The following is a 61469-nucleotide window of genomic DNA, read 5'->3' on the forward strand; positions in this document are numbered from 1 at the left end:
ATCGTATTTGATAAAGCGCTACCGATTTTATTATTTTTTCTACGATTTTATTACTATTAGACACTTTTACTAGAAATATTAAAAAATTAATGTTTTAGATAAAATAATAATATTTTAAATATTTTTTACTGATTTTATTATTTAAATAATAATAAAATTAATAATACTTTATTTTAATCTAATATTAAAGTATCGCACGATAGCCCATCATCTTTTAGTATATTATCCATTTAAAAAAACCAAAGCTAGAAATAGTGAGAATAAAAGTACTGGCACTGAGTTACTAATCCAATTCCTTTTCAAACTCATCGAGTTGTAAATAATTTTCCTTTTTAGCATAAATAAATAAAAAAATCCAAACTGAGAATAGTGTTCGCACTAGAAGGGTGTCTTCTTTTACTATTTCTTCTTCCACAGATCTAAGATCCAAAATCCAATTTTCTCATTTCTCTCCTCTAAGGTGAATTTTCCATTTTATCTTACATTCGAAAGCTTTCTTATGATTTGGATCTGCTTTTCATTTCTCGTTTTGTTTGTTTGGCGATGATTTTTTTTTGTTTCAATGAAAAAGGTTCACATTCTGTTTGAATCTGTTATTTTCTCGATACAGGAATAACATGTCAAGAAGGCAAGTAAGTACCACGCGCCGCTTTGTCGACAGCGGAAACTTCCCCTTCGCTGGTGCCTTACAATCTAAATCCCGATCTTCTCCCATTTTATCTATTGGTCTTTTCATTGTGGTACATCTATCTCATTCCTTCTTTTTTATTTATTTATTTAAAAATAATAATTGATCTAATAATTTATCCTCAATTTTTTGTTATTGAAAAATCAACTTCCAGGGAGCTATCCTTCTTATTGGCTACGTCTATAGTGGCTCGGGTATTCTTCACATTAGTGAAGTTTCTTGTTTTGGCTTACTTGTTTTGTTGTTCAATATTCTAATTTCATTGGCTCAGCTAATTGACCACAATGTTCATTTTGGGTGGATACAGGTAAATCCCGAGTTGTTAGTAGGCTCCAAGGTGAGTTATGTTTTACTTTCTTCCTCATCGGATTTGATGTTCACAATGAAATTAACTTGTCAAGTTACTGTTTTTCATTTGATTTTCGTGAGTATTCTGTATTGATGACGACTCTCTCGAGCTACTTGAATATCTATCGGATTCACTAATGCTAAGTTCCGGAGAGTGGATTTGGACATGTTTGACAGTTAGTTGTACAACAAGCGAAGGCGAGTTCACCTGTTAAATAAAATTCAGTTAAGATTCAATGGACATGTGTTTCTTAAAGCATATATATAAGTTCTGTTTTTTTTTTAGATTCATTGGAGAGTGTTTTGGGGGAAAATGATCTTAGAGGCCTTGCTCCTGCATTTCATTGTTATGGGGCTTTCTTTCCTTTGATTCTTATTCCATAGAATAATCTATTACCTAGTGTCATGATCCTCTCCTTCAGTCTTTTTGGAGGAAGGAAAGTTGAAAGATAAGGTAGGATCCAAAAATTAGTCCCCTCCATTCCATTTAATTATGGCCCGAGGAATTATATGGATTATCATTTATTGGTGGTAGTGACATTAGTCAAATATGGTATGAGTGTTCTGTGATAACTGGACCATTTGAAGTTTGGTTATAATCAAATTGCCCCTTGCTCTGGATAAGGGTATATTTTCAACGAGTGTTACAGTCCAAAAATCAATGAATTTTTTGTTACCTTTGTAGGCGACTATACATGCACATTAGAAGTTCAGAAGGCAATACCATTTTTGAAGAAGGCATATGGTGACAACATGCACAAGGTTTTGCATATGGGCCCTGATACCTGTTTGGTGGTCTCCAAACTTTTGAAAGAAGAGGGAACTGAAGCCTGGGGTGTGGAACCATATGACATAGAGGATGTTGAAGCAGATTGCAAGAGTCTTGTGGGAAAAGGCATTGTACGTGTGGCAGATATCAAGTTCCCTCTTCCGTATAGGTCAAAGTCTTTTTCTATTGTTATTGTGTCAGATGCTATTGATTACTTGTCTCCAAAATATCTGAACAAAACTCTGCCTGAGTTCGCAAGGCTTGCCTCTGATGGTCTTGTTATTTTTGCAGGTAAATCCTCTTTCGAGTTACTTATAAATTTTAAAATTAAGAGTTACTCAGGAAGTGAAAATGCTTATACCCACATATATTTGCTCATGAAATAACTGTTTTGTAAATGAAAATTGTCTCTGGGGAAGTTATAGTCACATACTGACATCTGTCTCTGTAACACTGCATGAGTAATCTCCATGGCCTTCCAAGAAAAGTTCATATGTTGAAACTTTTTGATCTTTCCTTTTCTTCCATGACTTGTTACACCATCCAGACACCTACACCTGTCGGCACTAAATGTATATGAATTATTATAACTAGGTAGATGCTAGACAATTCTTCATTATAGTAGCACTTAATTACCAGTCCAGAGAAGTTATACCATTTAGAAACTTTCCTAGAAGTTATAGTTGCAGCTGTCAGAAATTTTTAGATGGATATTGTACATTGTCTCTTGGTTTTCTTAATCAAGTTCGGAGATCCATCAGAGGCAGAGCTTTGACCCCTTAACATATTTGATCCTTTCTTTTGGTATATTCGAATTTTAATTGCTTTCATTTTGTTGATCAGGTTCCCCTGGTCATCAGAAGGCTGAAGTGGCAGAATTATCCAAATTTGGGCGGCCAGTAAGTCCCTACTACTTATAACAATGGGATTCTTAATTGAAATAAGCCTTATTCTATCTTTTAACATTCATCAAAATGTCACTTAGCATTATTGTTTCAGGGAATGAATCAAGATCAAATTTGTTGGATATTATCATATTCATGTCGATTGTTGAGACTTTCAATTACAAAATAAAGTATTGATGAGATTTTATTTCAAATAGTTGGAACTTTAAGTAGTCTAAAATATTCAGCTAGAAAGAGAAAAAGATCGGGTTTCGGTTTATATCTTTAAAAAATTATCAACCGGGAACAAAATTTGAAGTTTAATCCGAGTAGGATATCAAAAAGGTTTGGTTGTAGTTCATATGGTTTTTCCACCTGTTCCTGCCGTGGTCCTTGTTTCTGAATTATTTCACCAAACTCTAACATTAATGTGCCTTGTTGACCTTATGAGTAACATATATGCCCTGTATGTGAAGGCTAAAATGCGGAGTTCCACTTGGTGGGTTCGATTTTTCGACCAAATTAGTTTACAAGGAAATGAAGCTGTGACTAAGAAGTTTGAGCAGGCTGCATCAAAGAGTTCATTCCTACCAGCTTGTCAAGTGTTCCACCTAAAACCATATCACTGATACAGAGAGAAATTCATCAAGGTCAAATTTTCATTACTTACGTTTTGTCATGCTTTGAAGGTGAAGTAAAAGATATCATCTGCTCCCAGATTACGTGTATACACTAAATTTGGTGAAGAGATGTTGATATCACTGGTGTTAGTTCCCCAAACATTACAGGTTTCATATTTATTAATTCAATTGATTGGGAAAATAACACTTATTTGTTTCACATGCATTATTTACTTTTAGTTTTCTGAATCTGGAAATCGATCTAGCTTACCATTAGTAGAGTTTATAGTTGCAGACTGGTAATTTTTAGAAAATAATCAAAATTTCATATACCAAAGTTAGAGATGTTATAAATTAAATTATTGTACATTCCTCCCTAGCTGTATTACTTGTAATTTTCTCTTCTGATAATGCAAGTTCCACCCGCTGGTTTCATTGTACAGTAAACTTGTTAAAAGAAAATAAACTCTACCAGGACTAGGGGTACTTATCGAGCGATCGTAAGTTAAGTAGTGTTCGACTCGTATTCATTTAAAAAATTGTTGCTCAGCTTGACTTGTTGCTTGTTAGTCTCGATAAAATTTTGCTTGACTTGTTGATGGTTATATTATTTTTTAAATATATGTAAATTTTAGTAAATTAATAATTTAGTATATTTCTTATTGTTTATTAGAAAATTAATAAATTAGTTCTAATTATTAATTAATAATTTAGCATCTTACTTATGATGTATTAGCAAATTAGTAATTATCAATTACATTTTTTTATCAGAATACTTTTTTTACATAACTATTTTAAAATTATAAGAAAAAGTTAACGAACTGTTGGCGAACTTATCAAGTCAAGTTAGACTTTATTCGACTCGTTAAGGTCTGAGTCAAGTCAACTCGAATCTACCGTTAATCGAGCCGAGTTTAAACAACTTACAAGCCGTTCAACTCATTAAACACCCCTAACAAGGACAATAACATTTCTTTAAATAACCTAATATTTCATCAATTAATCAGTAAGTTTTTTTATTCTAATCAAGTCAATCAAATACGATAATGTAACAGTCTCAATAATATGATAAGTAATCAAGAAACAAATAATAATGAAGAAGAAGAAATCCCCATCATAATGTGTATTTGGAACAGCAACGTCTAATCTCCACGAGGTGATTTCATTTGAGGCATAGCATGCAAGGATGTATCTAGGCAAGGTTTAAATTATCATATATTTTAGATTTTTTAATATATTTTTATTGAATGTTTACTTTCACTCCCTTAAAATTTTATAAGTTTAAATTTGTCCCTAAAATTTTATAAGTTCAAGTTCATCCATAATATAAAATAAAATTTTACGTCTAATAGCATGGATTCGATAGTGGGGTAACAAAATCAAACAATCACTTTCAAGCCAGGGCGGAGACAATCGAATCTCTATGGACCGATCAAGCGGGGCAAACCGCCTGCCCTGCCTGTCATTGTTTTCATATGAAACCACTTCGCCCAAATTATTAATAAAAGAACAGGCTCACTGCTACTCAGAGACCCCTCTAATGTATGAGACTAAGGTACACTCCATGATCACATTCTACAAACATCTCGACCCACTTGGATTTATAATTACTACACATCGACTCTCTTCATTCGTACTGGGTCCATGGCCTATACGAAACCTAACTTCAATTTCAGGTTTGTCTAATTTGATATAATGGATCAAGATTTTAGCTAGATTTAAGTTCTATTTTTCCTTTTGTTTATTTTAAAGTGGTACGTGGTGATTATAAATTTATAATGAATTATTTATTCAAAAAACCTTTAATCATTGATAACGCACGTACATTCTACACACAAAATTTATCAAATCTAAATCTTATAGCGATAATAACACTTCATTTGAATTACACAGTTCCATATACTCCGTACTCGTAAAGTTAATTTGGCCCAGGAAAACATAACCATCACATCGCTTGAACACCAAGATTTTCGTAAATTTTGGAACCAATTTGGATAAGAACCGTCCAAGCCACTTTTAAGCTTCAAGAAAACGAATTTGAATACAACAATACCTAATATCAAGTTAATCTATTTATACATAAATCTCCATGCAAATTTGACCTAGAATTCCTACAAACATCCTAAAAATCCATATCCCTTCAATCACACACGAAAAAGTCCAACATCCCATCTTTGAAAATTTTACGTAGTTCAATGTTTCCACGACTTGTATTCCTTATTTCCTTTAGAAAAACTATTGTCTTTCTTCCATTCCAAGACTTTAATCAAAATGGGTTTTTTTTATCATTACCTTTATGATATTTGTCCGGTTGATAATTGTATACGTGTTATGTTGTTGTTTAACTATTTCAATATTGGATTTTTACCTACGTCAAGGCATCATTGTCCTAAAGAAGACACAAAGGTATGACTCATGGGGGATTGGAGAGGGGCCTACGTTATTGTGGAAAAGGTTACACAAATGGTGCGATTGGTCCATTGACTAAAACGCAAAGTCATGTTACTTGTCACCGTCTCACCGATGGAAGGCTTTAGACTTACCATTTGGCTAGCCAATTAGGGTTCACCTCTGGTGCCTTCCAGTCGGGAACTACATTCTTTATGTATAGAAAATTAGAAATGGGGTCTTGCTGCCACTTGTTGATGGCTCCTAGTGGGGACATGCAAGCTAGGGTTTTCACTTTCACATGCCGGCATGCCCTAATAACCCTTCTCCTACAACAAAACCATGTGGCCTTCTTCAAAACCATTAGAACAGACACAAATTTATACTAGAATTTATATCAGGGATACAAATTTAAAATTTTATATTAAAAATTTTAGGTATAAAATTAGAACATCAATAGAAAAAATAAAAAGAATACATAAACTATATAAATATATGAAAATGCGAGTGTACTCCAACACCCCACATGGTCCTTCTTAAACTATGTCCAAACTATCACTTTTGTTCCATTTTAGTCATGGGATTATTTTTTGTTTCAAAATCATACCCAACATTTTTTATTTTATTTCGGTCACCTACAGTTAAAAAATCAACGATAATGTCATCATTGGAGTTTTTAAACGTCACATCAACAATTTTATTACTTTTTAACGACAAATGATTAAAATAAAATCAAAATGTAATGTTAAGTATGATTTTGAAAAAAATAATAGTTAGGTGACCGAGATGAGACAAAAAATAATTAAGGTACTAAACATGTAATTTACCCTATTATCTTTCATCACTCAGATAACTAAAAGCAGAATTTGAAGTCCTAACATGGAAAGGGAGAAACACTGATTGTAAATCGAATTTCAAAGGAACGATCGGCAAGACATGATAAGACAAAATTTGATTTTACCTTTGTACAACTTGTCAAGGGTATAATGTCGGTTTCATTTACAGCAAAACAAATAATATACTGAAACGAATAACTATCCCCTGCTTCGGTCTATAATAATTTATATATTTACTTCGTTAGACACAAATCGAATGGCCTCCATGATAAAAGAATTATTATTATTTTTTTGATGATTTGAGTTCGATCACCATAGATACTACGGGATGATCGTTCAATAATAAAAGGTTAAAAATTATTTTTGAATAGATATATTTTCATCATAGAATTTTAAGGTTTAATTTTTTAGTTGGCTTTCCGGTTTTAAGTTTTGTCTTGATTAATGCAGATCAACCCGTATCGCACACATAAATTAATTGACTAACAAATTAAATATCAATGTTTTATTTTTGTTGAAAAAATATCAGTGTTTAAAAAAACGTAATGATATTATCTTTCTTATAAAACGTTTTCTTCACTATATTTAATACATTTTTTGTTGTATTAAATTTTAACTATTTATGTGATAATTTAATTGTAAATATTACGAAAATATGTTGTAATCAAATCCAACGAATCTACGCCTATCCCTTCTATTTATTTAGCTTTATCATTGAGGAACATAGATTTGTAGTACCAATCTCCACCGTCCATGTGGTTAATGTCTTCAATTTATGATCAAAATACGTTATAAAAAAAATAAAAGTAAGTATTCGTTAATTTAGATCGATCCAAATCACATATCTGATTTTAATGAATGAGTCTTTTAATAGAGATTTTCTACATGTATAAAGACTTAAACTAAATACCTGTTTCCACAATATAAAGATATTTATCACTTGAACCGACCCTAGTTGATATAAATAAAAATTTTCTTAAAGATTATTAAAAAAAATAAAAGTAAAGTTGGTTAGTGAGGGAGATTAATCAAAGTGGCCGACATTGGGTTGGCTGGGAAGACGGGAAAGGGAACATATAGATCTCCCAAGTCAGCATTGACTTTTAGTTTTCTAATTTAATAAATATTTCTGAAATATTTTAAATTTACTTTAGACTTATATATATATATACCCAATGGGCAGGCCAAATATCGATCGCCATTAACAACAGCAATCGAAGGAAATTTTCTGTATTTTCAACAACAAACTCAAAGCTATCATTTGCTTCTTTTTGTGAAGAGAAAATGGGGTTGTTGTCAAGAAAAGCCACGTGCAACTCTCATGGTCAAGATTCTTCTTACTTCCTAGGATGGCAGGAATACGAGAAAAACCCTTACCATCAACTCGATAACCCTCAGGGAATCATTCAAATGGGTCTTGCAGAGAATCAGGTAACCATCAAAACCCCAGAAAATGGATTCGCCTTTCTTATGTATTAGCTTGTAACTGTTAAAGATGCAATTTTTCAAGTTTTTTTGGGGGGTTTATTTTTGCAGCTCTCATTTGATATTCTCGAGTCATGGCTGGCCAAAAATCCAGACGCTGTTGGGTGCAAGAGAGATGGGAAATCCATTTTCAGAGAGCTTGCTCTTTTCCAGGATTATCATGGCCTTCCTGAATTCAAAAAGGTAGGCTTAAAAATCTCACAAAAACAATCTATCATTTCATAACATAAAAAACTGTCATGAAATGATCTTGTATTATCGACAGGCCTTGGTTGATTTCATGGCTGAAATCAGAGGAACCAAAGTAAGTTTTGATCCCAATCACATAGTACTCACCGCCGGTGCAACTTCCTCCAATGAAACGCTCATGTTTTGCCTCGCCGAACAACGCGACGCTTTTCTTCTTCCTACACCATATTACCCGGGGTATGTTATAAATATAATTACTAACAACGAAAAAAAAAAAGTGCTTGATTTTCTACATAAAATCAAACACGTTCTAATAAATGATGTATAATCCACAGATTTGATAGAGATCTCAAGTGGAGAACTGGTGTTGAGATTGTACCAATCCACTGTACAAGCTCCAACCATTTTCAAATCACTGCATCCGCCATTGAAGAAGCTTATCAGCATGCAGGAAAACAGAACCTAAGGGTGAAAGGGATCTTAATCTCCAACCCTTCAAATCCATTGGGCACAACCATGAAAAGAGCCGAACTGGACCTTCTCATCAAATTTATTACTGACAAAGAAATTCATTTAATAAGCGACGAGATATACTCGGGAACTGTTTTTAGCTCCCCAGGCTTCGTAAGTATAATGGAAGTTTTGAAAGACAGAAACCTCGAGAAAACCAAGGTCTGGGATAGAGTTCATATTGTTTATAGTCTTTCCAAGGATCTGGGTCTCTCTGGTTTTCGAGTTGGGGCAATTTACTCCAACGATCCCACTGTTGTATCCGCCGCCACAAAAATGTCCAGTTTTGGCCTAGTTTCGTCACAAACCCAGTATCTTCTCTCGGTCATGTTATCCGACAAGAAATTCAGGAACTATTACACTGCCAAAAACCGGAAGAGGCTTCAAAAGAGACAGAGGAAGTTGGTTTCCGGCCTCGAAAAAGCCGGCATCGGCTGCTTAGACAGCAATGCCGGGCTGTTCTGTTGGGTCGATATGAGGCACCTTTTGAGCACCAACACATTCGAAGCCGAAATGGAGCTGTGGGAAAGAATAGTTTACGATGTCAAACTGAACATTTCTCCCGGTTCTTCGTGCCATTGCAGTGAACCGGGTTGGTTCCGAGTCTGCTTCGCTAACATGTCGGAAGATACCCTGAAACTCGCCATGCAAAGGCTAAAACCCTTCGTTAATTCAAAGACTAACAGTAAAAACAAGAGCCACCAAGAGTTGAGAAACTTAAGAAAAGAGTCCCATATCGAGAAATGGATTTCCCGGCTGTCGTTCCGATCCGTCCATGACCGGGAACAAGACGAACGATGAAGCTATTTAAGCCATAAATTTTTAGCTAGTGTGAACACATTGTCGATAGTTCACATTGAAATTATATAACGATTCTTTAAGTTATTTCTTAATTTGTAGGCAAAGAGAGAAACTGCACTCAGTCCGTGTGGGATTTGCATGCAGTGTATTTAGGTTTTCACGTTACAAACATGGATGATCATAAATTACATATATATAATTATAAAAAACTTTATCTTTTAGTTCATTCTTTTACGCACGCGTATTACATTTTCCAACCAAAAGTATAAGATTGTGGAGATTTAGATGCGAATTAAAGCTAAAACTGAAAAAATTATTAAAAGGATCCGGCTCACCACATCATCTATGATCTCAATCAACAATATTTTTCTATCTCATTTTTTTTCTAAATAAATGTTCACCACTTTCTTACGTTTAAATAAAGACTGAACAATTATTTTAAAATTGATGAATGTGATTCACTAGAATCATAGATGACATGGTGAGCCGAAACTATAAAATAATTTATCCTAAAACTGATTTTGTTTTGTCTCGGAAGTCGTCACCAACTACGTAAAGTTTGGAACCAAGAGTTGCTTGTAAGAAATACATGAAGTGAACTTTTCTAGGGTTTAATTAGTGCTTAAAGAAAGGTTGAGAGTTTACGCGGTTTGCAGTGATAAAAAATGGTTGTTTTCGTTTGTTTTTGTCACCTTTAAGATAGGCAAAAGCTTGGAGATTTTGTTGTCGACTACTTGAGGAAAAGAAGAAAAGAAAAAAAAAAGCTTAGAGAATAGACTAGCTAGAAAGATTCACATGGGAGAAACACTTGGGCATATTCTTACACTTTTAGAAGCAAATCGAGCCTAATATTAACCATATTATGTTTTCAATACTTAACAAAAGAATCTGTTATCAGGAAGTATGGTTGCGTAAGGTAACTCCGACCAATTAATACCAACTCCGGCAAGTAACTACATGTACATGGGAGAAACACTTAGGCATATTCTTACACTTTTAGAAGTAAATCGAGCATATTAACCAACTCTAGACAACACAATTGCATGTTAAGAACCTAAGCATGTTCTAATGATAAATTTGTTGCAATGAGTATGTTTTCGTGATCATTTTTATTATTAGTGAAGCGCTCAAATAAGTTGCATTTAATTCGATTTGATATAGACGAACGTGTTTGGGAGTATTTTAGTTATGTTTTAAAACAAAATGATGTAATATTATGTATTTCTACGCATGTAACACTGATACTACTCATTATCGATAATGAATGAACGACGTCAATATTGAATTTCAAGTATCGATGTTGTATATTCTATAAAAAAAATCCAATAGCTAAATTTAATGTCGATAATAAAGTATTCATTATCAATACTCGGGCGGAACCAAGATGGGGGCAAGGGGAGCCTTGGTCCACCAATTATTTTTTTAATTATTAAATATAATATAGAAAATATTTTTTTTAATAAATACTTTTTTTAATAGTTTTAAAAAAACTTTTCTAATAGTTTAGATGATTATAGTAGATATAATATATGTTCTAAATACTCTCAATCATTTGACAATGAACGTTCAATTAAATGTCAACGCTTAATCACCCTACTCAGGCCCGGTCCTGACATTTTAAGGGTCCTAGGCCAAAAGGTGATGACAAGAAGACAAGTAGGGGCCCATACTTAGATTTCTCCATCATTAAAATGGGGCCCCACTAAATTACTATATCTTTGAGTTTTTTAAACAAAAAATGATGTTTAAAAATATTTTTTAATTATTAGGACCCACTAAGTTACCATATTTTCAAGTATTTAAAATAAAAAAGTATGTTTAAAAATATTTTTTAATTATTAAACTTAAAAATAATTTTAAAAAATAGGCCCCTCCAAATTTGGGACCCTAGGCGGTTGCCCCCTGGCCTATGCCCAAGGCCGGCCCTGACCCTACTACAATCAATAATGCTCAAACCCATAACCTCTGAGAACTACAACTATTCCTTTTAATCACTGAGATAAATTAGTTCGTGCTTTCTTATGAAATATTATTATTTTTAAGTATTCACACATGCATATATCCGTACAAGAATTCGTAATTATAAAATCTTCAAAATCTTTTAAACTAATGAAATTTAATAAGTTCAAACTAATTATTTCAAAAATAAATATATAAAAATATATAACATAAATATCATTGAATTCATAAAAAAAACATATAAGTAACTTCAATAATATAAAAATACAAATAAGATAATATTTTAAAAAATATATTTTTATTTTATAACATATTTATCAATCAAACCTGATACACTAACAAATAATATAGTTTAATCTTAATTAATATTAAGTCTTGGATTTGTTACCTTCATACTTATTTATGTGAGATTTTGATCAGCTAAATTCCTCAAACACACTCTCAAGCGAGCAATCACCTTAAGTTTTTCTGTTTTCAGCATAAAAGATTAATGCAAAAACAAGACAACATGATCAACCCTATAACAATAATGATGACAATAATAGTACTAACAGCAACAGTTCAAAGTTTGAGGGTTAACTAAAACAAACCCCACACTACATTGGGGGAGTAAACCAAAGCATGAATACATCCCAACAATTTCAAACACCACACCAATTATCACCCCATCAAACCATCACAATCCACTCTCAACCAATACCTGTCACCACTACTACACATACACCAAGAAATGTAACACTAAAGAAACCACCACCAAAAGAAAAGAGGATGGACAAGCATTTACATGTTCCTTTTTTCTTTTTCTTTTTTTATTTACGAATTAGTTGATCAAAATGGTTTGCTAGCTTCGGTTGCTACAACACAAATTGATCCCTTCCCGATTATATACTAGTCACTTCTATCCTGCAATATGCCAAAAGGAGTAATTAGAAGGTTGTTTCAAATTCAATGATTCATCATAGTTCAAACATCAATCGAATTTAGAAGCTAAAAAAGAAATTATACTGCTACAACAACTGTTTCAGCACCGCCCTCAATTCGGTTTTCTCACCTGGTTTGACAGCTGCGTCATCTACAAATTTCTGTTCATCTTCTCCTGATTTGTCTTCCTTTTGCTACAGAATCAAAAATCGCATAAACCTTAGGGATACAGAAAAAAGTCTGACTAGGAAACCGAGTTATGAAGCCTATATCAAACTAAACATGGACAGCAATAAGATGGGCAATTTTGCTCTGAGAAAATGCAGTGGAACAGTTCCTAGAAGATGGAAGTTGTCAACTTGTTTGTATACCTACTAGTATGAGAAAAAAACATTAACTTGCTCAAAAACAGGAAATGCTACTGTTAACAAATGGAGATGTGACATCGGTAAGACAAAAGGAAGCAAAGAATTCATATTGTAAATAAGAGTCTAGTAGACTGCTGATACTAATAAGCTGGCAAGAAACTTGCAGACAAGTACAACCAGAAATTACCTGAGAGGGCTTGGTAACTTCAGAAACATTCCCCATACGTGCTTTTTGCACCAAAAATGCTTCTTTGGATTTACCATTGTCTCCTGTATCACTTCCATGAATATTTCCAAGATTGGAAAAAGCATCTACAGTTTTTTTTACATGGACTACTTCAGAAATATCAACTATTCTATCAACATTTAACACATTGGACTCATTAGACCCTCCTTGTCTTTGCTTGTATGACAACATCAATGCAGGCTGATCCAGCACTGTATTTGGTTCAATGGAATTTGCGCTGAAAAAAAAATAACAAATGACGTTGTAAAGAGAACATGCTAAGAAAAAATCAATTAAGTAGAGAAGTAGATACCAGAGAGTACAATCCTTTGCAGTCACAGAAGCATCTTTCTTTTGCCTACTATTTTTAGTGCCATTTGTAGGTATGTTGTCAGCTTTTCTTTTCCTTCCAGCTAATCTCAAACATCCATCTTCATGGTCAGAATCAGATATTAAAGCTCTCTCTTCAGGCTTCATTTGAGCCTTGTCAGGGGTATGTTTGAATATCAAATCACTGCAGCACTTGATCCAAGAGAAACGGGATGAGCTAGGAGTACTATATGGTTTTGACATTGGCGAGTTGAATCCATTGCCATTCAGAGCAACAACTTTATTTTTATCCGAACCAGATTCAACATTTTGCACGACAGCTTGCTGCTTCAGATTCCTTCTTCCAGATGCTTTCTGCTGACTAAGCTCAACAATAGAGCGCTGCATTTGAGCCACTGTCATATTATCCAAAGCAGCTTTCAAGTCCCCCAACTTTTTTAGCTCTTCAATCTCAACATGTATCTCTTCTCTATCGGCATGCAATAATTCCCTTTGTAGCTTCAATTTGTGTCTTTGCACCTTAAGCTGCTCAATAGACTTGTTCAATTCAGCCCATTCATGTTCCCTTCGCTCACGATCCAACTTGATTTCTAACCGCTCAGCATCAAGCCTTCTCCTTTCTGAAGTAGCTTGTTCCAACTCCTCCTCCGTTATTTCCTTTAGAGCATTAATATGATCAAGTTGATTTTTCTTTTCTCGCTCAAATGCTTCCTCTCTTTCCTTGAAAGAACTTTCCAATTCTTCACGGCTTTTCTCAATATTATTTTCCAGCTCCCTCTTTTGGGTTTCAATTCCTAACAAGAAATCAGCACGCTCTTCTTGAATCTTGTTGAACCAATCAGAATGCTCAGTCACCATCTTTTTCATGAAGTCCTCTCTCTCACGATTCAATGATTCAACATCCTTGTTATGCTGCTCTCGCATCATATCGCCCTCCCTTCTCAATCTATCACGCTCATCCTTGAGGAACTTAGAAATTGCTTCTCTCTCCTCACAAATGCGTGCTGCTTCCTTTCGCAACTCTTCTCTTTTTTCATCAATCGAATCCCACTCTGTTTCAAATTTTGCCTTCTCTACTTCCAACTTATCAACATCAGCCATCAGCTCCAATTTTTTAGCCCTAACCATATCAAGTTCTTCCTTCAGTTTTAATTCTAAAATTGATAATTCATGTGTATCACTTCTCAGGGCTTCTAGTTTCTCCTTTGTACGATCAACCTGGTTTCTTTTATCTTCCAATAACAGCAGCGACTCCTGAAGCTCTACTTTCGTTTTACCGATCTCTTCCTTTTCTTCTTCTAAAAGGGCTTTCTTCAACTCAAGTTCCTTTTCAAAATCACTCAAATCTTTTCCTCTCAAATCTATCAGATTTGACTTCTCAGCCACTTCCTTCTCCTTCTCTGCTATTATCCTCAATCGAACATCAAGATCATGTTCTCTTCCACAAATTTGATCTTCCTTGTGACTTATATCCATCTCCTTCAACTCCCATGCCCGTCTCTTCATTTCAATCTCATCTTCCACCATTTGGCGCTTGAGCTCAAGCTCGCTCTCAAACTCAGATTTTCTGGTTCTCAATGCATTTTCATGACTAGCAATAACCTTGCGAAATTCAGCCTGCATCATTCAGTGAAAAGAATAAATTTCCCATAAATGAAACAGAAATAAAGTGAACATACTAAAGAGTGTTCAACAAAGTAACTCACAGATTCCTTGTTTGCAAGTTTCTCTTGAGAAACAAGGAGCTCTTTCTCTTTCTTGCTAAGCAAAGCTTCACGCTCCATAATGGCCTGCATGCACAAGAGAGGCACTGAATTATGGCAACTTTCAATGAGGTTAAAGCAACAAATTCACATGAAACAGCACTCCACAACAGAAACTGTTATGGGCAAATGAAATATGCAACCTCCTCTCTTTTTGATAGAGAAACTAAAGTTAACTCAATGTTGGATTTCTCATCCTTCAAAGCTCTTTGTTCCTTTTCAATGTCCACTTTTGAAGCCTGCAACTCCTTTCCAAGTCGATTTAGTTCTTGAGTTCTACTGAGAATATACTCCTCTCTTTGATTCAGGGAAGCTTGTCCATCAAGCAGTCTTTCATGTTCTTGCTGTACAATCTTCTGCCTCTCACTCAGCGATTTCCTTTCGCGGGTGATCTCCCTCTCTTTTGCATCAGAACTAAAACATAGGACCAAATAATTAACACTCACTGAACCAAAAATTTTATTCAAATTTATAAATCTGAAATCATGGTAAAAACTATTGTCTGAATTTTATTATCATCAGCAAACTGTATAAATGTAACAAAGCATGCATGTATCCGCAGAAAACCACACTGACCCAGCTAATTAGTATTTACTTGTTCACTTTCAGCAATAGGCGATTCAATCATGTTTCTCTCATATAAACAGATTAAAAAGATTACTATGCAATCATGTTGTGGATTCTTATTTACAGAAACTTTTCATTACAAGACCTAATTCATAGCGATCCAGCAAAGCAAATACTACATTGTATGAATAAAGACTATATATAGAGCGCAAAATTCCCCCGGGAAATAAAAGCATGTCAACTGCAAACCAATGGGGAAAAACAGAGAAACGGTAAAAAAAGAAAATGACGGTCACGGTACCACAACATGAAGAAAGAAAACACAATGCATATGACATACTCGTTTTTTAACAATACAGTACGTCTACTAAAGTCATCTTCATGTGCTTCAACTTGTTGGATCTTTCTCTTAGCATCACGCTGGATAAGGGTAGCTTCTGCCTGTAAAGATTTTGCAGCATGAAACTTTGCCTCAGCTTCTGCAAATTTTTTACCAGCATCCTCAATCATAGAACGTGCTTCATCTAATCTACTTTCAGCTGCAACCTTAGTTTCAGCAGACTCTGCACGCATCTCATGTAAAGCCTTTTCAATCTATAAAATCCAATAACAAAGTCCAAAGAAACATATAAAAATGCTGAAAGAATAGTAAAAAGGGAAAATAACTACAAGAAAGAGAGAGGCTCCAAATAATAACCATACGCTTGCTAGGCATTCTTTCTCAACTCCTAAAGCTCTCTTCAAACCATCCTCACGCTTCTTTGCTTCTGCAAGAGCAGATATATGTGCAGCTTGATCACGTTTATGCATTAGCTCACTTACTTCAGCAGAAGCTTTAATTTGTTCATACTGGGAAGCTAACTCCTTTCTTTCCAATGTAAGAAGGTCCATGTTGTGTTGGTGGTCAGAGAGCTACATACAAGAATAAATAAATATTGTAAATATGCTAGTAATAGTAGCTATGCGACGAAAAGCAGATAATAAATGAAGATTTACAACATGAATTTATGAGCAACATGTGAACAATGCAAGTATCGAAATATGCTATAAACCAAGACTGCCATCACTCGAGACTCTTATCCTTTGTGCAAAGCAGTCGGTTTCACATAAAACTAGGTAAAGATCACAGCTTACTAATGTGCCATTCATTGGAACTAACAAGCGAAAACACAAAGGAAAAATGCCCAGATAAAAAGTACTCAATCCCAATGTAATGACGCAGAAGCCAAGAAAAGCTGACCAAAAACAATGAAACAAATAAAAGAAGCCGCCAAAAAAATAATAAATGCTCCTAAAAGCTCTTATAAACCTACACCTCAATTTAATGGTGTCATTTGGATGCCCCTAATGTCCACCGCCAAATGGGTACCACCTCAAGTGAAACAACACATAATTAAAAAAGTACAAACAGATAAGTAAATAATCAACTTTGTTCCATCAAAGATCATGCAATGAAAACACATAGAATGCCACTAAATTGGCATTTAAGCGAAACACAGTAGTTCTAACCAGAAACAATGTCCAAGACTTAATTTGGTAGTTCAACATTGAAAAGTAACCCCATAGATCACATTGTCAAAAATATTAAAAACAAATTCCTATACAGAATGCTAAATTACTTCAAATTTATGCAGAAATCTGTTAAAGATCAGATCCACTACCAACATTTTCCATCTAAGCTTACATATATCATTTTCATTTGAAGATTTAGAACACAAACTGGACACGTTGTTGTTTTCTAGCATCTACCTTCAGAGTTCACAATTTAAGCGTTCAAAATTTTACTTTTACCTATTGCACCAAAAGCCAAACAAAGCCTTAAAAATGAACACAATCGTGAAAATAATTTGAGAGTATCAGTTTAAAGATTTGAAGCAAACCTCTGCTTCAAGCTTTGCAATATAAGCAATTAGAGCAGCTTTATCTCTCTTCTTGATGGATGCTTCATCGAATCCAGCTTCCTTGAGCCGCTTCCAGATCGTTTCTTCACCGAGAGGACTCTTCAAAATCCGAGATCCCGGAGTAATTGACAACGCCCTACTAGTACCTTGCGTGAACGGACTCGCCATCTTCCAAGCCCGATCACCTTATCGAAACCCTAGATTTCCGTATGACTTTAGCTGGTTTTCATCAGATTCTTCAACTTTTTTTTCGTTTCCTCTTCTGAAAAAAGATAACAATATCAAAGAATCAAAGTAACAGTGAGTGAGCTACCGAGTGACACCCCCTGAGTCGGGTTTTGTTCTTCATAGAGGAAATCACAAAGAGAATGACCTTTCTACTGTGGGTGAAATAAAAGCGGTGTCGTATTGCCAGATTTAGGCCGCCATTGTGCGGGAAAAAAAGATGAGAAGTGAATAGAAATAATGGCGGTCAACGTTCCACGTCAGCTATATTAAATTATTATTTTATTTTAAAAAGTTAAGTTAATTAATGGGTGGATTTCGTGGCTGTTACAATCAAATCTTTATCTTTAGTCACGTTTGATCTGCTCAATTTTAAATTGGAAACTAAAATACGTTTCTGAAATCTGATAAAAAATGAAGTAGAAAATCCTTCCACAAAATGATACGTCTAACAACTTAATATCAATATATATCTAACATTGTATTTTCTTTTAAAATTAATAAAAATAGGCTTAATGCCCAAATAAGTACCCAAACTATATACATTTTGTGTCAAATAAGTGTCTACATTTTTTTTGCTCATCCGGATGCCTAACTTCACAAATTTTAGCACTTTAGGTGTCCAGGTCATCAACGACATTAGTTTCCCTTGTTAATTGACACGTGTCATAACCTGATAATTTTAAAATTTATTTTTTAAAAATTAAAAATATTATTATATTTATAAAAAGAAACCCTAACTTTTCTTATATTATAAAACATCCCAAATCCTAACCTTAATCCACCGTCGTCATCCTCTCCGGCCACGACCATCGCCTCCGAAGAAGTCCTAGTCATCATCCTAGTTATATGTCGACATAGTTGTTGCCGATTCACCATCGAAATCTTGTGGGATCGCGATTTTCTTCCTAAGGATCACGGGATTTAAAATGTCAATTTATCGTCGATCGGTGGTCAACCGGTCACGATGTCATAGGGGTTTTGGTCGCCAGGGGGAGGGGAGGTCGAGTGGATCTTCTTCGACGGCAAAGGGTTGCATTCGGTGTGGATTAAGGGTTGAAATGAAGGTTTTTAAAGTTTAGGGATTATTTCAAAATTTATGTGTTTTCTTTTTAAAAAATATATAATCTTATTTTTTAATTTCATATATATATATTTTAAAATTATCAGATTGTGACACATGTCACTTAACAGGAAAGACCAATGCCATTGACAGCTTGAGACCTAAAGTGCTAACGTTTGTAACATTAGGCACTCGGATAAGCCAAAAAAATGTAAGACTTATTTAACACAAAAGGTATACTTTGAGCACTTTTTTTGACATTAAGCCATAAAAAATAATGTGTATCACGTATATTCTTTTAAAATTTCTTTAGATAACGTTCAAAGATAAAGCAATATTTCAGCTTGGTTTACAACCCACTTTGTTTTTTTTTTTGGTAATTACTTTTATCTAATTCATTAGTGAATTAATTTAAATTAAATATAATAAAAAATTATTATTATAAAAGTATTTCATCTAATACAATTTATTTCATTCACAATTTTAAAATTTAAATTCTAAAATTATTTATAAACTTCGCTCCTCGTTCTACTAAACCAATTAATTTTTTATACACACTTAATTTCATATTTTATTATATTTTTTACATTAAATTATATTTTTTATAAAAATAAATACTAAAATTATGCATAAATCCTCGTCAAATGTATAATGTTATACATGAATTTTAGTTTTATTCAACTATATACATAAATTTTGTTTTTATTTAATTTTGGTATATGTAAATAATTATATTTATTTGATAAAAAATAAATAATTGTATTTATTTTTAAATTTTATATAATTAAATCAAATTAAAATCAAAGTTATATATGTATAACTGAACAAAATTAAAATATATTAAAAAAAGGCAAACTACATCAGTTACAGCCAAGCTTTTGGCGTAATATCATTTATACTATTGAACTCTTAATTTTGTCAATTATAACACTGAACATTGATTTTTGTTTCAATTATATGACTAAACCATTAAATAATTAATAGCACGATGACGTGGCTGTTGGCTGCCAATGTAGACACCTCACCAAAATGATATCTTTTTTATCTGACTATTAACGGTTTAACAACTCAGTGATATAATTAAGACGAAAATAAAAATTTAATGTCATAATTAACAACATTAAAAAATTTGTCATATAAACGATATAATTTCTAAAGAAAAATAGATGAAAATGAACATCATTATCGAGAATAATGATAAGTACTATCAATTTTGACATAAAAATAAATTAAAGCCATGACGGCTTGACAAATGCTGCCTATCTGAGTTACAAGCACCATATAAAAGAACAAAAATTATGATATAGTATTAGTGACAGTTATTTGATAGAAAAACAACAACAAAACCTTCTTTTTTTTTTTTTCATCAAATTCTAAATATAATCATAATCCTATCTATAGAGGAGGGGAAGAGGGGAGAAAAATTCGTTTATTTGTTAAACGAACGGAATGAACAAGACTTTACATTCGTTTAATTAAATGAACGAACACAAACAAAGGGTTTGTTTGTTCATTTGCGTTCATGAGTGTTTGGTAAGCAATTCGTTTATGTTCGTTCGTTTATATTCAGTCTAATCTCTATACCCGTTTAAAATATGAAAACCTAATAAATTTTAACATTAAACCCATTAATATTTTAAAAACCAAATAAAAAATACACAAATCAATTAAATAAAATATAAACCCTTCAATTATTTGAAAAGGAAAAAAAACTCTTCTAAAATATAAACCCAATTAATTGTATGTTCGTTCGTTTGTGTTCGTTTACATTCATTTGTTTGTGTTTGTTTATCATTTGTCACAAATGAACATGAATGAATTCAAACAAACTATATTCCTTAATGAACAAACACGAACAAGAAATTTTGTTCATTTAATTGTCTGTGTTCGTTCATTTGTTCGATTAAAGTTAAATGAACGAACATAAATATACTATTGTTTGTGTTCGTTCAATTCATTTACAGACCTACTCCTATTGGGTCTAAAAACAATGACCTAAGAAAATATAAGAGAACAAAGATGAGCAACTTAACCAACCAATTAAATGTGCTTGCTCAACAACATAACTCTTTTAAACAAAAAATAATAATTAAAGATATATTTAATATTCAACAACTTGTTAAAATATTATTATATATAAATTTATAGAATTTAACTTTCTAATGAAGACAATCTTAATTTTTCTCTTCACCTCTCAAATATTTTTCAAAAAAAAAAAATCTATGTTTATTTAATAATAGTTAATCATCTTTCAGAGAAAAAAATGATACAAAAGTTAAAGATCCATATTCTGAAATATTTATTTCTAGGACTTGGAGCCCTAAAGTACACCAACCGAATGGCTTACATGCCTTAACAAAAGAAGTAATACCATTGCTGCAAACAATCCAACATACATTTCATGGCTCTAACAAAGCATCAGTTTTCCCCTAAAGTGAGTGCATCCATTTCATGAGCGTGGTCGTGTGGGGGAATAAGCAAAGAAAAAAAGCCAAACTATAATAAGCTTATTTTGGCAATGCCTAAGGCCAAAAGATGGCAACCACAAGTGCACAACCTAGATTATATATTTACACAACCTTTATCTACATGTAGGAGGTTGCTTTCATTTTCTTATGATACTCATCCAGCCAACCTTGGATCACCTTCATCTCAGTTTCCCTCTGTTCAACCAACCAATCGGGGTCCTCCTTAGTGGAGGACCGCAAGTCGATGTGATGGGCGCCTGAAACATTGCAAGTGTTTGAATACTTGAATCATACTGGTTTTACTGAAGTTAATCAGTTGCAAACTACATCAGTTTATGTTGTTAACTGAATTCTACATAACAGCATTACTAAGTGATGTTTGAATACTTGAATCATACCGGTTTTACCGAAGTTAATCAGTTGCAAACTTCATCAGTTTATGTTGTTAACTGAATTCTACATAACAGCATTAAGTGTTATAACTCAAGAGTTCATGAATTTGCAGGTAATCTATGTTTCTGAGACTCTTCACTTTCCCTAAAATACACGGGTCCAGCACTCATCTCCGGCATATATTCAGGCAAGGGTATGGTCTTTCATATATAGAAAAACTTGGAAAAACTCATTACTCACTCTATATTTATTATGCTCATTAAAAAATGAAGTAAAAGATCACTTCAGAAAGCATTACCTTCTTCCGTAACAAGAGCAACAATAGTTTCAGATATATTCTTCAAAACACTGCAAACAATAATATGAGCATTCATCAGAAACTAGATGATTAAAACATCGATAATAACCAATCTGTGGAATTCACCTGCCACCACTCCAAGGATCCAATAGACCATTTGAGAATATGATGTTGCTTCCAAAGAATTTCAATACATGCTCGATATCCTTCATATAAACACAAAGGCTTATTCATCATTCTTCACATCAACATATTAGCTTTCATTCAAGGCAGTGCAGAAAAGGATGCAAACTGAAGGAACTAGCCAACGTATAGTAACATATTATTCTCTTACATGTCCACCAAATTCAGTAGTTATCCATCTAGGCCTTGGTATCACCTGGAAATCCATCCTGCACCCTTCTCGGAAAGCAGAGTAATCCCAGTCATATGCTGGAAACATGCTAGTATTTCGATCACTAGACATTGGCATAACCATCTCAGTGCACGCCTAAGCCAAGAGCCAGAAATGACAAAAACATTCAGTAATAATGCATAATTATATAATGTTTTGGAGATTTATAGAACTGGTTTAGAAGTAAAAAGTAATATGATTCCAAGACCTGCCAGTTCCACCCATCCATGCCATGAGGATCATCATCAAGTTTAAAACATTCAACCTCGCCAGTATAATTGTAATACACGCTTACTCCATTGAATATAAGCTCCAGAATACTAGAACCGTCAGGAGAACCATCAATCTTTCTGCATAACTACAATATGATTATATGTATTAAAGTAAGATGTTAGACAACAGCTGGATCACACAAGAAAACAAAGTTCCAAAAATAACAGCAACACTATGCAACAAGTTCCATAACAAAAATGAAGGAAAACATTGCAACAAGTGTACATAAAGCTTGAATTGCCAAGAGTTCCTTTATTTGTGAGATCCTAACAAGAAAGTAGCATTCTCACATAAAAACACAAACATTTCTACTATAAAACAATCCATATCAAAAATATTAAATACTAACAGCAGTGAAACCTGTATTCATGGTTAATGAATCAAAATTAACTACTAATCTTTATCTCTTTAACTTTTCTCATCACCTTCAATAAATTTACATACAGCTATGAAATCAAAGTCATCCACAACAGTAAGGTGTTTACTACATATGTAAAGCTTGCATTACAAATAGCACATATTCAAGAATCATAAAATTGCAGTAAAACACAGTTACAAGAGATGTGAACCACTGTAACACTAACATACACTTTCTTGAAGTTTATTCAGAACAGCAATTAACAAACAGAAAAATGATAGTGCATATGCAACGTAATTAGGGGTGAGCAAAACTCAAATCAATTCGGAAAAGACCAAATTTTTCGGCTCGATTCGAAGCTAAAAAGCTCTAATTCACTTGACTTGTAATTTCACAAACTCGACTCAAAAAAATTTCAAATAAAGTGTGAGTTATAAAATAGGACTTGAATAACTCAAAATTTTTAATAATTAGTGGATTGACTTCAAGTTCGAGTTGAGTCCCTCAACTATGTGTGATATATGTATATCACTAAGAAAAAAATGAAGAAATATATATGTATATCGTACATGGTTATAGAAAGCCGTTTAATTTAGAACCATAACATTATAAATATTTGCAATTAAATTTAAACAAAAACTCGAACAATTCGACTCAATTTTCATAAATTCTACTCGAAAAAGTTTCAAATAAAGTTTGAGTTACAAAATAGGACTCGTCAACTCGACTAACTCGAATTTTTTTACTCAACTAGAACGAATACACACCCCTAAATGTAATAATTATAACTCAACCTTTGACCGATTTCTTCTCTATTTTTTTATTTCACCAAAAATTAATGTTCCGATTGGTACAACATCATAGAACGGTGGCACTATAACATCATAGGAGGAGGATGGAAGAGTAGTTCAGGAAGTAGCTTTGTTACCCTACATGCTTAAATCCATCTTGCATATAGTTAGGGTATAAATGGTATGCTATAGCCTCAATATAAGTTTCAAGTCATAACAATCTCAACTAACCTCTTTTATAGGATGTCCTGGCAAAGGCATTAAAAAATTTGAAGGATATGGGTAATTAACCATTGCCAAATAACTATAAGCAGAATCCAACCAGTCTGTTAGGGCTTGGACGCTCGTTAGTTCCCTGCCAAGAGCTTCAAATTATATCACTAAAAAAATTCTACATCATACCAAAATCAATCAGAGCATCATGCAGGTATACAAATTTCTGCCATTGTCCTTACCGACAAAAGCGAAAAGTTTTAGACAATTGCCGAAGGCCATCCTCCTTCTGACCCTCGGATGCCAGTGCATTCCATGACCTTTTAATAGTGTCAAAGCAGCTACTACTTTCCCGCTATATATTGAAAGAAGAATAAAATAAGGAAAAAGTTAACAGCTTTCAAATATACTTCACTACAAACAAAAACAAAACTAAATTAGAACATCTATGTAATAAAACCTTGAATGAATTGGAAACGATATTATAAAATGTTTCTGGTGGCACAATGTCTTCAAACTGAAGAATCGGAGCTGATGAAGCAAGCGCCCCAACAGCAATATGAGGATACTTGAGCCTCATCCATGCCGCTAACACTGTTTCAATAGTGACATGAATCAAAACCCATTCCACAAATCAAATTCTACCATCTCATATACATCCTACTCCTTAGAACAAATTAATTGTTTCATTTGGAAAACAAATAAAGAATTAATAAATGATGGGCATACTTCCTCCATAGGAACCGCCAAATAAAACAACCGGACACCCTTCGGCGGACAAATTCTGCTTCAGATCAGTAATGAGGAGTGCGAAATCAGCAAGCGCTTGCTCGGCTGTGAGATAAGAAAGAGTAGTGGCATTTCTATAAGCCTCTTCTCTACTTCTAAACGGCATTGACTCCCCATAATACCGATGCTGTCCATTCCATTAACATCACATTTACTTATTTTCAACCAAAAACGGCCTTCGAAAAAAGGAAAGTGAGTAAAAAATTTAACATATCAACGTACCTCTGGGAATAGAATCATGGCACCGAAGCGCGGTGCGATGTCCCAGACAAAACCGGTGTTGACGGCGAACCATTCGATGTCACCTTCGTTGCCACAGTAGAGGAAGATTGGACCGGACCGGGATGGGCCTACCCAATGTTCGGTGCTGATAAGGTAACGCTGTTGGAACGTAGGGAGATCCAAGAAGCTGAAGTGGTCCAGCGGTTGGGAGAAGAACCGGGTTTCATAACGGTATTGTTGGTTGTTAGGTTTAATTGGGCGTGAATGTTTGCCCAGAAAGCGCGGGGGTTTGTTGGAAGGGAAGATATCGGACGGCTGTGAAGTGGGGGATGATGAAGAGGATTGCAAAAGGACGGCGGTGATGAAGAGAAGGACGAGGAGGAAAGACACTGTGGAACTTGCCATTTTCGGGGAGCGAGATTTCGCGGATGATCCCGAGCAGTCAACTGTTTAGTGTGGTCGTTGGGGATATCAGACTCGGAGGTAAACCATTTCAAAGCCCGGGTTACATTGTGAATCTTATTGACTTTGGATCCGATAATCGGATCTTCAAATCAAGATGGATCCGAACTGATAATAAAATTATCAATGTGTCACTTAATGGAGTTAATTAACACCGTCGATGATCTGAACATCTAAAATGATAACGTTTATAACATTAGATATTTAGATAGGTTAAAAATAGTTTAAGCACATATTCGTGAAATAGTTTAAGCACATATTCGTGAAATAGTTTGGGCATTTATTAAATAGGGTAAATTACATCAATCATCACTAAACTTTATTCTCTCTCCTATTTCACTCATTGTACTTTAAATTCATTCAATTTTCTCACTAAACTTAACACAATTAGCATTTTTGGTTACTCAACTGTTTTCTCACTAAACAACGGTATAAATGAGTTGTTTTATAGATACAAAAAGATGTCATTTTTGTGAAAATTTTATTTTCCTAAAACATGTCGTTTTAACGCTATTAAATATTTAATGGCTGAGTGACAAAAAATGTTAATTATTTTAAGTTTAGTGAGGAAATTAAACGGATTTAAAGTATAGTGAGTGAAATAGGATAAATAATAAACTTTAATATTGATTGGTGTAATTTATCCTATTTTATAATTAAGCCTAAAATTATCTATGATATGACCTGATAATAAGGGCATCTTTAATAGGCTGCAAGTGCATGAAAAAAAGATATTTTTTTAGTTTTCATTTTATTTTCTATTTCATAGTCAATAACTTGGGTTCTTTAATAGGGTGGTTTAAGTTGTAAATAATTTGATTATGTTTAAGTAAAGTTTTAAGTTTGAGTTTTTGTGTATATAAAAAATTCCTGTTAGGAGATTCATCCATCAAAATCAGGTATGCAACACAGGTCGATTCGGATTAATCAATATAACCTTGAAACCGGGAGGACAACTAAATAAAATAATTGGGGTCAACAATTAATTATAGTTTTAATTGATTTTATTCGATGATGACCACGACGACATATATCATTATCTTATGAGAATAAAATCAAAGAAAACTTTGAAACGTTTGGGAGCATGAATCCAACTTTGGCCATCGGGCCACGCACTTGGTCACTGAATTAGACGTTTCACTAAAAGAGAGAGTAAACATTGTTTAAATTTTGATCGATAATACAAATCCTTTACTGTTATGACTTGTCGCAATTTCAATACTTTCAAACGTAAGCAATGATGCTCTTATTTGTGAAAAGTTTTCATTAATCCCAAACTCGTCTTGTTTAAGAAAACAAGTTCTAGTGGAGCAAGCCTAAGGTCTATTTGTGGATTCTTGATCCCACCACCATCTCTTCACTGAGAATGAAATCCAAAATCAAACAAAATTCAATCATATATATAATACCAGATCATTGATGTTTGAATCATAAATTTATCTACTAGGACACCCTATTTTAATAAGGATTAATACCAAAATAAGTGTGTGAATTTTACCTAAATTCTCGAATAGGTGTCTAAACTATTTTTTGATTAATTCAAGTGTCTAACGTTACAAATATTATCCATTTAGATGTCCAGGATGTCAACGGTGTTAATTTTTCCATTAAGTGACATGTGTCACAATCTGGTATTTTGAAATATATATATATATATATATATATTTAAAAACTATTATATTTTATAAAAAAACCTTAATTTCTCTTAAATTATAAAAAATCCCCAAAATACCTAAAATCCCCAAATCCTATCTTTAACCCGTTGCTGCAGCCCTTTTCGGCCACGATCATCGCCTCCGACGTAGTCCTTGTCATCCTCCTAGTCATATGCCATCGTAGTTGTCATCAATTGGCTGTCCAGATCGCGTGAGATGACGATTTTCATCCTAGGGTTCGCGGGGTATAAAACGTCGATTCGCCGTCAATCGATCGTCGATCGATCACGATTTCATGGGGGTTTTGGTCGTCGGGGGAGATGAGGTCGGGTGGAGCTTCATCGACGACAAAGGGTGATGGATGGTGTAGGTTTAGGGGTTGAAATGAAGGTTTTCAAAGTTTTTGGTGTTATTTCAAACTGCTTATGATTTTCTTTAAAATATATATATAATTTTATTTTTTTAATTTTAAATAAAAAAATTAGAATCACTAGATTGTGACATGTGTCACTTAACGGGAAATTTAACGTAGTTGACGGTCCGGGCACCTAAATAGACAACGTCTGTAACGTTAGGCACATGGATTGGTCAAAAAATAGTTTAGTCACATATTCGAGAATTTAGGTATAGTTTGGGCACTTAATTTTTTTAAATTTTAAATAAAAAATTTAGAATCACTAGATTGTGACACGTGTCACTTAACGGGAAAGTTAACGTCGTTGACGGTCTGGGCACCTATATAGGTAATGTTTATAATGTTAGGCACCTGGATGGGTCAAAAAATAGTTTAGGCACCTATTCGAGAATTTATGTATACTTTGGACACTTATTTTGGTATTAAATCTTTTAATAATCATGAAAGCTTTCCCATGTTTTATTCCCTTTTAAAAATCTCTAACCCTGCAACATCTTACAATGAATTGCATGGTTTCCCATTGCTGCAAACACTTAAACATCCATTTACTTACACACCATTTTATCAAAATCTTGAAGGCTGCTTTCATGTTCTTACGATAGTTATCGAGCCAGCCATGGATCAACTCGACCTCTGTTGCCCTGTGTTCAACTAACCAATCAGGGTCCTCCATCGTGGAGGCACGCAAGTCGATATGATGAGCGCCTGAAACTTTTCAAGTATAAACTGTAAGAACACTTGAATATACCTTACAGAAATGCACATATGCCAATTCTGCCATCGTTCTTACCGACACAAGCGGAAAGTTTTAGAAAATGTGGCAGTGTTAGAATATATAAATTCTTCCCAATAAACAACAAAATGTAACAAAGACCAAACTAACTAATAACACATATGTGATAAAACCTAGAAAGAATTAGAGACAACATTATAAAATGTTTCTGGTGGCACAATGTCTTCAAACTGAAGAATAGGAGCTGATGAAGCAAGCGCCCCAACTGCAACACGAGGATGCTTGAGCCTCCTCCATGCGGCTAACACTGTTTCAATAATGACGTGAATCAAATCCTACAATTTCATAGAATCATGGCACCGAAGCGCGGTGCGACGTCCCAGACAAAACCGGTGTCGACGGCGAACAATTCGATGTCATCTCCGTTGCCGCAGTGGAGGAACATTGGGCCTAAACGAGAAGGGCCAACCCAATGTTCGGGGTTGATAAGTTAACGCTGTCGGAACTCGGGGAGATCCAAGAAGCTGAAGTGGTTCAGCGGTTGGGAGAAAAACCGGGATTCACAACGGTATTGTTGGTGGTTGGGTTTGATTCGGTGTGAATGTTTGCCGAGGAAACGCAAGGGAAGGGGTATTGGAAGGGAAGACATCGGACGGCTGTGAAATGAGGGATGATCAAGAGGTATAAATTAACAGAACGTTCACTATTCATGAATTATTCGTATAACAAAAACGAATAGAGTTATGTTAGGTCCGTTTATATTCACGAACGTGCACGTTTATGAGCTCGTCTATCGACTTATTCATTTATGTTCATAAACAGACTCGTGTACTCGATTCTCCTTTTCTTTTCTTTTTCTTTTTACATTTTAAATATTAGCGAAGGTAGAACTAAATTGAACACATGGTAAAAGCGAAAAAATAAAAAATGAACATACAAACGAACACTAAATGAACGCTAAATGAATACTTTGAGGAACATATAAATGAACATGTTCGCGAACGTTAGACGAATACGAACTCCTTCAAAAATAAATAAATGATCATAAACACGATATTAAAAAATTAACGAACGCGAACTAAACATGAACACCTTCAAAAAATAAATATATGAACATGATCAAGATATTAAAAAATTAAACGAACATGAACACCTTCAAAAATAAATATGAGCATGATCATGATATTAAAAATTTAAACGAACATAAACTGAACATGAACACCTTTAAAAACAAATAAACGGGCACGAACATAAACTTACTCGTTTAAACGAAGAACTCTTAATGAGAATATAAGTATTAATTAGAAAATTTAACACACATTCGTTGCACCAATATTAATGTATAACATGCAAGGTGATGTTTTATCATGATTTAGACGATTAGATGTTAACTTGAGATAAGCGATTTAACCTTTCTAGATTGAACGAATAACAATAAAACCCTATTCTCATATGTGATGGGGTAAGGGGGAGGTAGGGTAGTAGGCTGCTCCCATCGCCAGGTTGAGAGCAGCTTCCGTGAAAGACCTCCGGATGTAAGAAAAATTAAAAATAAAGATAAAATACAATGCATGTATAAATAAATAAATAAATATATGGTTGAACAGTCTTCTTATGCAATCTTTATATACGCGTTTGAAATAGAAAGTAATCTCTGCAAATAAATCCATGCGAAAAAAATCTCTGCACATGAACAAAAACGTAAGACCTGGCTAAAATTAAACAGGGGAAACATGAAGAGAAGTATACACAGAAGGCAACGATAGTAAATTATGAGAAGGAATAAAGTCAAATGGGTCAAAACCTAAACTAAGAGAAACTTATTTTTGTGTCAACTATCAATGATTAAACTGATCTTATTTATTATCCGTATATTTTTGTACAATTAAAAGAATAGTATAGCATTTATCTCCATCATTAATATAGTGTTTACCTATAGGGTAAACTACATAAATAGCCCCCCAAATTTTAATGTGCTTACATTTTAGTCATTCAATTTTTAGGGTTTTCAATCAATCTTCGGTGAGAATTTTTTTTAGATAAGCTTAAATGACAAAACTTTCGAGATAATATTCTGGAAAAAATTAATTCACGAGATAAAACAATCCTAAGATTAATTGCTCAAATAAGGTGAAATCCACATTGTTGGTCGTAGGTCGCCATGTCTTCCTGGCGAGCTACAAGAGATTGCATGTGCCATGCACGTCCCAACACGCTGGGCATCCGAGGCCATCCGACCGAGGTCATCTGAACGAGCTATGCGAGGGCATCCGAGGGCAACCGAGCGAGCTATGCGAGGGAATTCGAGGGAAGCCGAGCGAGGGTAGGTCGCTCGGAGTGCATGGCGACCTACAATGTCGCCCGGAGGGCATGACGACCTACAAGGTCGCCCGGAGGGCATGGCGACCTATGTGTTGGGACGCGCATGTGCCATGCAACACGTTCATTCTCTCTGTTTGAGCAAGGGTAGGTCGCCCGGAGTGCATGGTGACCTACGGCCAACACTGTGGATTTCACACTATTTAAGCAATTAATCTTGGGAGTGCATTAGCTCGTGAATTAATTTCTTTCATAACATTATCTCGAAAGTTTTGCTAGTTTAAATAAGTTAAAATTATATTTTATTAAACTGAAAATAATAATAATATGTCACGTCAGATGAAACCAACTGTAGTTAACGTCTTCTGTTTGTATATTTCTTTTACATTAAGATATCAACACAAAATTTTTGAATAATTTATATTTTCATTTGTCGGCAAGTTGACATGCAAATCGTACGTGTTTTGTTTTCATATGGTTTCGTGTTTCTGTTCGGTATTATCATGTTTGAAACCGAGCACGGAATCAGAATAGCATCATCCCAAATCATTGGTGGGCCCTACCTGTCTCCATCTTCCCGTATTTTAAAATTCTTTTCTGTTGATCAAATTTAGAACCCACAATTATTAACTACTCATCATGTAACACGTCAAAGTTTCACGTCATTATAAATTCTTATTAATTTTTGAAAATTTTTTTTATAGAGCGGTCAAAAAAATAAAATTTTAAGAGGACACATATAATAAAATGAACAATTAATATAAAAAATTCGAATTTTATAACAGACACGTGCTTAACCTGAGTATACCTTACATCCGCCGCTGCTTACCATCAAACTTATGGATTATTCATAAAAACATCATTAGAGCATACAACAACAACAATAATAAAACCCTATTCTCATATCAAATAGAGTCAAATAGTGATTTATGTATAATTTATTTAATCTTTTAAAATTTAAAAGTATACAAATACACATGGGCGTGGCTTGGGAGGCGCAAACTGCGCGACCGCAGAGGGCCCCCAAAAAATAGCCCAAAAAAGTATATATATAGTTGCGTTTTTTCAATAAACGTCACTATAGATGGATCTATTGCAACGTTTTTTTAATAAAACGCTACTATTATTGCGCAGGCCCAAAAAAATCCCAAAATAAATATATATATAGTGGTGTTTTCTCAATAAACATCACTATAGGTGGACCTATTGCGACGTTTTTTTAAAAAATGTCACTATTATTGCCCCGAAATCGAATATATCTAAAAAATATAGCCCCTCTATAAGAATTTGTACATAACCCCGAAACCTAACCACGGCCCTGCAAATACATTTGGTGCAATGCTGATCTTATTTATAAATATACTTTACATCCGCCACTTTTTATATAGTTATATTTTTCATAAAAAATATCTATTTTTTAATAAAATAAATATATGTTTGTTGGTATTCTCAACCACTCAAAGTCCTATCTAATTAGGTCCAAAATTAATGGCTAACGATCTGATTACCACCATTCCTTTTTCTTTATTTTAATCACACAATGAAGTATAAACTGTGTTGTGATTGAACGAACGTTAAAGAGGGCATTTATCCGAATAAAAATTCTATCAAGTGGGAATATTTTTAAAAGTAACAAATAATGCCGCCTTTATGAAGTCTTAACATACCTTTTTATTTTACATTCATTGAATAAGAAAATGCATCTTTTACTTGTTCTTTTTCTAGAACAAAGATAATATTCCCTTTTTGTACATATGAAACAATTTTGTCAACATTTAACGAAAACAATTTTGAGTTTATTCATATGATTTTTTTTGGCTTAATAATAAAATAAGTGTATCAACTATATCTCTTTTCCCAAATAGGTGTCTAAACTGTTTTTTGACTCATCTTGGTGCTTAATGTTACAAATGCTACCCATTTAGGTGTTCGAGCCGTCAACTGTGTTAATTCCTCTTTTAAATGACACGTGTCACAATCTGATAATTTTAAAAAAAGTAAAATAATATATATATTTTTAAAAAAGAAAACACAAAATTTGAAATAAACCCAAAACTTTGAAGACATTCATTTCAACCCCTCAACCCATACCAGCCATCGCCTTTTGTCGTCGACGAAGCTCCACCTGACCTCCCATTCCCCCGGCGACCAAAACCCCCATGAAATCGTGACCGATAGACAACGAATCAACATTTTATACCCCACGAATCCTAGGATGAAAATCATGATCCCACATAATTCTTACGCCCAATCGACTGAAACTACGACGACGTATGAGTAGGAGGATGGTAGAGACTATGTTGGTGGTGGTGGTGGTGGTGTCCAGAAAGGGCAGCAGATTAAGGTTAAGAATTGAGATTTTGAGGTTGTTTTATAATATGAGAAAAGTTAATATTTTTTTATAAATATCACAATATTTTTTTTAAAAATTCAAAATCACCATATTATGACACGTGTCACTTAACGGGGGAAATTAAAGTCGTTGACGACCTAGGTACCTAAATGGGGGTAATGTTTGTAACGTCAGACACATGGATGAGTCAAAAAATAGTTTAGACATCTATTTAGGAAAAACAATATAGTTTGGGCACTTATTTTGATATTAAATCATTTTTTATTAAGCTAAGATGATTATAAAGTAGTATTTGTCCAAAATATTTTAACCATTTGACAATAAACGCTCAATCACCTTGCTACAACTGCTGGTACTCTAACTCGTGACCTCTAGAAATAACAATGACGTTTTTTATTCAGGTGATTGAATCCATACAATATTCTAACAGAACATATTCTTTGATGATTTAAGTGTGGATATAATATTATTAATAAAAGAACATCCCTAATTTATGGAAAATGAATGAGAAATAGTAAAGCAAAATGAATGATGTTTAAAGTTGACTTATTCTCCACTCAGTCGCTTGGAGCCGAAGATTAAACGTTCCATTGGCTATTGTGATTTGGCAAATTCCACATTTTTATTCAAATATATATATATATATAATTGTAGTTACCGGCCGTGCACACGCACCAACCAAATTCAACAGATTCCTAATCACCAAAAAAAAAAAGGATTAATCAAACGGACTCATCCTTATTCCAATTGATTAATATTTAAATCATATAAATATTGCATGAATCAACTTACTCCGTGATTATAGAAATTAATATTGTTATTAAAAGTCACGAGTTCAAACATTAACAATTATAGTAAAATAATTTAACGTTAATTATAAAAAAATTAGTTGACCCTATTCCCATATATAATGGAGTAAGGGAGAGGTAGGGTAGTAGGTTAGCCCCCAACGTCAGGTTGAGAACAACTTCCGTAAAAGACCTCCGTTATGAATTGCCCTAAGTGAGACTCGATCCCACGACCACAAAGTTAATAACCTTATGCTCTACCAACTGAGCTAGATGGGCAAATAATTAAAATCATTTTAAACCATACTATTTTATAATTACTTAATAAAAAATACCATACCACTATTATTAGTCCCACTTTCAGATTTGAGATAAAAAGAAAAAGCATAGATAAAACAAGCCCATCATATGTCGTGGAAACAATGGCACCGTACCTTTTTCTGATAAAACAAATCCCTGAATAAGAACAAATTGCCACGTCATTTATTTATGTTTTTACTTGTATATAATTGTTCTTTTTTGATGGTTTAGTATTCAGTTGAATGTCATTTCGTGATTGGATTCAGCTAGAGATAATATAATATCGGAAGCATCGTATTAATTTATCAAGGTACATCCAATGATGCACTTGACTTCGCAAATCCATGCACATTAACTTTGATGGTTTCACTACAGTTAAACTCTAGGCATTTTGGTAATTAACATGTGTCAAAGTGCTGAAGAATCATTCTCTTGTGCTGACCCAATTCTGCTTTGCTTTTGTTATTTTAATGTGGGTAAATTGCATACTAACTTCGTGAATTTTATTTTTTCTCTTATTTCATTAATCGTATTTATAATTTTTTCAATTTATTCAATAAATTTTAGACATTGAATTTTTTTTATCAACTGTTTTTTCTATAACTCTGTGATGATATGACATTTATTATTATTATTTTATTTATTTTTTTATTACCTCCGTCTTCTTCCTCACCTATCATTCATCTCCATTCTCCTTTTCTCCTTTTCTTCCTCATTAGAAACTCGATACTTGTGCTCGTTCTCCATTTTTCTATCATTCATTCACAGTAACCTTAACTCCACTCCACTCCACTCCACTCACTCATCCGAATCATTCACCACCATTTTCAAAATCATCAATCAACAACACGAAACATCCCACTATCCACTATCACTAAAAATCAAACTATGAAGCACCCTGCACCCTTATCATCCATGTCCAAAACCCTCAAAAGAAACTAATCAAACAATTACCCTTTAACAAACCCTAAATCAACGACCCAAAAAAAGAATGAAAAAAATTACCATGGGTTTCAATTTTCATGTCCATAAGAGCGGTAGAAATCTCACAATCGGTGGTGGTGAAGTAATTGTTTGGGTGGTGGAACAATTGTTTGGAGATGTAGAAATTTTCACAATCGGTGATGGAGCTGTAGAAATCTTCTACAACACAAAACACCCCCACTATCCACCATCACCAAAAATAAAACTATGAACCACCCTTATCATCCATGTCCAAAACCCCCAAAAGGAAACTACCAAACAATTACCCTTTAACAAACCCTAAACCAACAACTCAAAAAAAGAATGAAACAAATTACCATGGATTTCATGTCCATACGAGCTTTACAAATCTTCACAATCGGTAAACATATTTTGTTTTAGGTTTTTTTTTTGTTTTGTTTTTCCATTTCTTTTTCCATTTATTTTAATGATTAAAAATGGTTAATTAAGTCAAGTCATAACTTCGTTAGAAAGTTAACGACAGAATGACAAAAAAATCAAATATCTAAAATTCAGTGAGCAAATTAAAAAAAATTGAAAGTATGGTGAGTGGAATTGGAGAGAGAGTAAAATTCAGTGAGTAAGCGTGTAATTTACCCTTTTAATATTAACCAAAAAGATCATAATCAGGGCCGGCTCTGAGCAGGGGCACCCGCCCAAAGCCCATAATTTTAATTTATATTAATTTATTATATTTTAATAGTCTAAATTAAAAATAAGGCTCATAAATATTAATATATCATTTTCTTATATTAATATAAGAGGGTTCATAAACTTATTTCTTATTGTCTTATTGTTCTCATCATAACCTTAAAAACCATATTAATATACTAAATTAAAAGAAGGGCCCATAAATATTAATAAACTAAATTAAAAGCAGGGCCCATAAACTTATTTCTTATTGACTTATTAAAAGAATGTTGTAATAATTTTAAGATTATTTTTTCTCATAATAATTTGTTGGTTATTGAAGAAGATGATTTTTTTCTGAAAATAAAGTGTTGCAATTGACTTTGTCAAATGTATTTATGTCAGCGCTTGAAGTTCTTGAGTTTGTTAAAGCTAGAGATTGTTATCCTAATGTTTCAATTGCTTATCAAATCTTATTAACAATGCTGGTAACGGTAGCAACCGTGGAAAGAAGATTTTCAAAGCTGAAATTATTGAAGAATTACTTGAGTTTAACAATGTCATAAGAAATATTGAATGGGCTAGCTGAGAAAAATATGTTGGAAAACATTGATGTTGACACTATCATCAATGATTTTGCATCAAGAAATGCTCGAAGGCAATGTTTTTTATAAGTATTTATATGCTTAAATATGTTTTTGACATTTTTGATATTGTAATGAATTAATATTTATTTAATTTAATAAAAAATTAATTAAAATTTTATATTGCATATTTTTTAATATTCTTTTAAATTAAGGTCCAATTTTTTTAATTTTGCTCCGGGCCAAGAAAAAGTCAGAACTGGCCCTGATCATAATTATAGGTATTTTTTATAGCCTAAAGTAATTATAATGTAGTATATTTTTTTAAAAAGAATTTAGTCATTGATAATGTAGATACAACTGTTTAAATTAGAGAATTTTTTTGAAAGAATAATACTATCTTTTACGAATTTAATAGTTTCAGAATGATAAGCTTTCGAATAGTCAAACCTTTGTAAATATAAATAGAGAGAGAACACGGAGAAGGATAGGCTACATTCATACCTTTGATTACTAGTAATCATAGTCCCCACCCTCCTTTATTTCCCCCTCTATCATACCGGAACAAAAAATCTTAGCTTTGATGGGTATTGAAGCATGTAACACTGGCCTCGTTCTCGGTTTAAGCCTCTCATCGACCGTGGAGAAGCCATCCAAGCCGGACCACGACCAAATTCCCAACAAGATCCCATCGTTTCCTAAGCTCGAATCAACGAGTTTTGATGATGAACCTTCGCTCACATTGGGGCTTTCCGGTGGCGGGCGAGGTGAGAGTTATCTGGTTATGGCTGCCGCTACACAAAAGGTTGATGTGAAATCTACCGTCGGCGGTGATTTGTATCGCCAAGCTTCGTCTCTTAGTGCTGTTTCATCGTTTTCAAGCGGTAAGGTCAAGAGGGCGAGAGAGATTAGCAGCGAGGAATTAATGGAGGTAGAGAAGAAGAATAATTCCTCTAGACTCAGTGACGAAGATGAAGAAGGTGTTAGAAAGAAACTTCGGCTCTCCAAACAACAATCTGCTCTTCTCGAGGAAAGCTTCAAACAACATAGCACTCTCAACCCCGTAAGCTTAATTTATCTGATATATATATGTTTATGTATGTATGTGTGTGTGTGTGTGTTTCTAATTGATTGATTAATCTTTTGCTGCTATATTTTATGGTAACAGAAACAAAAGCAAGCATTAGCATGTGAATTAAACATGAAGCCTAGACAAGTTGAAGTATGGTTTCAAAACAGGAGAGCCAGGACAAAGCTGAAGCAAAATGAGGCGGACTGTGAGTTATTGAAAAAGAGTTGCGAGACACTAAAGGATGAAAACAGGAGGCTGCAGAAGGAGATTCAAGAGCTCAAGGCGCTGAAACTGGCTCAACCCTTTCAATTGCACATGCAAGCGCCCACCCTCGCCATCTGCCCGTCTTGTCAAACAACTACCGGCGTCGCCGATGCCAATGGCAATTCCGAAGACCCATATCCGATATCGTCCAAGCCTCACCATTTCTATAACAACAATCCCCTTCTTCAGCATGTTGACCATGTTTTTTGTTAGAAACTTAGTATCAAAGGAAAGAAAGAAAATTAGATCCCGACAAGCCAACAACCCCTTTATTTTTTGGTTGATGGATTCTAGTGAATTAAAACTAGTTTCATTATTCAATTAATTAATTTGTAGAATCCACTCATCTTTTGCTTGTAAATGATCATTAGAAAACATATATAGAGCCTGTGAAAGGGTTACTATTTTTTTTGTATTTAGTATTAGTTGTCTTGTTTCGTGTGTAACGGTATATTTATCAAATTTCCCCTTTAAATTCCTTTTCTTTAGATTTAGTTAATTATATGGCCATGGATTTTTCAAAAATTATTTGATGATGACAACATCGCTTTGATTTTTCTTTTTTAATTGTGTATTTATCAAATTGCACTTATAAAGAAGAAAAGTAAAGATGTTCACATTGACCATGAGAAAATTTAGGACTTTCTTTTGTACATATACACTTTCGTTGAAGCTTCTTCTTACACACTTATCAAAAGTTCATAATATAAGAATTTAATTATATATATATATATATAATCTTTGTTGACATAAATTAGTAATATAAATTATAATGTTGTACGAAACAAACAATTGCAGTAGTTAAAGAATTATTGTTATTTTTAGATTTTTCAGATTCGAGCATAAGATTTATAGGGGTGTTAGAATGTTTATTGTCAAGTGATTGAAAATATTTCATATATATATATTACATTGTAATCACCCGTACTAATAAAAGATAGAGAAAATCGCCTCAGTGACCAAAAATGCCTTATAATATACGATTTTAACCAACTTTTTTTGGATTTGCCAAAATGACCAACAAAATCGCAACGCGAAATAAAAATCGCAACGCGATCCCCAGAATCGCAAACCAGTTTCCAAAATCGCAACGCGATTCTTGACAATCGCAATGCGATAGTACAAATTCGCATTGCGATTTTACAGAATCGCAACGCGAATATGAAAATCGCAACGCGAACACATAAATCGTAACGCGTATCCGTAAATCGCAACGTGTATCCGTAAATCGCAACGCGTATCCGTAAATCGCAATGCGTATCCATATATCGCAACGCGTATCCGTAAATCGCAACGATAATCAGTAAATCGCAACGAGAATCTGTAAATCGCAACGATAATCCGTAAATCGCAACGAGAATCTGTAAATCACAACACTGAAATTTTGGGTATATAACTACGCAACAGCAGCAAATCATAAACTAAATCCCTAAATCGCAACTCATTCCATCTCCATCTATCACTCTCTCCGGCGACATCCGTTCCTATATCCAACGACATCCTTCCCAATCCGGCAACAGGTTTTAGTTTCGCAGCTCGTCTGTTTAGTAAATTAATTTACAACCATGAAATCATCTAATGTTGATCATGTTTGGATAGATTTGTGTTTTGGAGGGTCATGGGATAATGTTCATGGTGTTTTACAATATATGCCTTTACCCATGAATCTTCAACTAAAATTGTCTTTACACAAGTTAACTTATGAAACTCTAATGCTACGTGTTTCAAATAAATTGAATTTAGAGCCCCTAAGTGGATTTAGGCTATCTTATCAGAGAAATGGTAAAGTTTATTTGTTAACCGACAATGAAGATGTTGAACGATTCATTGCTTACATTAGTGTTTCACAAGATGATGTTACATTGTATGTTGTTGAACCTAGAAGTAGTATTGTTGGGTCAGTAGCGGGTAGTAATCAACTAAGTTTTTCTCAAAACCCACAACCTTTCTCTAATCCAAATCCCAATCAACTTTCAGCACCAAATTCCGGTTTTCGTATTGACCAGTTAGACGATGATGAGCCAACAGAAAAAATTGTGAGTACTAGTCAGTATTCGAAATTTGGTCTTGGTCAATATCCAGACTTTGATATTGGTTAATACACGGATTTTGATGATGTTTCAGAAGAAGAAACAGACCCTGCGTGTAATGATTTTGATATTGGTCAATACCCGAATTTTGATGATGAAACAGCCGTTGTCGAAGAATGTATTGTTGATGATAATGAGGAGGAAGTTACGACTGTGAATGAACATGTTGAACATCCATTCTGTAATTCATATAATCCTGAAGAAGAAAAAGAAGAAGAAAAAGTCCCCGAAGAAAAGAAAATGCCACGGGCGTATAACTGGAATATGCCAGAATTACTTCAGATACCGGAAGAAGAGTTGGTAAAGAAAGCAGTTGATTGTTACACAAAAGTTATTCGTATCAAGAAAGATGATTGTTTTGATACAAAGGAAGACTTGAAGATAGCTTTGTATACGAAATGTGTGGAAGATGGCTATCAACTAAAAGTTAACAAATCAAGCAAAGATCGTTTCGAAACAAGGTGTATGATTGACAAAAACTGTACGTGGCGTATGATTGCAAAGAGAATAAAAGATTGCGAAATGTTTCAAGTTAGGACTTTTATTGATAAACATACATGTTCAAGAACCCAAGTTTTTCCTCACCATAGACAGGCAAACAAAAAGGTGTTGGGTGGTTTTTTGGCTGAGTTAATGTTTTTGAATGGCAGGGTATATCGGGGACATGAAATTATGACTGACATGAATGCTCGATTCAAGATTAGTATATCATATTCTCAAGCTTGGAGAGCCAAATGTTATGCCTTGGAATTGTTGAGGGGGTCGCCAGAAGCATCGTTTGCCCAACTGCCGGCTTATTGTCACAATTTAAAGCTGAAAAATCCTGGGTCGGTAACTCATATCAAAACAGATAGAGATGGACACTTTGAGTTGCTGTTTATCGCCATTGGTGCTACGGTTAGTAAATCAATATAATTTTGTTGACTCATTTTTGTTAGTTACATGCATTTCACATTTAAATGATTATATTTCTTGTGTATATTATTTTGTAGATTCGTTCGTTTATTACTTGCATGCGCCCAGTTATTATAGTTGACGGAGCACATTTGAAAGGTCGATACCTTGGAGTAAACTTATTAGCAGTAGCCATGGATGCTAACAATGGGATATTGCCAATAGCTTACGGGGTTGGCAAATCTGAAACCTCTGATTCATGGACATGGTTTATGGGGCATCTTAGGGATTGCATAGGTCCTATTAGCAATCTGACAATCATATCCGATAGGGCAAACTCAATTGACAACGCTGTTAGAAGGTGTTTCCCAGATGCTTTTCATGGACTTTGTGGTGTTCATTTGTATAGAAATCTAAAATCAAGGTCTGCTGGTATAAAAAAGCACAAATGGACATACTGGAAGGCTGTAAAAGCTTATCGGGAAGTGGATTTCAATAAGCATATAAATTGTTTAAGACGTGTTTTGCCTCAGTGTGCTCAAACACTAGATGATGTCGGGTTTGAAAGATGGTCAAGAGTACATCAACTTGGAGCAAGATATGGTTTCATGACGTCTAATAGTGCAGAATCAATCAACGCTCTAAGTCGTCATTCCCGGAAATTACCCATTACTATGTTAATGGAGTTTTTTCGAGCCTCTATTCAACAGTGGTACTACAAGAAAAGAAACCATGCAGGTATTATTTCTTTGAATTCGTAACTTATCATATTTATATATTTTACTAAGTATTGTTTATTTAAATTTACAGGAACATTGGAACATCGTGTTACACCATGGACTGAAAAAAAGATAACGAAACGTGTTGTGAAGTCAACGTCATGGAGAGTTGAACCATGTTCAAACACTTTGTTTCAAGTACTGGATAATAACTTAAATGGGCTAGTCGATCTAAATGCAAAGACGTGTAGTTGTATGAAATGGCAAACATCTGGTTATCCGTGTGGCCATGTTATAAAAGTTGCTCTTCATCTAAACCAAGATGATTCAAGCGCATACGCTATGGATTGCTACACTACAGAAGTTTATCGACAGACTTATGCCGAGATTGTCTACCCTATTCCACATCCTTCTGAGTGGGACATACCAGATGACTTACAAACAGTTTTGCCACCAGCCATGGACAGAAGGCTACCTGGCCGACCAAAAAGTCACGATCGTATACCGTCTAAGGGTGAAGAGAAGAAGAGATCGATATGTAGTCGGTGCAAGGAAAGTGGTCATACAAGGTTGACATGTGGATCACCAGTGCCATCAAAATCATCTTTTCCTCTACCAAAATATGGATCCTCATCAAAATCCAAAGCTCATATGGTGTCAAGCAAAAGGCAATCATCTTTAAAATCCCAATCACAATTGGCTTCACCTTTTGGGACTGTTAACTTAGGTGATTTTTAAATGCAAACGTTGTATTATGTGGATTTTATGTGTGAACTTTTAACATTTTCAGTTGAATTAATGACTCAGGCCAACCATTTTGACTAAACCAACTCTTGTTATTCAGTTGTTATCACTTATTAGGCATGCATTTGACTATCGCAACACGGAAATTACAATCGCAACGAGAGAATCGCAATGCGAAATGAAAATCCCAACAAGAAAATCGCAATGCGGAAATGAAAATCGCAATGCGAAATGAAAATCGCAATGCGAAATGAAAATCGCAATGAGAGAATCGCAATGCGGAAATGAAAATCGCAATGCGAAATGAAAATCACAACGAGAGAATCGCAATGCGAAATGAAAATCGCAATGCGAAATGAAAATCGCAACGAGAGAATCGCAATGCGGAAATGAAAATCGCAATGCGAAATGAAAATCGCATTGCGATTCTCTCGTTGCGATTTTCATTTCCGCATTGCGATTTTCATTTCGCATTGCGATTCTCTCGTTGCGATTTTCATTTCGCATTGCGATTTTCATTTCAACATAATGCAGATTGAAATCAACAAAATCAACCATTACATTTCAATCAATTAAACAAGCACAAATAAGAATTATGTTCGCATCAATTACACAAATCAACTTTTACAAATCATCTTTTACAAATCAATTAAACAATCAAAAAATAAGCAATAATTCTTATTTACAATCATCTACTATTGAATCAACTTTTACAAATCAATTAAACAATCAAAAAACAATCAATTAAACTATTGAATCAACTTTTGCAGCCATACATCATTTTCACGCAGTTCACTTCTGAGATTAACCTGCAGAAACCAAACATTTGCTCAAACAACACTTTATACACATCTAAAACCTACAAACAGCAAATTATTCTATTCTAGGTACTTAACCAAACATTTTCAAACCAAAAGTCTATAAACTTACCAATTGTTTATGGACATTTTTATAACGCGGATGCAGGTAGGCATCGTCTCGTATATATCGATTTAGCCATATAATGCCGAAACCACAAGCCTACTGCAGCTCTATCTCTATCGGTGGGAGGTAGATACTTGGTGCTTCCCGTCGTCAAACGCTCCAACGCCAAGCATACGAGAGGACCACAATCTCATCTGGCTCCTCCCGTTTGTTGTGGCGCGGTCTCGTCTCTAATAACTGTAATATTGAGCTTCTTTGGCTTCTTGTTTCCAGAACGAGTCCAATAATTGATCGCATCCAAGAATTTAGCCAAATGAGAGCTCCATCCCTTAATAATATCTCTTAAATCAGCCAATGATATGTAATTTATCATGTTGTCATACACTATTGTCTTAAGGGATGGGAGCTGAAGCTCGACGAGAATCCAATGTTTACGTTCCAAAACAGGGATAAACACCTGCAATCATAAGTAATAATTCATTCATTTGCGCACTTATTTCATAAAACCTTTAAACTCAATCTAAAATAAATACTAACCTTATCGACCTCCCACCATGCAGGATAAAGTTTAGCTTGTCCATTGCCCAAATCAAATGATTCATCTCGTGCATTCTTCAAGTGAACGGCGTTAAAAGACGTCGGTATAATTGTATATCGTATATTTTTATTTTTCTTAAGTTTTCTTATTATTAGAAGACGTGTCACCCACGCATCGATATGCTGTTTTACAAAAAAAGACATATATTAGTGACTTACATAAATTTAAAAAAAAAATTAATCAAATTGAAATATAAGAAAAATATAAGACTTACCCCCCCATCGAAATAGCCATTGTCTTCGACCCCTAATAATACGCCCCACCAAGACCGATCAAGCAACAAATAGATATCATCGGTGAGCTTGCATATGTCAGTGAAACACCCCTGGCTCAGCTCATGTAGATAAAAATCAACTGCGGTCTTAGCCCAAAGGGTGTTATCCAGAATTGTGTCCGGTAGTTCTTCCCTCTCCTCTTCAGATACCGGTATGGTACTGGCCGGTAACTCATACGAGAGCCAACTTGAATCCATCATGTCCGGCACGTCAGAGGGTTTCTCAAGAAGCCTACATATGACGCCATGTGAATCGGGCTCTTGAATGGTGGGAGGGACCTCTTCAATGATGACAGTGGCCTCTTGAACGGTGGGAGGGGACTCTCGAGGAATGATAGGGGGGGCCTCTTCAACGATAGGAGTGGACTCTTGAGGGATGACAGGCGAGTCGGGCTTCTTCTTGCGGTGTCTTCGCACTATTGGGGTATACGGAGACTTAATAGCACGTGCACGCTGTCTGATGCGTGAACTCCGTCGTGCAAGCATAACCCGACGTAAAGCATCCACTCTATCGGGCCGCTAAATAATTAAATACAAAAATCAGTAAATAAACAGACATGATATTTAAACAGTGAAAACAAAGACAAATATGTTTCAAACTTGCATTGTATTCACCCAAGTCATTATTCTATCATAGTTCACAAAATGCATCAGATAACAAAGAAAAATATGTTTCAAACTAATACCCTGAAGTTAGTATTTGTCTTTGTTTTGTCTATTGGTTGAAGTAATGCAATCCATTCAAGTTTCAATTTGCAGAAGAAGAAATAGTTTACTTTTGCAACACGAAACTTAAAATCGCAACGCGAAATGAGAATCGCAACGAGAAACCAAAATCGCAACGCGAAATGAAAATCGCAACGACAGAATCGCAATGCGAAATGAAAATCGCAACGCGAAATGAAAATCGCAATGCGATTTTGGTTTCGCGTTGCGATTTTGTCGTTGCGATTTTGGTTTCGCGTTGCGATTCTGTCGTTGCGATTTTCATTTCGCGTTGCGATTCTCTCGTTGCGATTTTAAGTTTCGTGTTGCGAAAGTAAACTATTTCTTCTTCTGCAAATTGAAACTTGAATGGATTGCATTACTTCAACCAATAGACAAAACAAAGACAAATACTGACTTCAGGGTATTAGTTTAGCAGAATTGGCAGCAACCGAACAAATTTACTTTCAACCAAAAGACAAAACAAAGACAAATACTATTTCACAGTGTTAAAGAATACACAGTTTAGCAGAATTGGCAGCAACCGAACAAATTTACTTTCAACCAAAAGACAAAACAAAGACAAATACTATTTCACAGTGTTAAATAATACACAGTTTAGCAGAATTGGCAGCAACCGAATAAATTTACTAAGCAATCTAAGTGAAATGGCTAATCTAAGTGAAATTACGAGTAAATTTATCATTAAGTTAAATATGGAAAATCTTAAACTTACCTCGTTGCGTAGAGTATGAACCTCATTCTGCAACGATACTATCATCTCACGTAGAGCGACAACCTCACCACGTAAAGTTGACACCTCCACACGCCATGCACCATCGTTATCGCGTAGAGTACCGATCTCCTCACGCAAGGCATTGACCTCATCACGTAACTCATCCCGTGGAGGTGGAGAACAAGGAGATAAATGTCGTGGCCTCTTTACCGGTCGCCTATCATGAGGTGATGGTGGAGAAGAGGCTCGATGATGTGACGGGATAGGTGATGGCTCTCGTTCTAGAGGTGTATAGTCGGGTCGATCGGGTGATGGCTCTGGGTGAGGTGATGGCTCTCGAATTGGAGGAAGTGGATGATGCTCATCATCCGTGCCATCAAAAAAACTCTGACTAGCTTGCCACCAATCAGTGGCAAGCTCTTCCTCCGTGGGTGTCAGTCTTTGTAATGGAATGTTGGCCTCCTAACAATATAAAAACTCAAACAAAGTTAAACGTCTACTATTAATAACTTGTTTATATATATATGAAAGTATTTGTGTTAACTTACATTATTTATTGTCGCATATGGTATTAAGTCTTCCCAATCCAACAGATTTTTCCTCTTCAAGGAAATAGCCCTGGGAATATCATTTGACGTTTTTATTGCATATGTACGCATGCTGGGGAAAGCCTCGAATATCCAAATCTACAAACAATATAATAACAAAATTAGTAATTGTTAAATAATTAATTATAATTTTAGAAACATTATATAGAAATTCTTACCTTAAAGGCCCAAACAAAGCCTGACAAAGTGTATTTCGACCCATCGCCACGCAAACTTTTGCGGTCATCAAAGGCAGTAGACAACTTAGTCCAGGTAGCTTTCCATATATACGAACCCCACGGAAACAGATTCCATGCATTCAGGTCCTCTACCAATATTATTAGCTCCTGAGGAATAGGTTGTCTGGCCTCTCTGCCTAAAAAGCCGGCATACACAAGTAGTAGAAGGCATACTCGGACAACATCGACGTCATCCATCCGAGTGAAACCAGCTTTCTTATTAAACAATTTCTTCAGGTCGTCGACGTGTAGGTCCGGCTTCTCCATTGACTCATCCGGAAACACCCGGGATAACCATGATGGGCGGGCGATATGACGAGTGTACCGGCCTACATCATCGTGTCCGAATCGTAGACCAGTGATTAAGCAGAACTCCTTCCGCCCAAAACAAGTATACGCTGGTGGAAAATGAAACCATATCTCTTCCTCACCACGTTGTATACTGTCGGGTAGATTTGATGTCATGGTCTGAAGCCACAAATGGGTCAAATTAGCATCTCCACCCGGATGCTGTACTCTTAGCCATGGCCCGAAGCAGGTTTCCTCAAACAATTGTCTTTGTGCAGGTGAAAGCTTCGAAGCAATTGTAGTGGCTAGGCTAACTTTATTCCTTAATGTCAATGAAGCCGAAAAAAAATTTCTACAAAAATAATAAACATACCAAGTTAGATATACCAAAAACTACACTGTGAAGATATACCAAAAACAATAAACATAAAAAGTAGTAGTTTATTCTTGAAACTAAAATTTGCAACACTGTTTTGTCTTTTGGTTGAAATGAAAATCGCAACGAGAGAATGACTGTCGCAACGAGAGAAATGAAAATCGCAACGAGAGAATCGTAACGCGAAATGAAATCTAAGTGAAATGGTTAATCTATTATTGAAATGACCAGTAAACATATCATCAGTTTCAATATAAAAAACCTACAATAATGCAAAAATTTCAAAATAAAAATAATTAAAAAAACTAACCCTCGGAGGTTGATTTTCCATTTCTGAATATTGTGAGGGATTTCTGACCGTGAATGGTTGTGAGGGATTTCGCCGGAGATGGGGACGGAAATCTTTGGAGATGGGGACGGATTTCGCCGTAGAGAGTGAGAGATGGAGATGGGACTGAGTTGTGATTTTAGGTTTTAGGTTATGAGTTGCGATTACGGGATTTTGTCTTAATATTCGTTTTTGTAATTTGAAAATAAAATACGCGTAGCGATTATAATGGCGCTTTAAAAATCGCGTTGCGATTTACGGATACGCGTTGCGATTTACTGATTATCGTTGCGATTTACGGATACGCGTTGCGATATACGGATACGCATTGCGATTTACGGATACGCGTTGCGATTTACGGATACACGTTGCGATTTACGGATACGCGTTGCGATTTATGTGTTCGCGTTGCGATTTTCATATTCGCGTTGCGATTCTTGAAAATCGCAATGCGAATTTGTACTATCGCATTGCGATTGTCAAGAATCGCGTTGCGATTTTGGAAACTGATTTGCGATTCTGGGGATCGCGTTGCGATTTTTATTTCGCGTTGCGATTTTTGTTGGTCATTTTGGCAAATCCAAAAAAAGTTGGTTAAAATCGTATATTATAAGGCATTTTTGGTCACTGAGGCGATTTTCTCTAAAAGATATTCGAATGAAATAATGGTACAAAGGTTAATCCGTCATTTTTATTATGATACAAATCATATAAGTACATTAAAATTGATAGGTATAATCTTGGTTTGATCCCTTTATTATTCTCAAATGTGAGATTTAGTCCCTTTAAATGAATATAATTTGATAATTCACCTTTGTAATAGAGGGACTAAAACAAAAAATTGACAAAACTTTTATACATCGAAAAATTAGAAAATCGCAAAATGCTGATCAAGAAAAAAAAATATATTTTTTTTGAAAAAAAGGGAAAAAGTGATGAGAAGCGTGTAGAAAAAGAACTTGAAAATCCCAAAAGTAAATAGAGAAAAGGAAAAGGAAAATCATGGTCTGGTGAGATGCTCGGTGTTTAAGGGAACTGATGGCCATGCATCATCCATCCTGTCCCAATGGGCAAAGGCTCAACCTCAACCCCTTTTATCACCATCCATATTCATGTGCCCTTGAAACGAAAAAGTATTAAATGTACTCGATTCACACGTAATTTATGGTCCTAACCAATAATATTTATCCATTTCACTTTTTTCAAGGTGAATTTTTACCTCTTTCCTACATATAAATAAGAAGTGGGTAATTATTTAGTGATTATTTTAAAATTTATTAATCTCATTCATCGAAACCATAGATAACGTGATGAGCCAGGTTCATCAAATAAATTCTCCCTTGAAACACCCTCAAATTCCAAAATCTCGTCCCAAAAAGCTACGTATCCCACTTTTACTAATAAAAGAAATCCAATCATCTCTCGATCTCAGGTTTCATCACTTCATCAAGTGGAGGGTTTCTAGTAGTACTTGTCTTTCAGTCACGGGTGTCCCTCCTTCACAAGTTAAATGCATGTTATTACATGCACGCTATCATAATTTCTTTCGACAATAACATGTCTGATTAGAAAATTTTCCTGATTAAATACTACTACTATCAATTATCACACCACACTTTCCTGGAAAATTAGGGTTATTTTCCCTGCCCCTCTCAATCTTTTCTTCATCGTTATATGACAGACATGAACCCTTCAACCCTCCTTTGAACTTCAAGCATATAATACTATCATTCATTTAAAGTTTGCAGAAGAAATGAATAGCAAAACACGTGTCGTGAGTTGGTTGATTTGTTTGTCCATGAAGCATATTTTTTTTGTTGGATTGATTGCTTTATTTGTTTTGAATTTATTCTTGTCGTAAAAACAATCTGTGTGTGTTTTTAGTACAAGAAGAAGAACCGGTTAAAACAAAACAACAAAGCATTTACGTGTTGTTTTGCATATTAAATATGCTGCAATGACGCCCTCCGGTTATGGATACCTTGAGTGCGACTCTTTGCTCTTCTTCACCATGATAGATCATCTTCTCATTTTCAAATACAAATAAAGAAGAAAAGTAAAATCCTTGTCGATATCAAATTATTTATAGTATATGGTTCGTTTGACATATGTTCTTGTAAAAGAATTGGGTGCCAAAGGATTAATTCTCTAGCTTTTGTAAAAGATGATTAATTGAACTAAAGAAATTAGGTATGAAATTTAAAAACTTTAACCTAAACGGATTTGGTTAGGATTAGGTACAGCTGGGTGAGAGTGGTCATGTGTTCACCTTAAAATCTGATTTTTTTTATTTAACTGTTAGTGTCCATATTGAAATCTGAATTTTCTTTTATTTAATTGTTAGTGTCCACCTTGAAATTTTTTGTGCCCACTCGGAAATATGAATTTTCTTTTATTAGTTACTTATTTTACGCACGGTACCCATCATGAAATTTTATTTGTACACATCGTATTTAAAGATTTTATGTTATTAATATCTGTGTGTTTATTCTAAAAAATATTTATAGATATGTGAAGAGAGATGGTTATGATTGGTTAAACAAGAGGTGAGGCTGACTCATCCGTGACTAAAAAGTGGGGATTGGTGGGCTCTTTCCGTAGGAGACTAGTGGGTGCAGCAAACATAATTGAAGGCTAAAATAACTTGGTCAAATTCCAATTAATGGTACACGACAAAGTCAAAAGGAAATCGAGGGATAAAGGTCCATGCTGCCTTTCTTCAAGACATGAATGGAATTTGCCATTCAAATTCCCCTCTATCTAACTATTTTTTTGGATGCTTGTATTTAAATTTTGTCGGCAGATATTTATTTATTTGTTTAATTTTCTGCCAAGCTTTAATCTTTATTAGCTATCCATTAATGTTTGAACTAATAGTTAGAGTAACATAATGATCTAATCCATATAGTACTAATATTTCAAGATACAATTAGAATTTGAGTTAAAATTTAAATTTAGATAAATTACAAATTTCATTATTCGATTTTTCTTTTACTCTTATTTATATCATAAAGTTTTAAATATTTAATTTACTCATTAAATTTTTTATTTGCTCCTATTTTGATCACTCCACCATTAAATACTTAACAACATTATGATTGGACATTTTTCTTTTAAAAATATGAAATTGGCCCAAAATTTTATCGACTTGTTGTGGAAAAACTCAAGAGTTTTGAATTCCCTTTTATTTCTCTGTGATGAAGCATCTTCTTCCAAATCCTAACGGTGGGGAAGTAAAGAAGCGATTTGTATATCTCGATTCCACACTAATTGTATGGTAGATATCATATGATTTAAGGTTTCATGAGTTTTTGGTTTCATGGTTGAATGTTATGAGTTTTAAAATAATTTAGGTAAAATCTAAACTGATAGAGTGGTAAGAAACAATGAGGTAAGTTTATCAATATTTTTTAGTGGTCGATGAAGACGCCCAAAAATTATAATTGTAATGTCAACCTGACATAAGAATGAAACTATAAAACTTTCATCTTTGGAGGAAGCAGGTAAAATAAAAAAAGGGAAAATTATGTGGATAACACATAAATTCCATGTAAATAAAAAGCAATCCACATCAATAGCTTGTTGCCATGATACTATTCCATTTATGACCTAACACTTGAGTGACCAAAATAGGACTAAATCAAAAGGTTAATGAGTAAAGTGGAAAAAAATTGAGCTAATCACTGATATCAAATCTATTAACTGACTAATTTAGATCAGACATAACTTGTAAAAGAAGGAAACCGCAGAAACTCCAGTCATTCAAACCTAACCCAAATCTTATTGCACTATGAATTGAAAACATGAACCAAGCCAATTGCGAATAAACAACAGGAGATCAATCCAAAAATACAGTCATTGATGGAAATATAGATAGTGACCGTATATTAGTATTTTATTGAAAAATATAACCTTTTGACGAGTTTAAATAGTTTTATTTTAATAATATATTTTTTAAAATTTTTACTACAAGATAAATCATTGTACTTTAATATTAATCGTCCATAATTAACTATAATAAATATTAGACCGCATAAATAAATCTTGTTCCATGTATGAAGATCATAGGTGTTCATGCTCGGTTAATTGTATCGTTTAGTTTAAATAATCGGTTAACCGTTATAACGGTTATTAAATTTTGTTAATTGTAACTTAACCATTAAGAAACGATTAACCACTGACGATTAATCGTTATTAACGATTCAATTACAGATTAATATATAGTTAACCTATTATAATTTTTGTTGAATTTTATATCGATATAAAAAATTTAAAGGAAAAATATTTTTGGACTTGAATTGAATTTATTCAAATTTTTAAAAAGATTTCAAAAATAATTCAAAGTCTATTTAATTTGGAATTGAGCACAAAAATGTTTTTATGAATAGTAATTTACTGTATAAATAGTAACGATACTGTTTGAACAGTACCGATACTGTTTGAACAGTACCGATACTGTTTGAACAGTACCGATACTGTTTAAACAATATCGATACTATTTGAACAGTATCCAATGCTCAAAATTCCATAATGATACAGAGGTATTGATACCTTCTACAGGGGTATTGATACCTGCTACAGGGGTATCGTTACCTGCTACAGAGGTATCGATACCTGCTACAGGGGTACCGATATCGTTACTGTTCATACAACCCAACGGTCATAAAAATTCAAATATTATGAAGGGTATCGATACCCATTGATGGGGTACCGATACTACATGTCCTGGGCAGCCTATTTGAGTAGAAAAATCATCCCCAAACGGCTCCAAAACATTCCCAACGGCTATATACGACTTCAAACTCATTTCAAGTTATAAATACAAGCTGAGGACACTTGAAGAAGTAAGAGAACAACTATCCAAGCAATCAAACACAAGAGAAGAGCTTTTCAATTTTATTTCATCTTTCTCTTGTAAATATTTTGTTCTTGTGAGCTCAATCTTGTAAACACCTACCTTAGAGAGGTTTTCTTGTTGACTTTTCTTATCCTTTGTAAAGGGGAAAGGTTCTAGCTAAGTGCGTGTAAAAGTTAGGGAAATGTTCTAGCTAAGTCCGTGTAAAAGCTAGGGAAATGTTCTAGTTTAACCCGTGAAAAACTAGGGAGTTGTAAATGTTATCTCTTTGTCCTTGAAAAAAAAAAGAACAAATTAGTGAATTTGTTGAAAAATCATTAGTAAGAAGCTAAGGTAGTGGATGTAGACTTGGTTGAATAGTCGAACCACTATAAATCGCTGTGCAATTCTTTATATTTCAATCTCCTTACTCCCTAAACACAAAAACCGTTCCAACCCCTCTTTGCAAACCGTTCCGGTTGTCGATTCGAGCTTCTGAAAATCCCAACAATTTTTTTCTCAAACATAATACAACAAGAAAAATTCAAAATTTTATAAATTTATGATGATTAAGACATGTATATTTATAGATATCTAATTTATTTATAGATGAATTTTATTTTTATAGAATATATATTATGAGATATATTTATTTTTTTGCAATTTAAAATCTTACATGCATATTTATATTTTGTAGTTTAATATAATGTGTTTCTTTAATCTATGTTTGATTTAATATGCTCCAATATAAGATAAACATTATAACCAAAAAAATAATGAGAAACCATTTTAATTTACTTTAAATTTTATTCTCTCTAAATAAATATAAATAATTAATTATAATTTATTAATCATTAACCAATGATTAACCATTTATCAAAAATCGTAACCGTAACCATTAACCGACACTTTTAGCGGTTTAATTAGCCAAAACCATTTAACCTTAACTATTCAATTAATTAACTTATTAAATATAACAAATACATCGATTAATAGTTATGGTTAACAATTACCGTTTAATTTGAACAACCCTAATGAGGATGGTTTAGATGGCCATCCCATGTAGTCTTCATAGACGGTTTCAATCAGATAATATGATTTCAGGATTAAGTTATAAATTTTAAATATAAACATTATAAACATTAGAATTCATATAATAACTCTATAATTGTTAGACAAATTTATTGACTAATTTATAATTTAAAAAAATCAATAACAAACGATTATTTGAATTTCCTTAATATACTTTAAAAATTATTTCATATATACAAAAACTTTTCCATCATTATATGGATATATTTTTATTGATAATTTATTTAGGAGGCCTGAATTGACTGGTTTTTATTAATTTACCCCATTTATTTTCAAACTTTTTGACCCACATATAAGAACGAAACTTTGCCTTCAAGATTAAATAATATAATACCATTGAAAAAAGTATGTTTAAAAGGAACTGGATTCAGGGAGATTTCTAGCATGATTCTTGGTCAAAAATATCAACATAGCTTATTATTATTTTATTAAGATTAAGTATTAATTATCTTTCTATACTTTATTAGAAAACATTTTTATAACTTTTAATAATTCTAACTGGTGGGATAATATTTTTATTAATTAATTCTAACTAAACTATTCTAAAGAATAAACATTAAATGTGACTGATATTTATCGATGTAGATATTGTATTAAAATGATTTCTTATATCTCATTGAATTTTTAAATATTTTAATTATAGCATTAAGTTTTAAATTTTACTTTAAATTATCTCTAGACTGTTTAATCCACAACAATATGATGATGTGACTGATATTTATCGATGTGAATGTTGTACTAAAATGATTTCGTTTTACTTCAACTATTTTGGTGCCTAGAAAGATCCAAAACGGCATCGTTTTGTTGAGTATATTTGGTGGTTGGATGCTTAATTTTCTTATTCAATGATTGGGTTTGAGTCTTCTAGGATATATGATATTTTTCTCAAAATTTTTCAACAAAACGATGTAATTTGATTTTTTTAAACACCAAAACAATCAGAAGAAATGATGTTGTCTTGATATAATTCAATGTTATAATTAAAATAATTAAAAATTTAATGTTATAAATGATACACCATTTAAAATTCAGTGGTATATATTATAGTTTACTCTATTTTAAATTATAGGTACGTTCCACGTAGGAAAAGGTGGCACTTGTATTGTAGTAGTATAATAATCCAATAGTTTCTCGCCATATTTTTCATGCAGAATTGATAAATAGTTCGTATATTTTGGATATATGATATCGTTCTTGTACATTTTGGATATATTTCTCCTCTAGTAATAGAGGACGGTTCAATTACAATCTTGAAGCATTCTATCTAATTTAAGAGTGGTGAAGCTTACGAGGATTGGAATAGCAGTCTAATTTAAGAGTAATGAAGCTTACGAGGATTCAAATGGCGGTCTGATGGTGTCCAAAACACGACTGCAAATGCAATTTAGAACTCTACGTCATCTTGTTGTGTAAGGGATCTGTTGTGCTCAATATATCCGCTTTTGTATTGCTTTACATGCTTTAGATGTCTCTGAACAATTGCTTGCAGACTTAGCTCTCAAATGTTCAAGTAGGTGATGAGCATGAACCTAAGATTGGAAGTGCAACTGATTATACTTGTGAGAATAACAGTTGCGGTAAGGCTTTCCATGGCATGTGCCTAGTGGACTGGTTGCGTTCAATCACAACTACAAGGCACTATGTGGAGTTCTGGTGTACTTGTACATTTTAATCTATTTTCTCATTCGCCATGTGTTGTTATCAGTCGAAATTTAAGTGCTTCTGTAGTTTCCTGCTTCCGGCATTGGGCTACCTGTCCACCCAAATGATTCAAACCTGCAAACAAGTTGGGTCACTTAATTCCTGTTTATGTCCTTTGTGTCTTATTGGTCTGGTACACCTACTGCACTTGCATAGAGATAGGTGATGCTTTGAATAATGTAACAACAATCAGTACAAACATACACTATCGTATCAAGTAATAAGTGAATGCAAATTAATGCATAGAGTATCTTATTCACATAGATTAGTATTAGCCAAAGAATTGTCATAACATTAAGTAAATAAAATAACATAATTGTGTAGACGATGCTGTGAACAAAGTAAAAAAATATATAAAAATAAAATAAATACGAGAATAAATATATGTAGGGATGAAGAGAATCACAGCAGTGGTAATGAAAATAATGGATCTATTCAAGCTAAAGATTAGGCTATTGTTAAACTCAATCAGTGCAATTAACAATGCCAAAGCAATAAGATCGATGTGTCTAACATTAACTTAACATCAATGGCTCCATCTAGAAACTCACAACAATGTTATACCTTTATACCCACTAATGTAAAAAAATTATAGCTTGGCAAGATGAAATTTATTAACCCAAGATAAGCCTAAGTCAAGAGCCTCATTAAAAAGCTCTCTAAATCTCATATGGAGAAAAAGAATACTCTTAATTAAGAACAAAACTTGAAACATAACGAAGCTCAAACAAAACCAAACCCGTAGAACAACCCCACCCATACAGTATACAACGCCAAAACAAAATACATCCAAACTGAGTACAGAACACTGTAAAAAACTCGTTAAAAAAACAAAACCAAAGCAAGCTACAGCCACGCTTCCGAACCACCACCCGACCATTGTCAACAGCCCACACTCCCACTTAAAGACGGCCAAGAACACCATACTGCATACATTTCCGAAACCAATTTACCACCAAGCCTTAAACGTTTGGGCCCTTCGGCCTCCATCACATGCTAACCCAAAAGCCAGGTCACTGCTAAAATTTGAAACAACACGAAACTGAACCTTACCAATCGCCCTTATTGCTCTATTGATTTTAATCCACATCAGCCACCAGCACCGTGACTTTACCAATGGATCCTCAATCCATCTTACCACCGTTCTAAACTCTGAAACCACCACTAATTCAGCTTTACCTTTCCAACCAGCTTCCCAAAAATTCCAATGCACATGAAATGGCTCCCAAAGCAGCTTGATCCATACTATTTCCTTGCGAAAGGCTGAAAACAATGCTCGAATCACTTCTCCTTGTGAGCTCAAGAACCCCCTACCCCATGAACCCCATCTTTGAAAACCACACAAGTCTTAAAAACCAATACAGGGTGCGAACGATTTGCCATCCTACTCAACCTGTTCGGATCCAACATAAAACACTTACCGATTCATCCCACCAACAATCGATGTTCACTAACGAATCCTTCGAGGCTTTTACCCACGTTAATGCCCTCAGTTTTGTGCTGAATAAATTATCCTTTGCACGTACAACTTTCTCATTAAAAACCCGATCAATACGCGCAATCCAGATGCTCCACAAAGCAGCCACTATCTAGATGAGCCAAAGTCCATGAATTTTCCCTGAGAAGAGGGCATTCAAACAGAAGTTAAACAATTCAGACATGTTTCCGATCCCCGGCCATCTGAACTCCCACCAATTACAAAATAGCAACCAAAATTCATCAATTACATCACAACCATTGATAAACTTGAATGGAATCGGCCCCCAATCAATACTTCTGGTGGACAGAAGAACAGGCACATGAACGGAAACTGACCTTTTAAGCCCCGATTGGACCAAATTTTTAAGTGATGTAACCCAATCTTCATCTATCAGAAAGCGATCCAGCTGACTCCTATTTTGAGGTCCAAACCAGGTGAACTTCTTACCCACCATTGGTAAATCTACCAGTTTACACATGGAGATGACAATGTTGAACGACTTCGACCCCGACTGTAATCCGACACATCCACTTCTCTCACTAGCACTTCTTACAGCAATAAAGTCTCCTCCCAGTAACCAATTTGACTGGTCCTCTCTCGCATTACACACAAATCCTCCCATAGCTTCAACTGTCTCCCCTCCAAACATGGAGTATAAACGTTGAAAATAACACAAGACATGCCTTCCTCAATCCACTTCCCTCTTATAACTACAAAGCTCGAGTGAATTGCTATACTCTCCTCCTGGAATTTTGATTTATCCCAAACTGACACCAAACCTCCAGATCGCCCCTCAGCCGGTGCAAAACTGTATCCGAAATTGTCGTCTGGCCAAAAATTTTGGATGTCTATTTCTTGTAGCCTGTCCTCTGTTTCCTGCAACAGCAACACTCTCTACTTTGTGTTCCCTTACCACTTTATCACTGCAGATAACTTCACGTCCCCCCAATTCCTCTTATGTTCCAGCTTAAGATCCTCATCCACGCACTAGTTTCTTACCCCCGCAAGAACCATATCTAATTTCTCTCCAGTAACGCTATTTCTTGAATTACATCTTCATCATCCCCCAAAATTTGCATCCCCAACTTTCTACCAACCTCTAAGGTCTTTCTTGCTTCCTTAGTAAGTAAGTTCCATCTCGCATTAAGGTCTGAGTCGGATAACGATCTACCTGAGATCTCTGTCGCTTCTAATTCCTTAACTTGGGACCTTCTTTTACGCAAAGCCTTTTCCCGTACCTTTCTTTCATTCGAAGATAACAACTTATCCTGAAGAGCCTTTAGAGACCCATACTTCTTTCCTTTTCGTGCTTTCTTCAAAGATCGCAGCTCCTGAAAAAACTCACTCGCATCATCTTCCTCGTTTATCTCCTTCGACGATTCTTCTACCACTCCTTCAGGCGTGCCCTCCCCTTTGATTCATTGACTGGTTTATTTCTCCATTTTGACCCACCATAATAGAAGCCAAGCCCATGCAAGGAACATCATCCCTAGCCCTAATCAACAAGCAGTCCTTAGAACCCAATTGGGCATTCTCTTATTACTAGACTCCTGACCCTTTTTGCTGCCAGCCTCCTCCTTATGAGTTTTAACGGCCCTATTCACAGCCCAACTTGCAGCAGATAAGTTACCTGAGTATGGGGCTCCATCTCTTACACTCCCAGTAATGTTAAGCCTCGCCTCCTTCGAATCTTGAGCCGCCGACTTACCTTCCAGATCGCCATAATGACCTTTCCCCGATAATATCAGTAACCTTCATCTGACAGAGTATGTCTTTTGAATGATTATCCTCATTAATGAGTTCCAAAGCAGATTTTGTCCCCTCGCTCATCTATAGTCTCTTCAACTTCTACACTGATGCAAATTTAATAAGGATGCTACAACAATTAATCAATTAGATATTTTTACACTGAAACGCTATTCTTGCAATCACTGATGTTGTAACAGTGACACTCATATTTTGATATAGTGTTCACACAATATCACTTATTTCTCAATGCAAATGGATTGGACAAATATATATCTTTATATTAAATGATTTAATAAAACCAAGCAAATACCAATCAAATCAATGTACAAAATTAATTAACATGAAACTCAAAATATATTTAAAAATAATTGAATTTAAGGTTCTCACACAATTAAAGAGTATTTTAACTGAACAAAAATAAAATCCCTCTCGGATTTATCGTTGTTGTCATTGATACTCTCACCAATCACCAGCCACCACCTCACGGTGTTGTGATTTTTACCTTCACGCTCAGTTGCTACTCTTTCTCAAAATTGCCTAAACGGTCATGACTAATGGTGGAGAAAAAATCCTAAAAAAAGCTCTCTCCTGATTGTCGTATCCTTTATATAATAATTAAAACCCTTAAAAATATAATTTTAGCCCGCATTAAGTTAGGATTCCTTTTCCATTAAGATTTCTTTCTAATTTTCAGTCCTTTTCATAATATGATTTTGTCCAGCTCTCAACAGTTTTCTGCCCGCACATCGATTGCTACAACAACAATCTAACAATCTTGTCTCGTATCATTGCACAACAACAATTGCAGCATCAGACAACGTCACAACATCATAGTAATAATATCACAACAAAATATCATAATTAGTTCAAGAATTATCAACTCACTTCCAACAATGTATGAAATGCAAAATTAACTAAATCACTCTATATGCTAAAGTACAAATACAAACCCAAGTAAAAAAACCTTAAATAATAACTCTTTTAGAGAATTATCAGCATGATCAATTGTTACTGGTCTCATATTCTTCGGTTGCAACTAGGTACTGGAACACTACTTCTGAAGTCTGATCAAAAGGGACCTACACAAAAGTTAAAGGGACAATGTAGATTGCATGTAATTTGGATGTCTTCTGGGATTTAGATGAATCTGTAGTGTTTACAAGCTTTTACATGCATAAACCATCATCCAAAACGTTGTCCAATAATTATTGGAACTGCTTTCATCCATTAGACTTAACTGTTGGAACTATCTTTTCATGCGCGGTAAACTGATTGATTTTTTGTGCATACTCCACATTCTAATTAGCTGATTATCTATTAAGCTGAGCATATCATGTTCCCCCCTTCCTAACCGTCCAAACTTATCTTCACATTTTGATGTAAAGATTATTTACAAAAAGTTTGAAAACACAAAGCGATCTTCAATTTCCTTGAAAGGCTAAACTAGTGCTAGGGGTCTTTTTCATCACATATCATACAATGGTTGTGAGTGCTTGTGTTGCAGGTCATTTAATGTGCTGTTTGGGAATTGTCCGTACTGCTCAGAGTCAATTGCAGTGAAAACCAATGGCACAAATCATTAGAGATGTCATAAGACTTAATCCATTACCCCACGCTGATTCATCTTGTTCCGGAGAACCTTCCATGAGTGGAAGAGGCGGGTGAGTTTCTTAACGGCCAAAGCAGCAAAACTTGTGAGGTCTTGTAGTATGTATAGATTCTGAAAATTAAAGCTTCTCTTGTCCATGCAGGTACTGTAAATCAATTCCCAGAAATAAGAAGCATTAAACTAGGAGTATTGTAACACAGCATTCACTGTAGGTTTGTGCAATTGTGCCCACTTGCACTCTACTATTACTAGTGACCAACAATGATTTGTGGCTTTCCCTTATTAATGTTTTGTCTTGACTTATCTCAAGCCCTATTTTTCTTTGATAAAACATGTTTCACTTGATTGGTAGTCTGTCTAAATACATTCATTTCTTGGGGGGTTGCATGTCATATTCCAACACTATTAAATTGGGGGGGGGGGTTAGCTGGAATTCAAACATGATTTGTTTCACACATTCTTCCAATACTAGTGATTGCATGACAGAGCACTAGGTTCAAAGTTCAAACTCAAACACCCATCATGGGAATTTATTTTCTTTGGGGAATTATTTCCATCTCTGGACTTGATTTTGCTTTTTTTTTAAGGCATGCTGAAATTTGAATGAATATTGAGAATGGTGTGGTAGAAGGCGTTGTTGCCGCTTCAGAGGATGGTCCCTCGTCTCTAGCTTCAATGGTTTTGCTCCTATTAGGATTTATGCCTGTATGACCGGTGGCGGATCTTGATAACATTTTTTAAACTTTTAAAATGTTGAAAGGAACTTAATTTAAAATATTCAACATCTGAAACTAAAAATTTAAATTTTTTTGAAAATTAAATATTAAATTTCTAAAATTTTAAGAAACCAGAACTCTTCTAGGTTGGGACTTAGTAAATACACTTCAAGTACCAAAGATGGTCGGCTCTGCCAAGTTGGTTAAATATTTTTTTAAATCAACTAGTATGATCATTAATTGAAGGAACCGACGACTAATCCATCACCCTGGGACCATCGTCCTGATTTTAGTCATTTCTGGGACGACTAAAATGAATCAAATTATATAGTTTTGACTTGGGTCTGAAAACAGAGAATAGGATGCCATAATAATAATGGGAAAATAATATTAAAGTTCAATTAAATAATTATACATCAGACTAATGTTTTTTTAATTGGGCACAAAATAATATGCACCAGATACAGAGATATCCATTCTCTACAAATAGGAATTGAATTTTGCCCAATCCTGTTCCATAAATAATTTGCACGCAAGACCAGCTTACTTCCCTTTTTATGACCCGAAGTTTTGCATGGTCCTCTTGTGACATACTATTATGGTACAAAGGGAGAGACATATACGTCAAGTATGACGTGAAACGTATGATATATCGTATATCCTGGACAGTTGAGTTGGATACGGAAACTTTAGATGGTGTTTCAGATGCCGGCCATGCACTCCAGTGGTGTAACTGGGTACCGCGACTTGTCGGTGCAGTAATCGTAGATCATGTGGTTCATTCGAACCCACCGGTATCTCCTAGCTTCCATGGCATTGAGTGCTTGATAAGCAGTGCCTTCCCACCAGTTCCCGGCGTTGGTGGCACAGTTTGCTGGCCCTGGAACCGGACACCCTTCGATGTCGAAGTCCTTGTAGTAAGCTAAGAAAGGAGCTTTGCTCCAATCGATTTTCTCTAGGCCTCCCCTTGTTGCCCAATCATCGGCTTCCCACAGTGTTGAATATACCCCCATAGGCTGCATTTTTGGGTATGGGATATTTCTTGCTTCGTTGTTCTTATACACTCTGATCGGTACTTCATCAACATAAAACCTATGAAAAGACAGCCCAAGGTCAATCTAACACAATTAACACGTCCTGTCTCATTAATTATTGTCATATCAAAACTTACACAATATGATGATGGT

At 34.4% G+C, this 61469-nt stretch overlaps 6 protein-coding genes across 9 annotated transcripts in view; 3 read left to right on the plus strand and 3 right to left on the minus strand.

The window, feature by feature from the left end:
• The first annotated feature begins 355 nt into the window (after positions 1-355).
• Positions 356-3535, plus strand: LOC120119000 (probable pectin methylesterase CGR2). Of its 3 annotated transcripts, none has more exons than XM_039138912.1 (8): positions 356-460; positions 611-740; positions 843-882; positions 996-1025; positions 1118-1234; positions 1722-2096; positions 2649-2704; positions 3166-3535. In XM_039138912.1, the coding sequence occupies exons 2-8, from the start codon at positions 618-620 to the stop codon at positions 3316-3318; spliced, it is 894 nt and encodes a 297-aa protein (XP_038994843.1). In that variant the 5' UTR covers positions 356-460; positions 611-617; the 3' UTR covers positions 3319-3535. The 3 variants fall into 3 exon arrangements, with proteins under 3 accessions (XP_038994843.1, XP_038994842.1, XP_038994844.1); XM_039138911.1 differs by having other exon boundaries at positions 394-465; XM_039138913.1 differs by lacking the exon at positions 1118-1234 and having other exon boundaries at positions 395-465.
• Positions 3536-8723: 5188 nt separating this feature from the next.
• LOC120119084 (1-aminocyclopropane-1-carboxylate synthase 8-like) lies at positions 8724-9692 on the plus strand. The gene has a single exon (XM_039138974.1). The coding sequence runs from the start codon at positions 8724-8726 to the stop codon at positions 9516-9518; it is 795 nt and encodes a 264-aa protein (XP_038994905.1). The 3' UTR covers positions 9519-9692.
• Positions 9693-11977: 2285 nt separating this feature from the next.
• LOC120118997 (protein CROWDED NUCLEI 4-like) lies at positions 11978-17883 on the minus strand. Its single transcript, XM_039138909.1, has 9 exons — positions 17533-17883; positions 16355-16564; positions 15993-16246; positions 15229-15499; positions 15029-15112; positions 13306-14939; positions 12954-13230; positions 12529-12592; positions 11978-12380 (listed from the first exon to the last, which is right to left on the minus strand). Exons 1-9 carry the CDS (start codon positions 17719-17721, stop codon positions 12376-12378), a joined length of 2988 nt encoding a protein of 995 aa, XP_038994840.1. The 5' UTR covers positions 17722-17883; the 3' UTR covers positions 11978-12375.
• Positions 17884-21193: 3310 nt separating this feature from the next.
• On the minus strand, positions 21194-25544 carry LOC120118998 (lysosomal Pro-X carboxypeptidase-like). The gene is made up of 10 exons (XM_039138910.1): positions 25041-25544; positions 24759-24945; positions 24490-24623; positions 24272-24384; positions 24048-24171; positions 22603-22752; positions 22335-22490; positions 22127-22206; positions 22001-22050; positions 21194-21566 (listed from the first exon to the last, which is right to left on the minus strand). Exons 1-10 carry the CDS (start codon positions 25443-25445, stop codon positions 21427-21429), a joined length of 1539 nt encoding a protein of 512 aa, XP_038994841.1. The 5' UTR covers positions 25446-25544; the 3' UTR covers positions 21194-21426.
• Positions 25545-36768: 11224 nt separating this feature from the next.
• LOC120118903 (homeobox-leucine zipper protein HAT22-like) lies at positions 36769-38001 on the plus strand. Of its 2 annotated transcripts, XM_039138818.1 has the most exons (3): positions 36769-37014; positions 37057-37326; positions 37432-37999. In XM_039138818.1, exons 1-3 carry the CDS (start codon positions 36847-36849, stop codon positions 37810-37812), a joined length of 819 nt encoding a protein of 272 aa, XP_038994749.1. In that variant the 5' UTR covers positions 36769-36846; the 3' UTR covers positions 37813-37999. The 2 variants fall into 2 exon arrangements, with proteins under 2 accessions (XP_038994749.1, XP_038994748.1); XM_039138817.1 differs by having other exon boundaries at positions 36769-37326; positions 37432-38001.
• A 22671-nt stretch (positions 38002-60672) lies between these two features.
• Positions 60673-61469, minus strand: part of LOC120119020 (probable xyloglucan endotransglucosylase/hydrolase protein 6) — a 1480-nt gene continuing 683 nt past the window's right edge. The window contains exons 3-4 of the mRNA XM_039138934.1: positions 61454-61469; positions 60673-61374 (exon numbers count right to left, since the gene is read on the minus strand). The exon at positions 61454-61469 is cut by the window's right edge and continues 181 nt beyond it. Of these exons, the coding sequence (XP_038994865.1) occupies positions 60984-61374; positions 61454-61469 (407 nt within the window). The 3' untranslated portion in view covers positions 60673-60983. The remainder of the gene's footprint in view (positions 61375-61453) is intronic.

This window comes from Hibiscus syriacus, unplaced genomic scaffold, assembly GCF_006381635.1.
Source record: "Hibiscus syriacus cultivar Baekdansim isolate YM2019G1 unplaced genomic scaffold, ASM638163v2 tig00110330_pilon, whole genome shotgun sequence".
NCBI classification, from domain to species: domain Eukaryota; kingdom Viridiplantae; phylum Streptophyta; class Magnoliopsida; order Malvales; family Malvaceae; genus Hibiscus; species Hibiscus syriacus.

What these genes read in the sequence shown, in the direction of transcription:
- LOC120118997 (XM_039138909.1), bottom strand. Translation starts at nt 17,721, where the DNA reads ATGGCGAGTCCGTTCACGCAAGGTACTAGTAGGGCGTTGTCAATTACT. An exon ending in TTGCAAAGCTTGAAGCAGAG is followed by an intron (nt 16,565 to 17,532) that starts GTTTGCTTCAAA and finishes TCTTGTATGTAG; the next exon opens with CTCTCTGACCACCAACACAA. An exon ending in ACTGTATTGTTAAAAAACGA is followed by an intron (nt 15,500 to 15,992) that starts GTATGTCATATG and finishes CCTATGTTTTAG; the next exon opens with TTCTGATGCAAAAGAGAGGG.
- LOC120119084 (XM_039138974.1), top strand. Translation starts at nt 8,724, where the DNA reads ATGAAAAGAGCCGAACTGGACCTTCTCATCAAATTTATTACTGACAAA.
- LOC120119000 (XM_039138912.1), top strand. Translation starts at nt 618, where the DNA reads ATGTCAAGAAGGCAAGTAAGTACCACGCGCCGCTTTGTCGACAGCGGA. An exon ending in TGGTCTTGTTATTTTTGCAG is followed by an intron (nt 2,097 to 2,648) that starts GTAAATCCTCTT and finishes TTTGTTGATCAG; the next exon opens with GTTCCCCTGGTCATCAGAAG. An exon ending in TATCCAAATTTGGGCGGCCA is followed by an intron (nt 2,705 to 3,165) that starts GTAAGTCCCTAC and finishes CTGTATGTGAAG; the next exon opens with GCTAAAATGCGGAGTTCCAC.
- LOC120118998 (XM_039138910.1), bottom strand. Translation starts at nt 25,445, where the DNA reads ATGGCAAGTTCCACAGTGTCTTTCCTCCTCGTCCTTCTCTTCATCACC. An exon ending in CCATGATTCTATTCCCAGAG is followed by an intron (nt 24,946 to 25,040) that starts GTACGTTGATAT and finishes TGGAATGGACAG; the next exon opens with CATCGGTATTATGGGGAGTC. An exon ending in AAAACTTTTCGCTTTTGTCG is followed by an intron (nt 24,172 to 24,271) that starts GTAAGGACAATG and finishes AGCTCTTGGCAG; the next exon opens with GGAACTAACGAGCGTCCAAG.
- LOC120118903 (XM_039138817.1), top strand. Translation starts at nt 36,847, where the DNA reads ATGGGTATTGAAGCATGTAACACTGGCCTCGTTCTCGGTTTAAGCCTC. An exon ending in AACATAGCACTCTCAACCCC is followed by an intron (nt 37,327 to 37,431) that starts GTAAGCTTAATT and finishes TTATGGTAACAG; the next exon opens with AAACAAAAGCAAGCATTAGC.